The 72089-nt window shown below is 35.5% G+C and overlaps 1 protein-coding gene across 1 annotated transcript; it reads right to left on the reverse strand.

Moving 5' to 3' along the window:
* Positions 1-2534: 2534 nt before the first annotated feature.
* On the reverse strand, positions 2535-60178 carry LOC128233751 (uncharacterized). Its single transcript, XM_052947583.1, has 10 exons — positions 59448-60178; positions 49552-49684; positions 33947-34043; positions 25401-25456; positions 22385-22432; positions 21295-21388; positions 21071-21125; positions 20343-20441; positions 17461-17541; positions 2535-14583 (listed from the first exon to the last, which is right to left on the reverse strand). The coding sequence occupies exons 1-10, from the start codon at positions 59478-59480 to the stop codon at positions 10870-10872; spliced, it is 4410 nt and encodes a 1469-aa protein (XP_052803543.1). The 5' UTR covers positions 59481-60178; the 3' UTR covers positions 2535-10869.
* Between the last annotated feature and the right edge of the window lie 11911 nt (positions 60179-72089).

Consider the following 72089-nt stretch of genomic DNA (forward strand, 5'->3'; position numbering starts at 1 on the left):
AACCCGAGAAAGGTAACAAGAAACCACTGTGACTGACTTTTCCCACGAAGTTCAATACAGAAACACAGAAAGCCTTACACCGAAATTAAATTTGATTTGTGCTGGTCTTGCTGGGAGATAATAAAAGCTTCAAATTTCGGGTTTCACTCGCTTGTTTGGACATTGGTTGACAGATGGGGACTTAATGCAAATTGGGGACTCAAGTTGTTTATGGAGGCCATGGTTTTCTGCATTTTCATAATTGAAGATTTGGACCTACATTAAATGCATTTGGAGAATATTTAGTCCGTATTTAATCCTTCGTGAATATGGAGTTGAATAGTTAAATGCACTGAAATATGCACTGAAACTGATTCATGCCAATGTTATAGTTTGTATATGTACAAAATTAATAATCGTATACTTATTCAACATTATGTTTGAATGGTAAAATGTAATGTAACAGTGTAAGAGCTAACTGTAACTGGTAAAAGCTGATTAACTGGTAAAGGGTAATGTCACATTGTAAGGGCTAACTGTAACTGGTAAATGCTAAATAACTGGTAAAGGGTAATTTTACATTGTAAGGGCTAACTGTAACTGGTAAAAGCTGATCAACTGGTAAAGGGTAATGTCACATTGTAAGGGCTAACTGTAACTGGTAAATGCTGATCAACTGGTAAAGGGTAATTTTACATTGTAAGGGCTAACTGTAACTGGTAAAAGCTGATTAACTGGTAAAGGGTAATGTCACGTTTTAAGGGCTAACTGTAACTGGTAAATGCTAAATAACTGGTAAAGGGTAATGTCACATTGTAAGGGCTAACTGAAACTGGTAAATGCTGATCAACTGGTAAAGGGTAATTTTACATTGTAAGGGCTAACTGTAACTGGTAAATGCTGATCAACTGGTAAAGGGCAATGTCACGTTGTAAGGGCTAACTATAACTGGTAAAAAACTGTTCAACTGGTAAAGGGTAATGTCACGTTTTAAGGGCTAACTTATCCTGGTAAAGGCAGATCAACTGGTAAAGGGTTATGTCACATTGTAAGGGCTAACTGTAACTGGAAAATACTGTTCAACTGGTAAAGGGTTATGTCACATTGTAAGGGCTAACTGTAACTGGTAAAGACAGATCAACTGGTAAAGGGTGATGTCACGTTGTAAGAGCTAACTGTTCCTGGTAAAGGCTGATCAACTGGTAAAAGGTGATGTCACGTTGTTAGGGCTAACTGTAACTGGTAAAGGCTGATCAACTGGTAAAGGATGATGCCACGTTGTAAGAGCTAACTGTTCCTGGTAAAGGCTGATCAACTGGTAAAGGGTAATGTCACGTTGTAAGGGCTATCTGTTCCTGGTAAAGGCTGATCAACTGGTAAAGGGTGATGTCACGTTGTAAGGGCTAACTGTAACTGGTAAAGGCTGATCAACTGGTAAAGGGTGATGTCACGTTGTAAGGGCTAACTATAATTGGTAAAAGCTGATCAACTGGTAAAGGGTAATGTCACGTTGTAAGGGCTATCTGTTCCTGGTAAAGGCTGATCAACTGGTAAAGGGTGATGTCACGTTGTAAAGGCTAACTGTTCCTGGTAAAGGCTGATCAACTGGTAAAGGGTAATGTAACGTTGTAAAGGCTAATTGTTCCTGGTAAAGGCTGATCAACTGGTAAAGGGTGATGTTACGTTGTATGGGGTAACTATAACTGGTAAAAGCTGATCAACTGGTAAAGGGTAATGTCACGTTGTAAGGGCTATCTGTTCCTGGTAAAGGCTGATCAACTGGTAAAGGGTGATGTCACGTTGTAAGGGCTTCCTATAACTGGTAAAAGCTGATCAACTGGTAAAGGGTAATGTCACGTTGTAAGGGCTAACTGTTCCTGGTAAAGGCTGTTCAACTGGTAAAAGGTGATGTCACGTTGTAAGTGTAAGAGCTAACTGTAACTGGTAAAGGCTGATCAACTGGTAAAGGGTAATGTCACGTTATAATGACTAACTGTAACTGGTAAAGGCTGCTCAACTGGTAAAGGGTAATGTTACATTGTATGGGGGTATTGTAACTGGTAAAAAAGGCTGCTCAACTGGTAAAAGGTAATGGCACATTGTAAGGGCTAACTTTTACCGGTAAAGGATGATTAATTGGTTAAGAATATTGTCGCATTGTACGGGCTTAGTGTAACTGGTCAAGGCTGATCAACTGGTAAATGGTAATGTCACGTTGAAAGGTCCAACTGTATCTGGTAAAGGCTGCTCAACTGGTAAAGGGTAATGTTACATTGTTATGGGCGTATTGTAACTGGTCAAGGCTGATCAACTATTAAAAGGTAATGTGACATTGTATGGGCTAACTGTAATTGGTAGAGGCTGACCAACCGGTAATGGGTACTGCCACACTGTAACTGGTAAAGGGTTTTATTAACTGGTAAAGGGTTTAATTAACTGGTAAAAGGTTTCACAAACTGTTAAAAGTTTTCATAAACTGGTAAGTGTTTCTTCATAAAATGAATCGACAGTTTAAGTATGATATAAACACAAAAGCAAGTACGATTTTTGGCCTCTTTATTCACCATGTGGTTGATGTGTGAACATAAATTATACTTAGCACAAGTAACGAACAAAACAACGGTCTCATAAAAATGAACAGCAATAATAATTTACACAAAACATTTCGCTAAACTATGATCAAACTCTCTACAATAGTTCAAGTACATGTATATACATAACAAAGTATGTAGACAAAATGATAAAATGATAGCATCTCATACATATTGATTTAAACGTTATTATTTATACTACCGTATAATTGACAAATTTAAAGACAAATCGCATTTTTGTTACAAGATATAGACGTTCTGATGGGTTAGCTGAATTTTCTCATTCTCTGATATTCTTATTTGAGACCCTGTAAGTTCCCTTGTCCAGAATTAGATTTTTTGTCAAGTGACAGATGTACTTTCAAGACATGTCATTGTGGCCTCAGTGTTGGAGTTTATTCATCTTAATATGGAAGTTCAAGTCTCTCGAACACTTACTATTTCACCATTATTGCACAACTATTCTGATAAATTATGAAACAATTTGCAAACAAAACCATACGTGTGTTCAAAAAATTGTACTAGTATTTTAATGCATTTTAAAATGTTGGAATTTTCTATACTTTCAAGGATTTAATTTTGGAAGTTTTAGCCCTTTTCTAGGGAGTAATATACTTCCAAATTTTCTTAAACTGAAGCGCTGTTTAGCATGTAACAACTTTGTAAACAATCTTTGCATAAGATACAGAAGACAATACCAATGCGATCTGTCTTTAAGTAATGTAAAACCGATAAGATTCAGAATTGATTCAAGGATTCTATGCGGTTATACCACACACGATACGCATTGAAACTGGGGTGGTATTCAATATCGAACTTAAGTTTGTTTTAAAGTCATACAACATTGACTTCATTTACTCTATTGGTCAGATATTAATAACAAGTAATCCGATTAGCTACATCGTTCTTAGATCCAATTAAGCCCAATTTTGAATACCAGCCCAGAACGAGTTTCTGAAAAATGTTTTGCTTCAAATAACATTATTATGCAGGTGTGTTTTTATAGAAGTTAGACTTAACAAATGTTGTGTATTTTAAAACAAGAGCGCCGCGAAGCGAACACCAACGCCCGTCTGTTGTTTTATTCTCAGTCGAACAAGGGGCATCACCTAACATATATTAAAGTCAGAGTTATGGGCCTTTTACACGTGCGTTGTATTTTTCACAAACAACATACCGTATGTACCAAGTTTTATTTGAATAAATCAAACGAAGAATTATGGACAAGTTTATGTGTTTGTACAACAACGCCCATGCCCACGCTGCCAACAAAAACGGCACCAAAGGCTATAACAATATCTCGACTATCCTCTTCGAAAAAACTGACGAGATGAATTAAATTCAATTCTAAAAAATGTTATGCAATAATTTTATAACCACAGTGCATTCATATCATGAATTTAATTATATAGAAGCAAAATGGTAAATGCACATTTTATTCAATGGTAATAATGCATCCTAAAATTACTAACAGTATTTATTTAAACTCATATGTGAAGCAATTACTTTGATGGTTGAATGGAACGTTTGCCTTATTCGTTTTATTGCAGTTGATGTTTTTATTGCCTTGTAGGTAGAAATATTTCATTCAAATCACGCACAAATTGAATAATTTTAAGTGCCGACTTTGCTGAAATAAGTTTGAAACTCTTGCAAATAATACAATCCATTTATAATGAGATTTTGTGAATTATTTAATATCTTTTGACTGTAATTCTTTACCTATGGAAACACGATGCTAAACTCTTTCACACAATGTAAGGGCAAATATTTATTTATGAAATGATTAACTTTCACATACTTATTAAAAAAAATTATGGAAATTAATGGTATTAAACAATCGTTCAAAGTACATTCATAACAAGCACTCTTTTACAATTTTCAAAACGTTCTTTCATTAAATAAGTCTGAAATCTGAAACTACTCTCCGAGATAAAAAAAAAAAAAAAGCGTGTAAGTGAATTAAGGTATTCGATACCTAATCATGTAAAAAAAATGGATGCTCACCGAATGGGTATTACCCGGTGGGTAAATAAGCTTGCTCCCACCCCCTCCCACTGCAGACCACATGTTATGCTGGTGTAATTTGACAGGATAGAGAAAGAATATGATAAAAATATACCGACAATATATTGCAAACAGGCTGTGTTGAAAGAAACAAAAAAGACCAAGGCCCATGATTACGAATAGTTGACTCAGACCCAGACAAGAATCATCTTTATTCAATTCGTTATACAAAGATAAATGTACATTCTTGTTAAGCTTAAGAAGTTCCGAAAAATTAGGGCCAGAGGTTTGATAATGATACGAATAACATCATCTCCCTGGTGTACGAGAATGCAGTAACTTTGCCTATAATATATTTTCAATCATTTTAAATATTTTACATGGCTCGGACACCTTAAGAGTATTTAACCATATTATAATGCATCATTATAATCGTGCTGTGAATGTCCTTGAAGCACTGCTTGCTGAAGTATCTACCCTTCAACAATGTCTTTAACAGAATGTCAGTTTCTTAGATAAGAAAAAAAAACTCGTAAAATGAAGGCCACATCTGAATGAAATGTGGTTCAAAGTTCAATGGTCTTTAATTCATTTTTAAACTATTGAGAGACAACTAGTTGAAAAACATTTTAAGGTATTCGACCCACAAGTAAGCTAGTTCATGGTCTAATGAGAATGGAGTAAACTTCAATTTTGCCAATACATTTATTTCTGTAAATCTGCAGTCAGTTGGTATTGATTTTAATCAGTTGAACTGGTAGATATAAACAGTGGCTGGTCCACTTAGTGAGTTGTCTACATAATATTATGTAGACCACTAAAATGTAAGAGGTTGTTAGTATGTACTCCAACAAAATAAATGGTTATGCGACAGGGTCCCATCAAACCATTTATTGTTTTTATTACATGCTAACAACATTTAAACATTAAAAAAAAACACAGCAAAATGCCTTTAATGTCAGCGGATGGACACTTTTACACAAACATCACAGTCAGTTATTATTGAATTCAATCGGGTAAACCGGTAGATAAAAACAGTAGCTGGACCCCTTAGAGGATAGTTCACACAACATGATATAGACCACTTAAATGCAAAAGGTTGTTACTATGTACTTCAACAAAATAAATGGTTAGGCGACTAGGTCCCATCAAACCATTTATTGTTGTAAGTACACATACTAACAACCTTCAACCATTAAAAAAAGACCGGCAAAATGCCTTTAATGTCAGCAGATGGACACTTTAACACATACATCACAGTACAAACAAGGTTAGACACCAAACCAAATATGTTATACCAAAAATAACTGTCTGAATCCACCGCAAACCACATAATAAAACTGGAACACATCTTTCCCTCTGATCAAATCTCTTGTTCCCAGTTTTAAGTCACCTGAACTCAGATGTACCATGTGCGTTTAGATATATCTGTACATGTGCGGTTTCAGAGTTTCGTCTGGCGGTTAACCGCAATTGGCCTGATATAAACCCTTAAATGCATTGAATGGAAAAAAATCAGTTGCAGGCATTGAAAATTGCCTCATATGTTCAATAGTATTAAATATGCACTCTTACTCCCAAATAAAATTTACCATAATTAATACAATTGTTAAAATATACCAAAAATGATGAATAAAGGTCGAAAACATTGGGTTTTTTTTTTATAAAGGATACCTATTTTAATTTGAAAGAAAGCCTCTGAAAGGTGCACAAAACACGGTTTTTCTACCTTATGAGACGGAAGTAGATCGCAGTAAATCTTTTAGCACTCACCAATAATTTATTATTTAGCTATTAGACGGTTACAATCTTGTTATCAGTAATTAATATTTTCCATAAATGCATTATTTAGGAAGTAGTTTAAGCTTTATCACTCAAAAATTATGTTTGTTATACATGTGTTTTGAATAAGAGTGTCACTTTAAGTTAAATTTCTTAGAGGTTATAATAAGTAATGGATAAAGATGGTCAAAATGTACTTATTAACAAATAACCTTATGTGTAAGTACATACTTTTAATCTTGAAGTTTTTTCAGTGATCTACAAATTAGTTTGTAGACTACCCACTAATTGGCCAGCCACTGTTTATATCTACCGCCTCACCTGATTAAAATCAATAACGGCTCACTGCTGATTTACTGAAATAAATGTATTGGAAAACTTGATACATACTGCCTCTCATTAGACAAAATGTAATGTTGACCACTAAGGTGTAAGTGTCTATATAAAGGTTTATTATCATGGTCATGTGAGTGCTTGAACTAAAAATGTCATTTCCATGAAGTCTTAAACGATATTTAACATCAAGTGGAATGATATTCGCTAAATATGTAATTGAATGCTACACGATAATGGTATTTATATATTCATAGACAAATAAGACATGCCAGACTCCGAGAAATATCTTCATTATCCTGTTTTTAAGGCAAGCAATGAATCATGTGCTAACCATATCTGAGAATTCACAAATGCATGGTTCAATAAAATCACAACGATTATCTTAATTTTGACAAATTCTGCAAGTTCTGTTCCGATTTTTTTTTTTGTAAAACGAATATAATACAGACGATTCTTTGTAATTCAATAAAACAAGCTTTTCTGGGTCTGAGTCTAGACCCAGACTTGACATTGTTCGTAAACATGGTCCCAGGCATATGAATTTAACATTATTCACGATTGTTCGATACAGGGACAAGTTTAATTGTATATCGGATACCTTATGTCAACATTTAAGACTTATGTCTCGATGTTAGTTGGCTAAAGGTTAGTTTAAGGTTGTCACAAGGTTAGTTTAAGGTTGCAACAAGGTTATTTTAAAGTTGCAACAGGAAATTGGATTGCTAGAATATAGTACTTAAGGTTTTAGGTAAAGAGTTATGGAAGCGTGCTGCACCCTGTCTTCTTGGTAGGGTATTTCGGATAGTTTTTTTAGCTAAAGAGTTATGGAAGCGTGCTGCACCCTGTCTTCTTGGTAGGGCATTTCCGATAGTTTTTTTAGCTAAAGAGTTATGGAAGCGTGCTGCACCCTGTCTTCTTGGTAGGGCATTTCTGATAGTTTTTTAGCTAAAGAGTTATGGAAGCGTGCTGCACCCTGTCTTCTTGGTAGAGCATTTCTGATAGTTTTTTAGCTAAAGAGTTATGGAAGCGTGCTGCACCCTGTCTTCTTGGTAGGGCATTTCCGATAGTTTTTTAGCTAAAGAGTTATGGAAGCGTGCTGCACCCTGTCTTCTTGGTAGGGCATTTCTGATAGTTTTTCAGCTAAAGAGTTATGGAAGCGTGCTGCACCCTGTCTTCTTGGTAGGGCATTTCTGATAGTTTTTTAGCTAAACAGTTATGGAAGCGTGCTGCACCCTGTCTTCTTGGTAGGGCTTTCTGATAGGTTTTTAGCTTAAGAGTTATGGAAGCGTGCTGCACCCTGTCTTCTTGGTAGGTTCTTTCTGATATGTTTTTAGCTAAAGAGTTATGGAACGATACTACACCTTGTTCCTTTTAAGTACAAATAGCCCCTTCTGCTCTCATGGAGACCAGCATGTTTACCCATCTGCCTTTATAAATTTATATGCAAAGTATAATCAAATATTTCTTATGTTTTCATTAATACTACTAAATTTATACAAACTGGACAGATTTGGCAGTCAAAATTTAATAGTACTCCAATCAAGCACCATTCCTAACAGTTGTAAATATACTAGAAAATATATAATGTTGTAATTCTTTACAGCCCGACACAATGTGCCCTTTTCTCCCCTCTAAAACATACACGTATTCACACATATTCACACATATTCACACACAGTCACCCTTTTTCACACATATTCACACACAGTCACCCTTTTTCACACATATCCACGCATATTTACACATATTCACACACAGTCACCCTTTTTCACACATATTCACACACAGTCACCCTTTTTCACACATATTTACACATATTCACACATATCTTTTCTTCGTAAATAAAAAATGTAAATACTGACTGAACACAACATGTTTAATAAATTACACAAAAAAGTCCAACATTGATTAGAATATCTCGTTCAAACATCCAACAATCATTAAATAGTCATGAAAAAGAAATAGACAGGTATGATTCTGACATCTTACAACACTATACATTACTGTGATCAAACAAAATAATAATAATAATAATAATAAACTCAAGCCAGATTTGAACAGATTGCCTGGCGTTTCCCGACCGTTTCAGAAACATACCGTCGACCCGAAAGTTTTTATTTTTAGCCTCTGCAGCTGGGCCCAATTTCTCGAAAACGTTTGGGCATAACAAGCATTTGTATCTTGTTTCATTAGGCTAAAAACCTGCTATAATTTATAAGACATAGTTTATCGTGATTATCATCACAATGATTTTCTTTACCTGTCTTTAAGCTGCACTCTCACAGATTGACCGCTTTGAAAACTTTTATTATATTTTTTGTCTTGGAATGAGCAAATGTTTGCGTAAATGCATGGAAACCAGTGATATAAGACTGCTGACAAAAATCAGATCGCTCTTACTTAAAAAAATCGATGTTTTATGCCGAAGAACTCAATTTTCTTCTTAAAGCCTTAGTTACGCTTAAAGCTACAAAACATACTTTCCGAACGTAATGGAAAACAGTGTGATCTGAACTTTTGTCAGCAGTCTTTTATCACTAGTTTTCAGACATTTACACAAAACGTGAGCCTATCCAAGACAAAAAGAGTTGTCAAAACGGTAAATCTGTGAGGATGTAGCTTTAAAACTCTTTGAAATAAAAATATAACACAAATTATACCAAAACAGAAATAGTGGGGTTAGTTTAACCCGGTAAGAATGGACTTAAACTTGATCGAGAAATTGGGCCAAGTGGTCATGTTTATTATGGACTTTTATTTTGGAATTAACACTTCCTATGTATATGTACCCACACCTAAACACGTGGGCAGGGGAAACAAACATTTTTTTTTACTGTGGCCTCAAAATAAAAATATTTTATCTACATCGATGGATGTTACCTATTTTATGAGAAATCTGCAGTCTCTAATCATTAACTATATACAGGTGAAATTTGACTACTACAAAATTCAAGATGAAACTATTTTCAATAATATAAGAACGATTTTTAAAGAAATTCTTAAACAATTAAAGGGACTCGCTCATGTTTTGGCACTAAATTAAATTCACCCGGTAATGCATCTGAAGCACTTATATTATAACTATTTTACTCTTTGGAACCGCAAATGCAAGAAAAAAATTACATTTAATGTATAAAAATATATCATGTTTTAGGTGAGGTGCGAACCCACGCCGATACAGTCAAAGACAATTTAGAAAACTGACAACAAAACATCACTTCTACAAGGGCTCATACACATTCAAGAGGATAACTTAACCTTGAAGCCAAGTGCTAAATCGTATTTCTAACGCTATCCAAAATCATGTACTTAAAAGACAATATTTGAGCATATATCAATATTAGTTGGAGAGTTCCAGCCGTCAGTATCTTAGTTTTAACAACTCTAATAAGTGGCCACACTTTATTTTGTCATAGCAAAAAATTACATTTAACAAAAAAATGAGCGTGTCCCTTTAAGCTAATGTCTTTCCTAGAGCTGCAAGTCTTTTTGTGCATGTACAATGTTCTGAGACAAAGGTACCTGTTTTTAATCCAACCAAAATACTTAGTAGGTAAATCCATAAGCTAGGTAATTCCACACAGAAGTTGAACATAATCCATGAAATATCGATTTTTTGAAACTTTCGTTACACAACGATAACACTCATTCAAGCACAGTTTTGGATGAAAATAAAACACCTTTTTTCTCATATGTCACAAATCATCCATAAAAATACCACATTTGTATCCATACAGTTGAGAAGATCAGAATCACATATTATTTATATAAATCCACAGTAACTTAATATCCACTGTTATAAAATGGCAGTAGAAGCTGTATAGCTGCAAAATTGGTGAGATTTCAGTAAAAGACCTTTGTAAAACCAACTCACATTCCATCCACTCCAAAAGCCCTATTTAATTTGCTTGGCAATACTATGTTGTACAAACTGAAGCACTACAGACGCACTGGAATACATCCAAATAAATCCATGGCAGATAAATGCATGGCAGATAAATTCATGGCAGATAAATCCAATTAAATCCATGGCAGCGAATGAGGGGTTGTGATAATATCCATCACCACTAAGTTATACCACACTAAGATGATGAATACTCTTATTTTGTATTATCACGATTTTAACCACATGTTTTCTTATTACACATACCACTAATAAATCCAAATGAATGACTTAATTCACACTATTCTCGCCGTTTCCAATATGCGTAACTTTAGCTTGCTTACTCGCAACTGACTCCGTCTGTTCATCTTTGTTATCAATCATTTCCTTATCGTTTGATTCAGCGTTCACACCAACACTTTCCTCTTTTCTTGTAGTTTTCGTACTAAGATCAATCCCATTAACCTGTTCTTGAGTCTCCTTCTTCGTCCTCATCTTAGTGATGGCACTAATGACATTGTCAATGTTCTTGCCTTTACCCTTTGAACTGTTGGTATAAGCCGGTTTTGTAGACTGTCTTGCAGCTATTTGAGACATAGATGAAGCACCGTGGGTCGCGTGGTCAGAGAAGGACAATGACTTGCTAGATTCAGCATACGAGGACTTGTGTGTAAGATGAGGCGGCGGGGGTAGACTAGACACCAGGTGACTGTGCATGAGCCTTAAATAGGGGTCCGGAAAGGGAGTCATAAAGGAGCAATGTGCACTCAATGCTTGGGCCTCCAATCTACGTGCTTCCTCGAGTTTAGACGCAATGGTAGCACTGACAGATTTATCGTTCATGGAAAATGAGCCATATAACGGTGCACCGAGGCGGTCAGTAAAGCGGCCTTGTTGGTAGAGGTGATGCGCTCCAGAGAAATGGCTGGCAAGATTTGGTATATTCAGATGTGTGGTGTGACGGTGATGGTTACCAAGCTTGGCACCACTGAGCGAAGTAAAAAACGGACTTTGATGTCTGTATTCAGGAAGTGGAGGGGCTGGCGACGAGGCCATGGGTTTCTTTACGTCAGCTGTGCTGGGCTTCTTGGCTTTAGATTCTTTTGCCTCTTGCATTGAACTGGTCGATGACATAGAAGCTGCAGATGGCGACGTTGCAAATGCTGAAGAATTTGGTACATAATGATCGCCACTTGATGTAGCTAATGCCTTTGTTATTTTGTTATCATTTGCATCAGTCCTTGGACTTATTTGGGACTTTGGCGAAGTTTGGTTTGATGACGTTGGACTAATTTGTTGTTTGGTAAGATCCATTTGTAACACATTTGTACTAGGTGTTTGACTCACCTGCGACTTAGGGCTCACTTGTTTAGTTTTTACCTCTTCTCGAGGTTTTGTACAATCTTTGGTAACGTTAGTATCGCTTTTAACTTGGGACATGTCAGTTGGTATATCAATCTGAATCGTATCCAATTGCACAGTAGTTGGAATGACTTTTAAATCACACTCAGCTGTCTCTGTCTTAAGCTTGTCAATCTTAAGATCGTCTAGCTTTTCAGTCACTTTAACATCCATAAGACGAAGTTCTGGCATCATTGGTTTATCCTTGGTCGTATTTGTGTTCTCATTAGAATCTTTCAAAGCATCCTTATCATCTTTTGACTTACTACTTAATCTATCTTGTTCCTTTTGGAGCACCTCAGAAGTAAATACAGTTTTTGGAGGTGGGGAAATTGGACTGCTTTGTTTCAATGCATTTACATTACTGACTGTTGTCAAAGTGTATTGCCCATTTGAGAAATACAGGATCTGTTTTGGTATTCGCAAGTCCGGGGGTGGTTGTTCAACTTCGCTTCTTTTTTTATCTTTCGGTTTGGAATCACTTGTAACATTTGATTTCAATCCCGAAGCATTGTCGATCTTATTAATCCACGAATATGCTTTGTTCACTTTTTGAGAATCAGTGCTATATTTTGGCGAACATTTGTTCAATTTTTGCAAGATGAAAGTATTATCACTCTTTGCGGAATCTATATTCACCTTGCGCTTTGGAGAATGACTTCTAGATTTGTGTTTCTTTTCTTTAGGGAGTGGAGGTTCTAATGAACCTTCACCTTTTACCTTTGGGGGCCTTCCACGAGGTTTCGCACTTTTTTGAGATTTCTTTTGACTACTGGGTAATGCTTGGGACTGAGGGATATTTACAGTCAATGTTTCACTAGACGACTTGGATGTCCCAGTGAATGTTCCGCAAGACTTGGATGCCCCAGTGAATGTTCCACTAGACTTGGACGATGTCGCAGTCGATGTTCCAATAGACTTTGATGATGCTCCATTGGATGTTCCACTTGACTTTGATGAAGCCCCAGGGTACACTTTTAGAGGCTTACTTAACACAGAAACAGGCGGTTGATCTTCTCCCTCAAATCTGTAAGTCTTTTCAGGTAGTTCCATTACAAATGACTGGTACTGTGACTGAAAACCAGTCGTTTCTGATCTTGATGGCGATTTAGGACAAGTTGATTTGCTTGGTGACTTAGGAGACTTTGGCTGTTGCGTGAACTTTACCGTAATCTTTGTAGGAGAAAGTGGTTGCGCAGAATATGCTGTCTTTTGTGCGTTTATTTGTCCGGAGTAACTTACACTTCGCTTTGTTGTTTTTGATTCTGGTTTTCTTGTCTTTGTTTCTGTACTATACAAATCAGTATCAACACTTTTACGTTTGTTTGAACTGGATGTTTGAAGTTCACCCACTGAACAATCCACAGATAACAACTTCCGTTTGCTAATGTCATTTGATAAATGAGAAAATTTGGAGCTATATTTACTCTTCTTATGAGTTTCCATTTCCGACTTGGGAAAGTCGTAAATATCTGTAGCACTATCGACAAGTCTCCTTTTCTTTTCACAAGTGTTCGCTTCTGTATCAGTAGACACATAAACTGTCACGTTGTCTTTGGAACGTTTTTGTCTATCAACTACTAAATTATCTGTCTCACATGAAACATCCACTTTGTGTTTATGGCCTGGGGAGAGAGGTCTGTTCAAATCACTCTCCGAGGAATGTGGAATATCCAGAGTGTCTATATCTTGATCAGGTGGCTCTGTTTGGCAGCCTTGTGTGTTTTGGGTGGATGAAACAACAGGTTCAGATATATCCTGATTGGTATAACAACATTTTGATTTGGTTTCTAATCTAGCTGGTACGCTTGTCATTACTTTGTCGTCACTTGTGCACGGTACTGTGTCCGTAGATGCTTCCACCATCTCAGGTTTTTCTTTAACCTTTTCACACTTTGCCGTTGCTTCTTTTGTGTCTGTCTTCTTTTCTTTGGTGTTTGAGACACTACTGTCCGACACTTGGTTATTTTCAGTTATTGGTTTCTTGTCGAAAATATCATACGACTTAAAACATGTTTGCACATCTTCTTGTGAATCAAATTCACTTGTTGAATTTTCAGACTCTGCAATACACAGTTCATGTTCAGAACACGAATCATCGTCTTCAAATTCCATGGATAATTTATGACTAGATACTTTAAGTTCTTCAATACTTTGTTCTTGGACAGGTTCATTCACAGGCTTACACTTTTCAACTGGTTTATCATCGTTTGTAGTTTCACACTTCTCCAGTTTAGTTTCTCCTTTACCCTCAGTTTCAGGAAATTTACTTTTAAATTCCAGTTTTTCTTTCTCTGCTTTCGCACTAAGCTTGTCAGTGGACTCAAGCACTATATCATCATTGTCTATATCCATTCCATCTCCATCAAGTACAGAGTCGGCTTTACTCTCATCAGAAGTGTTAAGCACTGACTTATCCAAGCTGTCGTGCAGTTTTTCTTCATCAGAGAAGTAACCGCTTGTTTCAGTTTTGAGATCAGAAGTGTTCGTGACGTCATTAGTCTCAGTGTCCATGGTTACCGGTTCTATGACGTCATCAGGGTCGGGTTTAAACCGTTTTGCAGGATTTGTGAACACCGAATAATACAGCCGTAGTGGCCCTTTCTGAAATGAGAAAAAATATTATATAATTTATGATCCTTTTTATCAAAGACATTTATAAAGAAGATCGAATTAATTCAATGAGTACAGGATCAATATCCTCTAAAATCCTGAGGTTTGAGGTTAAAAAATTCACATTTCTGTGTCTGAGTCTAAAATTCATTAAGACCCAGACTCAGAAATGTCGTAAACTCCTTTCGACAAATTATTAAAAATAAGAGTTAAACAATCCATAACAAATACATCAACGTTCATCATTAATACCACGCTGATGCTCATTTTACAATTAAATTATTACATAATAATGATTTACAGTTTCGAATATTCGGTCTCAAACCCAGGCTCTAGACGTTCGTGAAAATGAGCCCAGTTCGTTCGTGGATGTTTAGTTTTTTACAGAAGTAGTTGCCATTATTGATCTCCTGTAGGGAGACAGCGGTTTTTAAAGCCTTTAATCAGCCGAAAACAATCTTGTTAAACAACTACGACAACTTGTCACAAACGTACAGCAATCAGCGACCCTACATGCTTCTTTTATAGTAAGCTGTTTGTCTCTTTGATCATAAAAACAATTCTCTATATATCAGCGTGTTCATGAGGGGGAGAGGGGGTGCACCCCCCCCCCCCACACACACCCACCAACACACACAGCCCTTAAATTGTCCACGTGAATTTTTCATGTCAACAAGTAGAACATGTTAACATATATAACACCAAAATGACAATTTTAAACAAAGAATAGCCATTTTTGTTTGGAGGTGGTGGAAGAAGACCCCCCCCCCAAATACCCCTTGACATGTTTACAGCCTATATTGGAGTCACATGTTAAGGGGTTGACATCCCCATGTTGTGTTGTGCGCTTCTAAAAATCACCCCCTCAAAAGTCAAATACCGGAGCTGCCCCTGCAACATGCAAGCCCATCGTACCATACACGCTCAGGTTACATGCGCAGTGTGCATACAATTTGTCATAAATGGCAAAATGATGTTTCATGTTAATTACGAGCCGTCGTTTTGAAGCTTTCAGCGACTCATGAATACATAAATTACGGTGCATTTGCGTGCATATTTAACTGTCTTTTCGCCTTGTATCGTTAGCTTTTTTTACAAACTGTTATCATTCCATCGAGTTTCTATATCAGATGTGAAGAAAACTTAATACGTTTTCTCAAATTACAATTGAAAATCTGATTCGCTTAAGAAAGAGGTTTAAATGAAAATAAAAACAGTCCGTTGTATCCATTACGCGGTCTCGCTATGGGGATATCGGAGTTGTGGTACGGGATTCGCAGGGGCGGGATTTATAGGTCAAGGTCGATGCAATACAGTCGTAATGATAAATGGTTTTTATAAATCATAGTAACATTTAAATGCGCGCAATCTTCGCTGCACAGGAGTTAAATGCAATATCATTGCGTTGCTATTTTGAGCTTGGTTAGTCGTTTTTGTTTTGAGTGTGATATATTGTGACCACGAATAAAGGGGGTGGGGGTGAGGGTGAGGGGGAAGGGGTATAGGTTTACACTTGATAGATGCACAAGGCAAACGCATTAATTTTAATGCTTTATTTTGTCTTACTCTTTTCGCTTTAATGATTAAAATAAAACAAAAAGCTTATGATGTACATATTTACAATATTAACCTTTATAGATGTTTATTTTCAATTAATAGCCACGTGGCCATAAACTCCCCAGTAAAAAGGCGCCAAAATATCGCTTATCTTTTTTTATCAGTACATAAAATCATATGTTTTTTGTTGATCATTAAAGTCAAATGACTTAATATAGAAATGCATTAAAATGAGTACGTATCTTTTGTGCATCTATCCAATGTTAACCTATATTGCCTGTTGGGCGCATGTGAGTTTGGATTGTGGTCACCGAGCCAGACCGATGGGTTTCCTCTGGGTACTCCAAGATTCCCCAACAACAAAAGACCGCACTTTCGCGTGCGCATTCTTGAAACGGATTGGAACGCTCGCGTGTATCTTGCAGCGGAAAAGAACACTCGCATGTATCTTGTATTTTGGAACGGAACGGAACGCTCGCGAGTATCTTGGAACGGAATGGAGCGCTCGATCGTGCAATGGAATCGGACTCTCGTGTCTATCTTACAACCGAATGGGACACTTTGAGGTATCTTGCAATGGAATGGAACGCTCAGTCTTGCAATGGAATTGGACTCTTGTGTCTATATTCTAACGGAATGGATCACTTTGAGGTATCTTGCAACAGAATGGGACACTCGCGTGTATCTTGGAATGGAATGGAACGCTCGATCGTGCAATGGAATTATATTTCGCGTCTATCTAACAACGGAATGGATTACTTTGATGTAATTTGCAACAGAATGGGACACTCGCGTGTATCTTGGAATGGAATGGAACGCTCGATCGTGCAATGGAATTAGCTTTCGCGTCTATCTAACAACGGAATGGAACACTTTGAGGAATCTTGCAACAGAGTGGGACATTCGCGAGTATCTTGGAACGGAATGGAACGCTCGATCGTGCAATAGAACTAGACGCTCGCGTCTATCTAACAACGTAATGGAACACTTTGAGGAATCTTGCAACGGAATGGAATAAAACGTTCGTGTGTACTTTGCAACGGAATGGAACGCTCGCGTGTATCTTGCAACGGAATGGAACGCTCGCGTTTACCTTGCAACGGAATTGGACCCTCGCGTGTATCTTTACAACATAGTACACAACAGTTTCGTCACCCACTAAACTAGTGATTGAAATTATACAGTCGCGCTGAAGAAGCACTCGTTATTTATTTAAAAAACTCGGGTTTTAGATACCGTTACTATAACTAACCTAACTCCACAACAAAGGCTAGAACAATATTGCACACATGTATTCATAATGTTACTGACCCGTCTCCAAGAGTAGATGTAGGCAATGTCGACAAGCGTGTAGTGGTCCAACAGACCCTCGTCCGTGTGGAAGAACTCAACCTGGAATAAACAAGTTAGGGATTAGGATAAGTTAGAAAGTGTATTTGTTTGTATTGAACAATTTCTCGCTATTTACATGTCAGGTGCGGCTCAATGATTCGACGTTAGAGGGGAGTAACTTAGGGACGTAATCTTTAGACTCAGAACCTTTTTTCGGTCGAATGTGTAGGCATGAGGAACGGAATGGTGCGTTTTGGGCATATTTTATTACTTTTCTCTTCTATATTGAAATAAAAAGTAAACATGGACGATTTAAGGGGGGCATTCCCCCTCACCTGGATCTACAACGTACTTTGAAAACTCTGATGATTATATTATTTTCTGTCGGATTTCTATATAATAAGAGATTCCGCTGGGCTCTCTGATGTTAAACGTAAAATACGGAACACCTCGGCTCTATAAAGGGTTATAGTCCAAGTCATTTAGAACATCTTCGATAACAACCAACAAGATCGCGTCTCAGCCTTCAATAAAAGAACCACGCTTATAAGATTTGTAGTTTTACCCCTAAACTGACATGACGTCAAAAGTTCGTTCCACGCTTGCTGAGGCACGTTTAATTCTAAGACATTTAAAACATATCAGATTAGGTAAATCTAAATGACTAAGAGGGGCTAGCTCGCTTTACCCCTCCAATATGTAAGAAGTTTAACTAATAAATTATGTCCTAACTAAGATAAAAGGTTGCTGGTTTGTTTAAAAAGAAGATTTAGATTGCACGTTTCTTACATAAAAGGTAAAAAACAAAAAAACAAAAAAATACATTTACTCCAATCACTATTTTGCAATTAAAATATTGAGAATAAATATATTTGTGATCAAATTTGCAAGATACGACATCGTTGACTGCAAAGATGCAATTTCGCAAAAAAATGTCAAAATGACAGATGTTTTTCATATTGACAAGAAAGTAGGTAACATTTATTACTTCTATAACAAGACCACAGTTATAATAATGGTATTTAAACAAAGCAGTCAAAGTCCAGGTTTTATCGTTTTTCTATAAAAATGTAAATGTATATCCATGCATCTTTGCTATCAAAACAATAAACGTCGAGTCAACTCAAATTGACATGAACAATTTCAAATTAAAATATCCAGCGACGCGATAAGAATATAGTTGTTGAAATTGCTCACAGGCATTATGTTGGCATATATAAAACCAAATAAATGACAATAAATGGTTTTCATTCGTGAATTGTCAACATTTTACGGTAATTAATTAGCTATAAACCCGGCGACACATCGTATTAAAACGTCCATTCGTCCATACGTGTTTGATTTCAAATATATCCAAAATCTGTCAGAAACTTTTAAATAGGATGAAATGCTAATTCAGATCAGGAAAAACTCATTTTAAAGTGACACTCGTATTAAAAATCAATACGTTCACATGTATAACGAAATTAAAATTTGAGTGACCTTTAACTGCTAAATAATGCATTTATGAAAAATATTAATTACTGATAACAAGATTGTAACCGCGTATTTAATAACTGAAAACGCACAAATATCATATGTGGGTCCTAAAAGATTTTCTATGATCAACTATCGTCTCATAAAGTAGAAATACCATGTTTTCTGCACCTTTATTTCATATTAAACTAGGTATCATTCATAAGAACCATTGTTTTCGATATTTATTTACCTTTCTTGGTAAATTAAAACATTTGTATTAATTGTGGTAAACCTTATTTGAGAGTAAGATTGCATCTTTAAATGGTATTAAATGTTAATTCAGCTCATGAAAATTCATTTTAATTGTAGGTCATTTTACAACATAAAACCAGTATCGAGAACAAAACTCGGACTGATGCTGAAAAAACTAATTTCACTGCGTATAAAAAACTAAGCAATTAAGCAATAATACCAGTCTCTTATACCGGAGGGTCTCCTATACCGGAGTCTCTTATACCGGAGGATCTGCTATACCAGAGTGTCTTATATCGGAGGGTCTCCTTTTCCAGAGTCTCTTATACCGGAGGGTCTGCTAAACCAGAGTCTCTTATATCGGAGGGTCTCCTATACCAGAGTCTCTTATACCAGAGGGTCTCCTGTACCAAATTCTCTAATGACGGGGGGGGGGGTCGCCTGTACCAGAGTCTCTTATACCAGAGGGTCTCCTATACCGGAGTCTCTTATATCGGAGGGTCTCCTTTTCCAGAGTCTCTTATATCGGAGGGTCTTCTTTTCCAGAGTCTCTTATACCGGAGGGTTTGCTATACCAGAGTCTCTTATATCAGAGGGTCTCCTGTACCAACTTCTCTAATAACGGAGGGTCGCCTATACCGGAGTCTCTTATAACGGAAAGTCTCCTATACCAGAGTCTCTTATAACGGAGGGTCTCCTATACCAGAGTATCTTATAACGGAGGGTCTCATTTACCAGAGTCTCTTATAACGGAGGGTCTCATTTACCAGAGTCTCTTATACCGGAGGGTTTCCTATACCAGAGTCTCTTATACCAGAGGGTCTCCTGTACCAACTTCTCTAATAACGGAGGGTCGCCTATACCAGTCTCTTATAACGGAAAGTCTCCTATACCAGAGTCTCTTATAACGGAGGTTCTCATTTACCAGTCTCTTATAACGGAGGGTCTCATTTACCAGAGTCTCTTATAACGTAGGGTCTCATTTACCAGAGTCTCTTATAACGGAGGGTCTCATGGTCAGTTTAGGGTTATTATTAAAAAAGTGTATGTACGTATATAGCGTTTTAAAGCGCGGAGATTTTTGCGCATGCGTGCACCCGGGAGGGCCCGGACCAGTTCCGTTCATGGCGGACGAGTTTCCTCAAACTCACCTGATATTTGTCATGCAGGTTGAATTTCATCCTGATGAACTTTTTTAGGTGACCAACACTGAAGTTCCCTGGACACAGAAGGTAGCGACGGTCCGCGGCCTACAAGGATAAATTTCAAGCTAGTTAGTATAGATTTAAAAACAAATTGACAACAGTTAACAATGTTGAACATAGCAGTAAATAAAATTCTACGTAATAGATTACAACCTCATTGGCTGACAAATTGTTAGTTCTGGCTTCCATAACTTTAATGTTGATATTTTTTTTGATGTTTACAACACATTAAACACATCCAAAACGGTAATATACGACGTGTTCGCTGAAGTTTTTTAGCTAACAAATTGTCAACGCAAAATCTGACACGGAGTGGGTGTAGACATTTAAACACCCGCGTAAGTTGAATTTCTTATTGATTTAGCCTTAGTAGTACTTATTATAAAGATTGCAAGTCTTCAATTTTATTGGCTGAACACGTTGGTTGTATTCTTCTTACAGTGGGTGAAAGCAGACGCGGACAGTCTTTTTTCAGTCCTTTTTATTATTCTGATTTTATGTATATCGAGTTTTCTAAATCATGGCATATTTGTCCATCGCCCTTCTAGGGTTTACTTATACCGATTTCAGTTCTGTTTCTTTCAGTTATTGTTTTCTTTTCGTCTTCATTTGTTAACTGAATTATTGACATAAAATATTTTATATTTCACCGTCCGTCTGCACATATCACTCACCTCAAGTCTCAGATGTTTGGAGGACCGGCCGCCGACATGTAGAGGAGGATTTCCGCTAGAAGTAAAATTATAGGCGTTAAATATTAATTTTCGCTTTGAGTGTTTCATTAGATATTTTATGGCTTTCCGAAAATGCAACTTAAAATAATGCGGATTCTATTAGAAAAGGCGTAAAAAATGGACTCATAAAAATAGATACGAACAAAATTATAAAGAATACTCACTCGGAGCTGAGTTCGAGCACGAGACTAAACTGCTCGTCGGCGGAGTAGACGATCCTCTCCCGCTCCTCTGGAATCCCATGTTCCCCGACCCGACCTGTACGTGGAATGAGACAGGATAAATGACTACGGAATGTGAACGGGAGTTACATAGATCTACGGTGCATAGATGTGCGTAATTATATTCAGAATGAGTGAAAACGAAAATTCTCTCACTCTTTTATGGTTACCCGTGCTTGCCGACACGACCTGTACGGTGGCAAGAGATTACGGTCTATGTACGGGGAATCAAATTAAAGAACAACGCAAATAGGAATTGAAACATAATTATCATTATATTGGTACGGACGCCTTGCGGGAATTTGAAATCATGTCACATCAACGATGGAGTATACTTAGTATATATAGAACGGGAAATTTGCAAGTGGAAACATATATTGTGACAAAGGTACGGAACACGCACGGTAAACAAGATTGGCACGAGATATTTTCTGTTTGCTAGAAGTTGCAAAAACGGATATTGCTTTACCAATAGAGACATAAAAATCAGGAACAAAAAAAGAAATGCTTAATAGCCCACAAAATAGGTTCGCTTATGTGTTACTTGACAAAAGAACATTAATGCTGGCGAAAAGGCTCCACAAATTCTTGATAAATTGGCAACTGAATTAAAATTTAAAAATAAAAGCCGACGGCGACTATGTTTAAAATTTATTAGTAGATTAAATCTCAAAATATTTCAAATACATAAAGAAAATTTATTTAAATTGTAAAAATCTAAAAATCCCTCCGGCTAAGACAACATGATTTAACAAAACATTTCAAGATTCCTCTTCTATTTTTTTTCCAAACAAAATATGTTCATTCTCAGTCGGAATGAGTATTTAAAACATCTAATAATACTTTCAAATAGCAGACGAAAAAGATATTCTTTATAATTAGCTTTTGCAATTAAGTCGTTCAAAATGCTATCTTTACTTATTAGAAAAACAGACCAATATCTCAGAAAATTACGGAAATATGATACATTAATATAAAACAAGTATATTTTCATTTTAAGAAAAAAAATACGAATTATAAACAAATAACTTACCAGTTTCGATTTCCTCTTTATAAAAGTCTCGTCTTTTTCGCATTTCATCTGAGAAAAAAATAAATAAAAAATAACTGAAAATGGAAACGCGGCATAGACATTTTATTAAGTATAGAATTAATTGAAAAAGAAGACTATATTATTATACAGAGGCCGTATGTTTAAAATGAAAAAAAGCGGAATGGAAAATGGTGGTTCCATAGCAAACAAAGACTTTCGGAACGTCATAAAATATTAATGATGTTGCATTTAAGTTGGGACGGCATTCATTAAACATCTCAATAATTTCCTTAACTTAAGTCGATTTCCTAAAACTTTCATAGGCACATTAAAAGAAAAGTATCAGTGTGTTTTATATAACAAAATTGTATATATTTAATACAAACCAATGTTAATAAAGTATTTCAGATATCATCCTGTCATTTAACCAGTGAAATATTTAACTAAGGAAAGAGACTTAAGTTAAGAAATGACTTAAGATGTTTTTTATGAATACCGTCTCTATGCCATGTTTCATTAAGATTTCTTTACCTGCATCAAAGTGCTCGAGGACACCCGTTAAGTTTCGGGCGGAATCTATACAATAAATGGTCTAAATATATTTTTATTCAAACACAAATTACGCCCAAAACGGGATGACACCCTGGTATTTAACTTTACGAGGGGTGGTTTAAAAATAATAAGACTTTCAGCAACTTCAAAGGGGTTATGATATATGTAAAAATCATATTACCAATTTCCAAAATGTTATATGAAAAAAATCCTCACCAAGTAAAATTATATCTTTTTTTCTGCTTTATAACATATATTCCTAAATTCATTGCACCTGTATCACAAACTTTATTTTAAGAATATTAATTTTGTACATTGATATTAAAATAATAAACCTGTAACATTTCTAAACGAAAAACACATAACTCGCAACCATTTATTTCGAAAAGAGTATTCATTATTTTTATGTTCGCGCGTTCGTAATAATTCTAAATGATCAACTGTCAAAAAAAGACTTCCACGGAAAGCATATGACTTGTTTCTGACGTTTTGACTAAGTACGGCTTCATTCATCAATCAAACCTCTCGTCAACACTGAGGTTCAAACCATCGCCCGCGTGACCCTGAGCAAAACCCAACAGTGTAATAGCATTCGGACAACGTCCTAATTACGGACAAATAACATTCGGACAAAGTTCCAATTACGGGCAAAATGGCGGTATAATTTTCTCAGTGTGATTCTATACCGGTTCCATTTGCCAAGCACCAGGAATTGTTACGTTCCACTGCTTCAACGGCAAGAGAAAAGGACGACTGTCCATGTACCATGCTAGCACGTCAGTTTGTGATCAATACTTGTTCATTTGAAATACTTCAGTCCGCGTGTAGTAGGGAAAATTGCAGAATACTCTGGAATGAATTTATCTGTAAACCATAGTGTCTGTTTCCTTTTTATCAGAAACTTTTGTATGAAGATTTGTACTTGAAGCGATGTTTACTGTAATATATACTTTATTACAATTCTAAAAAAAGTTATGTCTGGCAAACTACTTTAAAGGTTTCCCATATAATGAATTGAAATAAAGTATTCTTAATCAATTCCTTTATCAAGCATGTTGTGACCAATTCGGGTCTTAATATAAAGAATGTTAATTGTCCTTTTTTATCCTCAGATGGCAGACAGACAGAAAGACGGACGTGTTCATAAGATAGACAGTTTATACAATACATAACCTAAGAACAATGCTTCCGAACGGTCTAAAAATAATCAACTTCTGCATGATAACAAAAACAGCAACATATTTGTCAAAAGTTACTACTGTTTCTTATAACCATGTTCAATTAAAACCGGAAAAGTCGGTCCATGTTTGTGCCTATGTTTGTGCTTTTATGTTTATAATTGCATAAACAGTATAACGGTTCAATGAATTTGAAGAATAATTTTATTTTGTACATTTATTAGGAAGACTTAAATAATTATATTCAACCGTGAACACCTTTTGATATCAATAATTGATCGATTGTATCAGAAACCGGAGACAGACAACGAAACCACAAAAAAGCAGCACTTTCGGGGAGAGAAACTCATGCGGCCTCACAAGATTATAATTATGATCACATTACGCCTGACCAACCTGTTGCCATAGCAACGCGATATCGACACGTGATTGGGCAAATTGCAATTAGCTAAAGCGAAACGGGGTCGCCCCTTAAGCCCATAAGGGAGTGGGGCTCGTAATGAACTGAGTACGGGGTGTATACGGGCTCCATCGACCCGCTGTCACCAAGGATTTGTCAATTATTAAGCTGATCATTTTCTAGGGAAAATTGGAAATTACTGATGCATACATAGTATGGATAGTCATGTTTTATCTCTCAACAGTCCACGCGGTTTTGATAGGTCAGATGGACAGTTTACATAGATTCAACTGTGGCATTACTTTTCGTCCACGCGGTTTTGATTGGTCAGATGGACAGTATACATAGATTCAACTGTTGCATTACTTTTCGTCCACGCGGTTTTGATAGGTCAGATGGACAGTTTACATAGATTCAACTGTTGCATTACTTTTCGTCCACGCGGTTTTGATAGGTCAGATGGACAGTTTACATAGATTCAACTGTTGCATTACTTTTCGTCCACGCGGTTTTGATAGGTCAGATGGACAGTTTACATAGATTCAACTGTTGCATTACTTTTCGTCCACGCGGTTTTGTATCATTCTGTATCGTCAGAGGTTCGTGAATAATACATGTGTTGTACGCATAGCATCATCGCTCTGGTGAACGAGAATGTTTTATTAAAGAAAAGTATCAAATAAAAGACGAATTTTCGTTTTATTTTCCATTCACGCGGTTTTGAGGAATAGTTTAAGATGATTTTAAGGTATGGAATCACTGATGTTTCTTTCCACGTTAAGAAATTTTAATACAATTGTACCAGTTACTGTTGCAAAATATTCTACATTCACAGAAAGGCTTTTTCTTAGTCATACTTTCGTTACTATATCACCAAACATCTTACCTTGAAACAAGCCGGGCACCAGTTTGTATACGATGTCTTGTAATGTATGGTCGGGCCTGAAAAAAACAACAACAAGAAATGAGACCATGACCAAAGAGAATAGAAAATATTGACAAATAAATGTGTGCACGATGCACCTATACATCTTTGGCAAAAACTTTATTAATATTAAACATGTACTAATATATCTCAAGTTCTCAACATATACATGTACCCTAATTTTAAAGGTATAGAATAATATAGCACTAGCTCAAGAGTAAAATAATGGTGATTTGTCCTGCCATTTTGGTAGCACCCTTTCGGCTTGGAGAGGGACCAGCATGTGCAGACTTTTGACTTCTTAGAGTTGAAATAAGACAATCAAATAGTTCCTTTAAATGTTGCTTAAAAACTTATTATACGATTAAAAATACAAACAAACTTAAAATATCAAAACTACTTCAATTAAGCATATTTTTAACAGTTTTTGTCAAATTTATAGTATTAAAGTTCTCCACAGCTCGAAACAATGTGCCCTTTTAACCCTTGGAACCATGTTCCTTTTCTGCAGCACCCCGCCCTTTAAACCCAGGCTTTAACCCCAGAACTTGTTTTAATTTTTAGAACTTGCTAGAAGAAGTTGTAAATTTATGCAAATGCTTGTAATATTAGTTGAAGAAACCCAGCATTCAATGACAAAGTTAAATCTTTAATTCCCATAAACCATTGTTGTAAAACTATTAAGCGCCTGCATATCCATCATAAACCTAACTATACAACTTTTATTCGATATTTTCTCTTGAATAAATCCCAATATTGTAATGTGCGAGGCAAAATACGCAACAAGAGAAAAGCATGCTCGATGCTGAAGGGGTAAAATATTGCCATTGATGAATGTTTTCCATATACCAAAACTAATAATCTTAATATTGACTAACATGATAAAAATTATCGATTGTATAACGTTTTGTTGACGTTGTATAAACGTTGTATTTATTTGAATGACGAGATGTTTTGTTACCTTAGTCAAAATAAACTTCTGTTCTGTTCTGTTCTGTTCTGTTCCTTACTAATTAATTGAACTCTAAATTGCCGTCACAGGGACGTGGTAATCATTTACTACAATCATGAAGCATAAACGCATCTTCCTGGGATTTTCCAGGGATTTAATCAATTAAGCATCCTTGCTTTCTGGAATCGATAGTAAATTTAATGGACGATTTGGCTTTAAGATATTTTACCATTCATCCATAAAAAGCGTAACTAAGATGGCGACATTTATTTAGCCTTAGAGTTTAATGTTTGCTCATCCCATTGAGAGGACAAGCGTTCAGAGGACCGGCGCACGCATGGTTCCGTGTCTGGTAAACGCTTGCACAGGCGGCATCCATCAAAGGGGGAGATGAAAGGGGACTGTGGGAATACGCTGTCACACGCGCAACGTCGTCAGTGTCGGGTGTCTAATATTTCATCTTCAGTTATGAAGCAAGCACGAAACATCGTGCCGTCATTAGAATACATGCTTTGCTTTTTTAAAATCCGGACAAATTGTGAGTAGCAGGATGTGTTAAAATCAATGCTGAGCTGTCGGTGAATGTATATAATTCATAGATACCATTTCTCCTCTTTTCAGCTGATTTCCTCTTGTTTGGCCACTAAACTTTAAAAATAAAAGTGTTGCCTTTCTTCTTATTTATACAAAAGTTGATTTGTTTTTTTAATAAAGTGAAAGGTATTCTCCTATTTTATTCTGGTTTCCTCAAATTTGCGTTGGCATTCCTTAATAGTGTTATTAAAATTTCTTAAGAAAATTAAATAAATAATAAAGTTTTTTTGTTTTATTTTTTAAAATATGCATATATGTACTGAGAAATACACTGTATTTATATTAATTCCCTCCAAATATCAATAAAATATTTTAAGTTTATGTGCTATTTATTTTCCTCTCAACAATATTATTTTCAAGCTTTTTTTAAATGTTACTGCTGCAGCAATTACGGTTATAGCAACCATTATTCTCCGTCTCAAAAAATAATTCATTTCTCCCTGAAAATAGTCTGCAAGCCGGCAAATTTATGGCTTGGTTATTAAACGCCATTTTCTACGTCTATTTTCGAGTAATTCTCTCATAACCCTTGGATTTTGTCGGAAATAATTAAGCCAGAATCTCTCAGCAAATGCGAATAGCTCCTATTGGCTCGGAAGTACTTTGAGAATCGCGTTTTTCTGGGTTTCCATGGTAACATAATGGTGCATTTCATTTTTACTGCACTAGTGAGTGATGCAAGCGCGAAAAACGTTTCCTATCCAGTTTGTTTAACAGTTTTATTCCCAGTTTGACATTAACTAATGATTTCTCCTGGCAAAGGAACCTTTCATGTTTTAAGGATTCCGACCCATATCTTAGCTAGTTGACTAATAACTTCTCTATTAACAATGTTGTTGAAGTTTGATGACTGGTCGCCTCATCTTATTCTGGTAACAATCTGATAACTAAAACAGTCTAAGTTTGTTATGTCGAAGTCGTTGAGACCTTTAAAAATTCTTCGAGATAACAGTAAGTAGTTTAGCCCCACATTTCCCCTGAATTTTGAAAACGAACATTCGATTTCGATACAACCGAAATTAAAAAAAAAAAAAAAAAAAAAAAAAAAAAAACTTGACCAAACATGCACATTAGAAAAATGTTCGAGATAACCAGTAAAATCGTGATAACAGAGTTCAACATATAGAGTTTCGATTGTATGTGAAATAAATGACAAAAAAATCAAAGTGCATCAAGTTATAACTGTACTTTTAAATGATGCCAAAGAATTTTGGGTCACCAAGAATAAACATAAAAACACATCATTATGCCCATTGTTCATGATATTGTCAAATTAACAACAAGATTTGGGACACCGTGTTAACTTTTAAAGCTGCACTCTCACAGATTTGCCGTTTTTACAACTTTTTTATTTTTTTGTCTTGGAAAGAGGAAATTTTTGCGTAAATATCTGCATCCCAATGATAAAAGATTGCTGACAATAGATCAGAGCGCAGACTTGCATATTTCCGTTCGAATATTAATGTTTTATGGCTTAAACGGTTTTAAGAAAAATGCATAAAACATGATTTTTTGAACTTATATATGAAATTCTGCGAACTATTTTTTGTCAGCAGTCTTATATTACTGGTTTCCATGGATTTTCACAAAAATTGGCTCGTTCCAAGACAAAAAATAAAAAAAAGTTGTCAAAACGTCCAATCTGTGAGAGTGCAGCTTTTAACGTGACCTATTTCATGATATGCTCACTTATTTATAAATATAAACATGTCAAGTAAAGCTGAAACAGTTGTATCAAATCTCGTTAGAAATATTGCAGATAACAATTTTATTCATAAAACTTACAGAACAGTAAATATTTGAAAGTTAACAACGAATACGTTAACAACGTTGTTAACTTCGGCAAATTTCTGGGGGGGGGGATCGGCCTATTGTGTATCCGATACCTTCAATATTGCATAAAAGAAACTAACAGCGATGGAGAAACGCCAAGATCTGACGAGAAAAATCTCTTGTTTGGATAAATCCAAGTGCAAATCGTATTAATGGCGTCACATAAATCAACGACCTGTTTATATACATGTACATGAAGAATGCTATTTACAATATACATGGAAGATATTGCTTTAAAGGCATACGCTGTGTGTGTGTTTGAAGTGAAAAGTAGTTCCATGGGTTCAAATCATTTCTTTCTATCTGTTATATGTTTGCACAAGACTAACACTCGTGTGCGAAATGATTTGTGCCAAAATGCTTTCAAGCAGGCGAACTAATTACAAAGCGCAAACATACGGCATTAAACTCTGGCGTCGCTGTATAAATAAAAACATGGTGTGTTTTTGCTTTTCAATTCTTTTCAATTAGTTCAGATTTATATCCTAGAGTTTTGCAATAATTTCAGGCTGAAACGCCAATTCATCAATGGTAATTAAAACAATGAAGGCAAGATGTCGGTGTCTATTGTTCTCGTGTAATTTACCATAAACCAGAAAACTAATAAATTCGAAAGTAATGTTTATTATTCCAAAGCAATGTCGTGAAAAATCTTTTTTCATTGCAATTTAACCTATCTCCTATGCTTCAAAAACACGCGGTTCTGTTATTTTCATTACTCGCTTATTTGCGCGGTAATTACTATATCGTCTGCTTTTTTTCTCGAGGCACGTGACCAGCACGTGACATTTGACATCCGGCACGCGCTACTAGAAGGTTTTTCAGAAAACAGATTATTGGTTTCTTTGAACGCTCCAAAAACTTCTAAAAACCCATGACAAGTAGAAACTAGACCCCCATCTCCCCGTGCCAACCGAGTGGAAATCTATAAAGCCACGGGGAGGCACGAGGAAATACATAACCAGCCTCTCTGGCGTAAATCTTCATGTTTTTGATGGTATTACGTTGCTTAAACATGCTTTGCAATTAGTTTCAGCGTTGTATTTAGATGCAATGCATTTCATAGGAATTTGGATTTTTTAACCCGAAACGTTAGCACGTGCAAATTGTACAGTAACAGACTCCTGTTTTCGGCAAATAATACAACACAGTCGTTGCACGTCAAAGTATGATTTATATTACAATTGTTTTAATTCTAAAATACAGGCGAACCTCGCTGTGTCGAACAGTGTTATCTCGTAACCTTCGGACTCTACACAAACTTTATCAAGCCCCACTGCGATCATACCCCGATAATGACATCAATCCCGCAGTTATTTCCTTAAATCATGCAGCATGTTATTTCATGTTTTCCAGTGCTTTATTGAACTATAACGGTGGAATATATCTCGATAAACGCACCGCTTCAAACAGTGAGCTTACCAAAATATAATTTCACTGTTTTCTTCGATTTTACCAGTTTCATTGCAAAAAAAAGTAACATAAACGCGTACAATGCCGGGAAGAAAATACAATGACGTCACTTTATTTCGTCTCCGGTATGACGCCATTTGATTGAAATTTCGAGCGTTTTCCTTCTAAATATCTATTAAAGTTTGTTTTTGTCAAATTATAAGCATGATATAAAAAGGAAAAAAGTTTGGTTCAGTTTAAAATATGCAATATATATCACCAAATGAACATTAAAAGTAAATATTTCACTCATGGCATAGCAACTCGCTATGGTGCTCACTCTGTGAAATATATTACAATCTTAAACTGAATCGAACAAATATACTCTAAATCATCTATTTGCGCATCAGTGTAGAGGATGTAAGCCATAGAAAGTCTCTTTTAATCATCCTCAGAATCCATCAGACACGTCCGCACGCAGGGAATGTCGGATCAGGGAACGAGCCCTACCAACACGCCAATAAACGCGCGCGTGATGCTAGAGTTTCTCGTGCGCCATGTGGTTTTATTTTTCGCAAATTATCGATAAGCCCCGGGCACTCTGCAGCGCCCGTCAAGTTAACGCAGAAGTTTTGCATACCATTTTCTTTTCTTGTAGATAAAATGTATATTTGATGTTTGGAATATGTGAGATTCTGAGTGATAAAACATTTATCAACCAGGTTTTTTTACAGCTATTTTGGAAAAAAGGACCCTACTTAAAATTGGAGGGAAATAACGGCGTTTCCAGTAAATGTGGACATTCCCCTGGAAAGTTGCTTTCAAATAAAATTCCTACACGAAACCATACAATTTCTTAAATTTTAGAAAAAGACACCTAAGTTTGCGCAAGTATTGTTAAAAGCCCAGTCAACACATATATTCATACTTTTTCATGATATAACAAATACATAATTCATTTAAAAAATAAAATTGCTGATCGGGATGTTTTTACTGGCGATGGGGGGAAATATATATAACCCAGATTACTTTGAGAATGGGGCCGATAATGGCCTTACAGAAGGACAGAGAAAACATGTGACTGCCATATTGCTAATGTATACAAATGTTTTAGTTGTTTCTTATTATACAAAAATACATAGCTTTCTCTTAATGTTCAAAACTTATGTCTTATTGTATCCGAGCTAGTAGGTATTTTAGCCAAAGGATTATGGAAGGGTGCTGCACCCTGTCCTTTTTCAATGACACCCTCCTGCCCTCAAGGAGACCAGCATGGGTACCCTACTGTCTTCATAGAATAAAATGCTCCAGACTGACAAATATTTGTTTTGTTTTGTTTAAACCTTATAAAAAAACAACAACAAAAAAACATTCACACTTTACATATGTGGCAGTTGAAACCTTATATTACTCCAATTAAACACAATTTCTAACATTCCCTGCCGAATTCATTATGCTCACGTTCTTCATAGCCCGATTTAAGGAGCCCGTTTTAAAGAGCTCGATTTAAGGAGCCCGTTTTACACTTAGCACCCTGTCCCTTTTCTGCAACACCCTGGTCTGTTTAATCCTGGCTAGAACCCTAAATTTGAATCATACATTCACAGAGTCTCAACATTAACATCAATTGTTTCGGATAACATTCACCCATATCGTTAGTGCAATATGTTTTACATGGCTATGAATAAAACATTCCAGACTATTATAGAAATTATGCGTAACAACAGGCATACATAATACACATTCGCCCCAGAGCGAAATGAAAACATCAAATTAATTATGTTTGTATGAAAACTGATTACTGCTCTTCATTCAAAACTATGCTTATATAACGACGAGTCATGCATCTTAGCATATTCGTAATAAAATGCAAACATTTATATTTATGTATATTTAACCAGGGAAACAATGATTTACTAATTTATAAATAACGTTTATGGCCAATCAACGACGCCGGTTTTGTCCTTGGATGCAATCAATGATCATTAAAAGTCTAATTGATTCACTCACATGCTATATGGTTAGCTCGATCGGTAGAGCGTTAGACTGTGAATCGGACAACCTGGGTTCGATTCCCGGGCGGAACAGGTCACTTCTGTTGTAATTGGTTATGAAATCCTTTCTACGACCATTCGCACTGTACCACTGCTCCTGGCATGTACAGAAGTTGTCAGTTCCTGGCAGAGGTGGAGCCACGTAGCCTGATAGTCTGTCCAGGATAGGTGCGCGGTGGTTGCACTGTCACTCTGAGACCCTTCAATGTGCTCACGCTGGGACCCGGAGTATAAACTACTAACACCATCACGCGCATACTATATTTGGTTGATGAATATAAATATCTTCCATGACCGAGATTGTAAGCTCTAAGCTTGATAGCTCTAAATCCTGAGTCCATCTTCAATAACGTATTGAGTCTGAGTTTCAGAGATATATATGGTCTTACAGAAGCAAAGACTGCTGTAGATGTTACAATTATCTATTCTTCAATACGCCACTAACATTTTGCCCAAATGAGTTATATAATAAATATTTTGAAAACATTTACTAGTTCAGTTTCCTGAGCCTAACTCTCAAACCTAGACTCAAGACGCTAGAGAACACGGCCTCTGATTTCAGCATTAACATTGATTTCCACCCTACCTCCATCCGCACCCCCACCCCTGTATTTTTGAAGGCTCAGCATTTAAAGGTTAACAAAATGGTTCGAACATACATTAGATAAAGAACCAGCCCATATATAAAGTTTTGTGAGCCCCCTTTATTCATAAGCCGTTGGTACTGTTGTGCCTATATACATGTATACGTGTCCAATGCCCCGTGCGGGTTTGTGTGATCGTGTCCAACATGATGACCACATTACATAATGTAAGCCTATAACATCACCAACAGCGGTATTAGTGCCATAAAGTGTCACGCGATATAAACATACGGTTTGCTATGGTATCGTATGACATTAATCCCGCGGATTTATCTTAGAGGAGCACCAAACAGCCTGACCCAAACGCGCTTTTCGTCAAAAGGCTGTGAGCAACGGCAGTACACCGTCAATATAAGTGTCGATGGTCCCTCGCCAAGTAGCTTTTGATCGGATGTGTTATGAAAACTGGCCTACGCCGACTAAGTGAATGCCGTTAAGGCTTCGACCGCTGTAACGTGTGAATGGCGTCATAGAATGGCGTCGCCACATCGAATGACGTCCTATGCTTACGCCGCCGTAACAAATGACCTCCTAGGCCTACGTCGCCGTAGCGAATGGCGTTCTACGCTTACGCCGCCGTAGCGAATGACGTCCTAGGCCTACGCCGCAGTAGCGAATGACGTTCTACGCTTACGCCACCGTAGCAAATGACGTCCTAGGCCTACGCCGCCGTAGCGAATGACGTTCTACGCTTACGCCGCCGTAGCGAATGACGTCCTTGGCCAACGCCGCCGTAGCGAATGACGTTCTACGCTTACGCCGCTGTGGCGAATGACGTCCTAGGCATACGCCACCGTAGCGAATGAACTTCTACGCTTACGCCGCCGTAGCAAATGACGTCCTAGGCCTACGCCGCTGTAGCGAATGACGTTCTAGGCTTACGCCGCCGTAGAGAATGACGTTCTAGGCTTACGCCGACGTAGCAAATGACGTCCTAGGCGTATGCCACCGTAGCGAGTGAAATCCTAGGCGTCGTGGGCATATACCGGCGCATCGAATGACGTCCTACGCTTATAACGTCATATATATGTGTCTTACCTGAGCCTAAGGTGTGGCTTGGTCTTGTGCACGAGGTTGTCACACACGGGGCAGTGTTTGCTCGCCTCCAGGTACCCCACAATACACGTCTTACAAACTGAAATGGAGAATACAGGAATATATTTTATATTAACATATAGCCACAAAAAGTATATACAACCGAAGAATATTCTCCCGTTGGGTAAATGCCAAAGATTACAAGCGACATTGAACTGTAGTAGGTTTTGGGACCTGTTTTCATCAACAGGCACAGGCAAAAAGGCACAGCCGCGCCCCATATAAGCAATTTCTGCTTTATGCGTTGAGCGTCGCCGCATAAGAATTGTCGCCCTGCTAATTATAATGCGTTGAAAATTACCGCATAAACGAAAATAAAACACGTTTATGCGGCGATGCTGCTATGCGGCGTTATTATTTTAATTTATTGTGTGCATACGGGTACTTTATCTTTGCCGTGGGCAAGATGAGGATGTCCAGCATGGTCAAATATTTGGACCTACTTATCTGGGTTGCGAGAAATATTGATGTTCCCCTACACTCATGGTGATTTGAACACAACCAAGAAACACAACATGTTACAGTCTTGAAAATACTTCAACCGAGACTTCAAATATTAGCTTAAATATCATGTTCAAAAATGTTTTCACAAGAAAAGGTTGACGCTTGTCATAAAAACAAAACATCTAAATGCACCAACCTTTCTTTACATGATATAGTTTTGATATAGTTTCATAAATTTCATAGAAAAGAGATAGATTGATTATAAGAGATGGATTGATTATTATTTTTATGGAAACAACCTAGGAAAAATTCATCTCCATACTTTTCTCGCGGTTTCGAAAATCAAAGAAAAGAGTTTCACCTTTGACAACACAGCTCAAGCCCTAAGCACCGACGCCATATTATAAACTTTTATGCTCATAAATTGCCAACAATTAAGACACAGCTCCGCGTGCACTGCACGTGTATACGCAATCCCTCAAACAGACGGCTAATTGAGCGCACATGGCACGAGAAAAAGCACGTGCACTTTGCCTGTTAGTGGAATATACACGCAATGTTTATGTAATTGCTCACACAGTATGAACCTTTTTAAAACAGTCGTTGCTAAGAGCAGGCTGGGTGAAATTAGAAAGCATATCAATAGTTTAGTGCACATTCAACATTTTCACGAGCGACCATTTCGTGTCTTTACTTTTTTTATTTTATAAAATTTCACATTATTTTTCGAAGATATTTCCTTAGTAACATTCTTAGTAAACACCTTTTTAATAAAAAAAATAACTATGCACGTGAAGATAGCACATATTTTAAAACGCAGATATTTAAACACCAAATGAAGTTTCGTGCTCAGACAACGGATGGTAAATTAAGCACATTTCTGCCATATTAAAGTGCATCTTTCACATTTTATTTTACTCTTTTTTCCATCTGTTTAGAAACATAGTTTGTCAACTTGTATTCTTTTTCAAAATCTTCTAAAATTTCACCATTATTTCTTCAATATATAATTTTATTATAGTCTACCATGAATATACACGGACAGCCCTGTTGTACATTCAAACCTTTTTTAAAATGCTCAAACTCGTGGGAAGCATCCAAATGCATTAATTATACTGTCAAATGTACGTGAGATTTGTATAAACCTGCGGGTTTTACCTACTGAAAAATGCATTAATAATTATAAATACTTATTTAATCTATCATCGCGCTTAGCTCTGGAGATATTTGAAAAGATAAAAACGTTTTAAAATGGTAGGTGTAAGGATAAAAGACGAATTACTTTGCATTGAAATACAATAAAATGTGCATTTCAATACAGAGGTTGAATTTCTTAAAAGGCGCGTATGAGTAAATAATGTAAAAAACCTGTTTCTTGCAAATCATTTTTAGTGTGTTTAATGTTCATAAAGAAATATGACCTCCTGTTAGTACAGACACAAGGCATTCAAATAATTGACTAGTTTTTTAATATTAGTTTTCATAAAGGAATGAGAATGCTTGTTAGTGTTTTTTTTCTTCTTTTCTTGTTTTTTTTTGGATTTACCTGCTGTAAATTGGAAATCTATTTATTGTTAAAAAAAGAAGAGAATGGCTGTTCGTACAAACTATAGTCATTGAAATAATTGACTAGGTGTTTTTTTTTTTTAATATTAGGTTTTCATGAAGGAATGAGAATGCTTGTTAGTGTTTTTTTTGTGTTTTTTTTTTAATTACCTGATGGAAATCTTTTTATCGTTAAAAAGAAGAAAATAGTTGTTCGTACAGACTCAAGGCATTCAAATAATTGAATATTTTTAAATATTAGGTTTTCATGAAGAAATGTTTATAGTGGTTTTCTTTTCTTTCTTGGAATTTCCTGATGGAAATCCTTCTATTGTTTAAAAGGAAGATAAATGATGTTTGTACAAGTTATAGGCATTTTAATAATTGACTAGTTTTTTAATATTAGTTTTTCATGAAGTAATGAGAATGCTTGTTAGTGTTTTTACTTTTCTTTTCTTCTTTGGAATTTCCTGATGGAAATCCTTTTATTGTTTAAAAAGATGAGATTGGTTGTTTGTTCAAACTGTAGTCATTCAAATAACTCACGAGTTTTTCTATATTACGTTTTCTTGAAGGAATGAGAATTCCTATTAGTGTTTTTTTGCTTTCTTTTTGAAATTAGCTTTTGGCAATGCGTCTATTATTTAAAGAAAAGAAGAGAATGCCTGTTCGTACAAACTATAGGCATTAAAATGATTGACGTGTAAATATTTGTTTTATTTCATTGTGTACACAAATTAAACTTACATCACTAGCTTTGATAGAATATCCAGGAAGAGTTTTATGTTAAACAAGTTAATAGAACGTCTAAAGTCTGGAAATTGAAAATGTGTATATATAAGCCGTACAAATATGCATGTATAACAAATATAATATAATTATAATCATAGAATAAGTTCAAGACTTTAAAACCATACGTTTCTTTAAAAAAAAATGAATTATGCACCAGATACTTTGAGCAGACGTTTAAAAGAAACGAAACGGATCAGTATTGGTACTGTGTAACTTAATGGTTTAATTCCAAGATTCCGTTGGCTAATTCATTTGTATATATGTTGTATTATGTTATTACACTAGGCAAACATATAAAGTTCGGTTTATAAAGTCTATCGATATAAATATGTTACAGACAATTTTAAGCAAATAATGGCTGTTTAACTGTTTTGTTTGATCATTACGCGGATAAATGCGTTCTTTTCTATAAGATGACCACAATGGGTGCCTTAAAACCTTAACACACCATACGTAAAACGCCGATAACTTCGGTACAAACCGTTTAAAAGTTTCGTAATTAAATAACACCCAACTCAAAACAACTTTTATATCTTCGGTAATAGATTCAAGTAATTCACTAAGAAGACAGTATTGTAAAGATATTTTATAAAAAATAATTTTGTATACAAGAATGCATTTCCAGATTCGTATCATTGTGAGCTAAAACCCGCGAGATAAAAAAGCTATGTCATTAAATTGTTACGGAATACCGCCCAAACATAGGTTAGACAATGCCATAATACGACACAAGAGATTGTTTATCATTCCAATCTAAGACGGAGAATTACTTCCACTTCGGTTGAATTCCCGGTTCACACGACTACAATAACGCGCCTACTAAAATTGCTTAGGAAGATATTATTTGTAAGAGCATATGAATGCATAGGGATAGTTTGAATATTTGCATAAATTTGGAGAAAAATCATGCAATCACTTAAGTATTTAATATGTTCTATGCCACTTTACATATCTTAAATATAGAGAAATAGCCAGAAGTGTTTAAAAAATCCAATTTCTTTTTATAAATCCACTGTATATATCGTGGGAGAAAATTGTTTGAATTTTACTAATTTGTTTTCTCATTTTGGCTGATAATATTAAATACTGCGGTAATGGACGAAATAGTGAACAATAATTAGTATGTATATATATATATATGCATACTTGCAAAAATCGAAATAAAAGTAAGATTACAAAAGAACATTTAAAAACATTTTTTTAAATATTTTATTTTAACAATCTTCATCTGTTTTCTTCATTTTAAACAATATTTATTTCCCATTCGTCTCGCTGTTTTCAAATCTTATATTTATTCGCCTGTGTCAATTTTAGAAGAAATCGTCCTATTGATATTATATGAAAAAGATCGCTTTCCCTTCTGAGTTTTTTTTCCATACGAGTCATTACGTTTTATCCAAGACACAGATTGCCTGACTGTTTCCAATATAGAACAATAACCTACACAAAACAAGACCACAGACAAGACAAGGACTGATCAATATTTCCCCATTGATACGTTTCCTGGCAGCTTTACAATTCTGTCTATCCAGGATTCCGAGAAAATTGGAAAACTGTATAGCAACGGTAGACGGCGCACAATTTTCTAGTAATATAGGGTTCGCCATCAGATATCTGCGTTCTGGTATTCATCATTTAGGATTTACGTGAGTGACGTTGAAGACAAAACAATGTCTCCATTCCGATATCCAGCAGAAATGAATGCTTAATTAAATACTCATTTAAAATTCGTAATTATACATGAAATTTCAATAAACGTTTACGTCCATTACTATCGGCTGAAAATCCTTTTATTTCGAACTTTGCAACATCCATAACTTCTATGTAATTCGAGCACTATGTAAGAAATGACTTTTTAGGTAAATGTATGCCGTGTTTGTGAAAATAAAATTATTTCAGTTTTTTTTTAAATGGGCCAAACACGTGCTTTTATAAGAGTTCTTATTATCACCGCATTTGGCCGTGCCGGGGTCGCTATTCATAGAAAAAATCTTAAATCATGTCCTAACTTAAGTCAGTTTCCTAATCTGTTGATAGTCACAATAAAAGATATTTTTACCTTGTTAATAAACGCGTTATTTCCATAAAAGTTTGAATTTTAATTAAAGTCTATGAAAGAAAACTTTTTAATTATATTCAGAAATCATACAATACTTGAATAAGAAATAGGACTTCGGTGAGAGGAAAACTTCAGATTGTTTTTATACCGGCCCTTGGCTCCCCTCTCCCCTTTCTTAAACTCATACTATATTTTTCAGAATTTCTATTGTTGGGACTCAACCTTTTTTTCCTGAAAATTGCGTTTGAGATTCACACTTTTTCGATTCACGTTGTCTTTATTTTAGAATAAAAACCAAGCCCTTGTTAATAAATTGATATGATTTAACATTGACGGAATCCTGGGCCCGTATAAAATCATTTAAATAATTTCTTAACTTATTCAATCTCATAAAATTTCACAGTATTCAACTTTTCATACATGCTAAATTAAAAGAAAAGTATAAGTGTTTTTATCATTCAAGTATTTTATTCCGATCAAGTCAACGCGTATAAAGTTTATGGGTCATTATTCAGTTATTATATCATTTCGATATGTAAGATACTTAATTAAAGAAAAACACTTAAGTTAGGAAATTACTTAAGATGTTTCCTAAATGACTACACTGTACCAAATAATGAAGAAATAACACAGACATAAATGAATGAACTATACCAATAAAATAATCTTTAAATCTCTTTCTTACATTCAGTTCAAAAGACACCACATTCTAAAAAAGTTTGGCTATATGTATTCGTACGAGTTAAAATTTACTTCTAACCCCCCTTTTTTTTTAAATCATTGAAGAAAATACATCACCTGTTAAGTAGGTTTGTACTGAATAATTTTACATATTTTACGCGTGCATCAGCTTAATAATAAATTTCGGTAAAATAAAAGTAACTCGATAGATATACGGATGCATTTAAATGTTGTTTGATCATTACGCGGATAAATCAAGTAAATTTATATGATTTAAATTGTAGCAGACGTAAACATTTATTTTCAAAGAAGCAAAGAAAACACACGTAAGTCGCGTTTATTGAATAACAGACATCAAACGAAAATAACATAAACGTCGTTGCCTCAATTAAAAATACATGTTTTTAGAAAAAAACACCAACTGATCATTTCTCTTTGATTTCTGTTTGTCATCCTTGTTTTCAAGCAAATAGATTAAGAAAGAAATCGTACGTCAATTAAGATAAAATACACTGTGTATGAACATTATCTGAAACAAACGTCAAAGACGTCAAAGAAGACGTTGGTTATGACACAAATTAATCAAAGATGCAATCACGACCATACAAGTGGTGGTTTTACAAATGATTCAAAAAATAATAATACCGACGTGACATGTGTATATATTACTCAAAGAAATGTTCGTAAATGTTAAGATATTAGCATACTCTGCATATGTTATCAGCTTATATATTATATATTATGATAAATGGGAAATGTTCTCGTTTTGGCAACGGACCTAAGGAAACTTCAAACATCATTCATCATCAGCACGCAAAGATAAATTAGCATTCCGAGACTAAACATAATTAGCCTTGTTTGTTGTTGCTGTTGTTGCTGCTGCTGCTGTTTTCCTGAAGATAATCTACTTTTAAAATGTATTTTTATACTTCCAATACACGTGAATTCATGATTATTAGCACAAATCAAATTCACAGTTAACGTTATCTAAAAGTGATAAAAAGCGAATTTATTTTGTTCATACTGCTGCTGCTGCTCCTGCTGCTGCTGATGATGATGATGTTGATGACAACAAAAATGATAAGGACTTAATGTTAACCCTAACATTCTATGACGCACAAATGCCACTAAACAAAATACATAGAATTTCTCAATAATTTATGATGTTGTTGACGTCTTCACATACCATTCGGTGAGAATATAAACAAAGTATTTACTATTCATGCAAGCGGCATGAGTAAAAACAATCTTTGAAGCACTGAACACACACATGCATTTACTCTATCCACAATATGTTTCTTTGACTCATGTTTTTCTTCTTTCGTTTGATTGAAATGTTCGCTTAATAATTGCTTCTTTGAAACTGTTCATGACTATCCAGTGTATGCATTGTGTTTGTATTCGTAACCAACGATATTGTCTTTGTTGTAATTCCAATGATATTGAAGATGATTTTCACTTTGTCTGTGTGCGTCAATCTATTAATGATTTTAGAAAAAAAAATATTAAGAAATGCTATTATTCAAGACCCTCTGTTTTGAAATATGTGTTCTGTTCTGTTCTATTTAAATACAAACAATTATCGCAATCAAATAATAGAACTGAGCTAACAAACTACATGTATGTTTGTTAAAGATTTGGTTAAAGTAAGATCCACAAAAAAATAATGTTAGAACTTAATATAGTAAAATGTGTTCATCTTCTGATTTAGATTGATTATAACAGTAATGGTAGTTGGTTGAAACGTATTAACGTGTTGCTTTTTGTATATATTCTCGTTTGTACTACATTGTTTGTTATTATGCATACACGTTGGCATTGGTTATTATAAACATATGGTGTTGATGACGATATACACTGTACAAGTCGAAATAAACAGTATGTCTGTCTGTATATGGTGTAGCCGTAAGTAATGAAATGCATTGTTGGAAGAAATGGTAATAATAAATGAATGTATAAATTCTACTGACAAGTCTTACTCGTCATGTGTTTGTGAAATATACTTTAACCTGAATTTTTAGCCCTGAAGTCTATGAATTGCAAAAAGTATAAGTAAAATAAAATATATTAATACTGAAAGCTTTGAGTACGCACACGTATACAGAAAACCTCATATCTCATGTGAAAACAAAGAGGTCGAAAACAAAAGTGTTTCTAATTAATTAAAGTAAAAAATAATCATAATGAAACCATTGAATATGCGCACGTTTCCATAAACAGACATGTAAAGACAAGTTTCTCTCAAGTGAAAACAAATATGCTTCTAATTCAAGTAAATGAAAATGACGTCTGCAGTGCAGCGGTGCCACAATATATATCTGTCATTTTATATAGCTGTCATTTAATGAAGACAATTAATCAGAATCCTTAGACTTATATTCATATACATAAACAACTGCGAGTTGTCAGAGAAAATTTGTGTTTATACGTATATGTTGCATGAAATGAACTATTTATACGTGTTGGGTTATTTATGTCCCATGAAAATTGAGACACTTTTTAACAAATAAAATAAAATAAACGAGCTTATTTTAGAATTTACAAAATATAAGAGTGTAACGACATGTTCATGATTCGAAAATAAACGCTTATAATCTATTATAAAACTGTGATTGATATAAAAGTTGAATATAAATGATAAAGTTGCCTTCACACACATCCAAAGTCCGTTTTAACTGTTTTAGACTAAATCAACCAATTTGTAACATGTATAATTTCACGCGTTCAAAATGTATTGCCCTATATTTTTTTATGATTATTTAGGAACAATAATATATAATATGATAACGATTTGTTATATCCATTCAAAAAGTAAAGCAAAACTTTTATGATTTCAGGTTTGAAGTTTTACGTTTTATTGGTAATATCTGCAGTTCATAAGCCTTTGACCATAAACAGAAACAATCAGAGTTTTTTACCCATATTGAGGTACCAAATATTTTTGACAAGTACATAATATACAAAACTATAACAACTCAACTCAACTCAACTACAAATTGTACTACCTAGCAACTACGTCAATGCTGACCGAACGTCTTAACATAGCATTATAAATATATTTACGCAAACATCTAATAAAAAACTGTAATCATTTAAGATGAAAATATAAACATAAATGCATTCAAAGTATTCCATAATCTGGAAATTTGTTATTGTAGACGTTAATTAGAGATTAATTAAACGCAGTTTACATTCATTGTGTAATTAAAGTCAAGATAAGTCATTAAGTTTATTGTTTACGATACTATATAATGTTAAACCCCATACAATCTAACAAGTATATTTAATAATAGAATACATTTTAACCCTATGAATTTGAAGTAAAGTCTGTATATAAATACAAGGGTGTTAAAACGAAATTTTAAATACAAGAAGATGATTGTTTGTTTTGTAAATCAACTCGATTTATTTCAATGACAGATTGTTATGTGTTTATTATTGTAATTGAAGTTTTAAACTTTAATGAAAATATTTATCCTAAAAGCTTTTTTTATTCATCCCGTACATAATGGTATATTTGTTGTGTTTTTTTCTGATATTCGAAAATAAAACCTTGTTCAATTGCGCATATATTACAGAGATATTACAACTTAATAAACAGGTTTCGTAGAAAGCGTTGTTTTCAATAAAAGCAATATAAAGATAATTCAGGTTACTATATGTAGATAATTCAGGTGTTTTTATTTTCTTTGAATCAAGCAATCACTTTCAGTTCAGGTAATAAAACCACGTAAGTAGCATTTATTGAAAAATAAAAAGACAAACGAAAATAACACTATCGCCGTTACACCAATTAAAAATGCATGTTTTTAACAAAGACATCGTATATGATTTATCTTTGATTTGTATTTCCCATAGTTGTATTCATGGGAAAATAACAAAGTTAACACATATCAGCGAGTCATAGCCTTAAACAAACGTTGAAGACGTCAACGAAATCCTTGATTATGAAACAAATAAATTAAAGATATAATAATTTCTGTATAAGTGTTATTCTTCATATTATTTTAAAAAAGAACTCCACATCTGCATATACAATCGGGACACATCGGCTTAATTGAAAACTGTACAAAAAGACAACATGTTTAAGTCGATTTCAGTTGTAAATATTAACACACTGTCTCTTTAATAAGCTATATTTGGACATTAACAGACATCATTTATCATACAACTATCTTAAACCATTCCGCAGACATATGTTTCTAATTATGCATGAAACAATTACGGAGTATAACATAACTATTTTAAAGTACACATGTTATTTAGGAGTTAAATTATCTTAACAATGTTATGTTTTATTTTTGGAAAAAATGTATGTGAAATGTAGCTTTTTTATAAACAGGTTAATAAAACATATTTATCGTCGATGACATTTAAAGGTGAAAAATGTAATGATGCGCTGATATTTTTAAATAAAACAAGCTTGAAATAATTTTATCAACATTGGTAAGAAGTTCTGCATATCATAAGAGTGTCCTTCCAACTTCTGTGGTAGTCAAGATTTGAAAGTTAACAACGATGACTCGAGCAACGTTGTTAACGTGAACAAGGTTCAGAACAATCGACCTAATACACATAATGATACAAACTACCGTAAGAGAAATGTTAACCCCGCGTTAAAATTAAAATGTCCTTGAGAATGTAAACAGTAACAACATCGCGCCATCACAAAGAATTATCACAGAATTCTTAAATTCTAAAAAACAGTTATGAAAAGTGTGAGTATATAAGTCAGGGACGCAACGAGTACTCATGTACTCGATCGGTCGTCCGAGTACTCGAATTCGAATTAACAACTCGAGTACCTGGACCCCTCCCCCGGTGCTGTTTTCACCAAATGCACAATGTCATCAGAGGTTTGATCATGATAAATCTAACGTCTATGATGTATGCATAGCATCTTCGAACAAATGTCACAGACCTGTTTATAGGTCATTGACGATATACAGACAATGTAACAGAACAGCCAACAAGACACGATGTATGATGGTCCTTCTAGTTCCCGCTAGGCATATAATGGACTTTATCAATTTTATACACAAATACAAATATGCATTACGTTTGTGGACTAGAAAAACTAGAGTGCTATTTAGAATGACCATAGCATTCCTGGCTTATTGGAATAAAACAGTACATTTGTGGATTAGAAATGGTTATTAAGTATAGTTGGTTTCTCGAATAAATGTTACCTAGAGTGAATTAAACAATACATTTGTGGACAAGAAATACTTAATTATAGTTGGTACCTCAAATTAATGTAACCTAGAATGACCATGACATACCTAATCGGAATAACCATAGTTACTATTACATAGATTAAAAATATAACCTTTGATTTATTAAATATAATTTCTGCTCCAGAACCGAGCCGAGCGAAAAGCAGAAAGATGATATTACTATTAGGACACACGAGAATTTCCATGATTTTTTTCTAATTAGTACATCATGTTTTTAATAGTTATTGTCTGTGTTTGTTGGAAAATAAAATACTGCACAAACCCAAGAAAACATGGAAAACTACATTGCTTTTTAAGGAGACCACACTGAAGAATTAAGCGACGAGAAAACACCGGAGACAGGAACGCTAATGAGAAAAAAATACTGCTAAAGATACGATGAAACCTTATACACCCAATAATTTACAATCAGTTCAATTTAACAATCTAGTTTAACCCTCCTAAGCGAACCAGACATCGTATCGGAGTGTAACCGCAGGCGTATTTTCCCTCCCGCGGTCTATATCTGGCATGATATGCACGCTATGCACGTGGAATGCGCTCAGGCAGGTAGCTATCGGCGCACTGCACGATAAATGCACATGTCTGCCGCGTTTCTGCGTCCTAACCCAGCTTCTGGTTTATCTATCAGGCTGGGACGGAAGACGGAACACCCGGATGGAGCGATAATATCCGTCCAGGTTGATTAATGGCCCGAGCGGGCGAAAAATTGTATGGCTATGGAGTTCACTGGTGGAAGCTTAGCACGAGTTTATATACGTTGTGACTATTAGCTGTTTTCCTACTGTCTTTTTTCATATGCTGGAGATTTCATTGTCCACGATATAAATTCAGGCCGCCCAGTTTAATTTCAAAGTGCGTTCAAAATAGAAATTAATTCGCCATGGTTGGTCAGCTATTGATATATAAATGAATGAGTACGGCAATGATTTTCTTTGCTACGGTTTTCATGTCAATTATATATCTCATCTGAAACAGCTCTTGTTTACACAAAGTTTTTAATTACAATTTCGTCTATTTCAGAATGAATATAATTTTTTATGCTCTGGATAACTTTTGCAATATTTTTCACCAATTTTCCTGGGCTTGGAATAAAACAATTATGGAGAACGAATTCCCTTAATACGACAAATCTTTGAATGCTGTCAATGAAAATAACGTTAAAGACGACTTTTAAGACATTCAACCATACCAGGTTAAGAATAAATCTTCGTGTGGTGTTCCGATAGTGTATACACTATCGCTATTGTTCATCTCGGTTTAACAATAAACCCTTTTGGGAAATGGCCTTGGTTTTCTCTCTATTACGAATTTAATGAATATCATTACATTCTCTCGTGCAAGTTTGACTTTATCGAGCAAGATCTCGTGAGATTTCCCAATAGCCAATCAAAATCCACCAGGGCGGCCATGTTGATAAAGTCACGTGACCAAATATATGGCCAACATCGATAAGAAATTATCTCCCCTTATCGGCCATTGCGGGGAAGCGGCCATACATCAACTTGACACTAATATACCGGAATTAAAGTAGCGCTGTGGAACGGTCGTATTTGTCATTCCCTTCTGGTGTGAACAGCCAATATATGAGAATAAAGATCGCTATCTGGAGATTTCTATGTCAATCGATCTCAATGCAGGCTTATAATGTCAGGGAATATATCAGTATGGACATAAGCTCATTTATCAAACCAGATTTCCTTCAATCATTTAGAATGAAATTGAAATGCAGCACTGTGTGTATCCGTAGGGATCAAACCCTCGGACACCTTAGATTTTCGAACGTTTTTGCGATACATTACATAAGTTTAACACTTAAAGACGCTGTCTTACTTCCAAATCAGATTAACCACAATTTATACAATTGTATAAATATACCAAAAGGATGAATACCTATCAAAACAATGGTTCTTATGAAGGATACCGAGTTTAATTTGAAAGAAATGTGAAGAAAACACGGTATTTCTACCTAATGAGACGATAGTAGATCACAGTAAATATTTTAGCACTCACCAATCATTTAATATTTTTGCGATTTTTGCTATTCAATACACGGTTAAAATCTTGTTATCAGTATTAACTATTTTCCATAAATGCATAATTTAGTAAGTAGTGAAAAGTTTATCACTCAAAATATATGTTTGTAATACATGTGTATGTAAGAGTGTCACTTTCAATTCGAAGCCAGGGTCCGTATTCAGTAAGTCTATGACTAAAACTTCCTAACTGCACATTTCCATGTCATTGTTCAATTTAATTAGAAGAACAGTAAGGTTACACTCGCCATATATGTTGCAAATACAATGTTTTAACAGTTATTTACAAATTTTCTGTCAAGAATTACTACATGAAATTAAAGATTATTTGTGACATTTAAGAAATCGTTGTTTAAGTATAAAACTCTCTTTTAAGACTTTCTTGGATATGGGCGCTGTTCCCTGAGCATACTGGATTAAAAGAAATGGTGCACTGTATGGTTTTACAATTAAACTCATGTACACACGCTTGCATACCAATAGAACATGCACGAATTGCACTAGCGGATTGGGGGGGGGGGGGGTGCACAGGGGCCGGAGGGGTGGATTTTATGTCATAATCGGAGTGCGAAATATGAATAGATTACTCCAGAACGCACCATTTCAATCCTGGATCTTCTCATTGGATTGTGACTTACTTCAGAAGTAGTGCAAATACCTTACCCTTTTTATTATTTCTTTTTTTCTTGTCATTAACATAATTGTGCAGCTCCAAAACTCCCAACTATATTTCCAGATACAAGCAATTCATCAAGTGGCAAAGAAGCATTCATGTGTTGAGCACTTCGAGTTAATTCTTCTGTGTTGCAATTTCCACAAGAACATTGCTCAATCGATTTTTCCATAACCTTCAGTCAACATCTTGCAGTTTATAGGCCGGTCTGATTACTATTTCATACTGGTACGGTCCAATCAATAGAAGTTCAGCGCTACATTTTATCACAGGGTCGTAATTTTCCCTGCTTAAAGCAGTGGTCTATGAAATTCGCTATAATTTTCCCCTATTGATAACAAGGTTTTATTTGCATAAGACTGGAGGTGACCAGAGAGTTTTATCACAAAGTTTGCTCGGCAAATAACCACTCACGGCCGTCCATATTCATTAACGTTGACACGGGTTCGATACAAGCCATTTTTGAACAGAACCCACACAAAAGGAGATGAAATCAAATGATTAGAAAGCCCAAGCTCCCAAATAACCCTTGATAGAACTGTGATTATTACTTCAAAAGAAGCAATTGAAAAACTTCAAATAGATAATCTATGTCTAAGTCAGAATCTTTGTGTCAGATTTGCTTAAACGATTTGGCAATGTTAACAATTTAATTGAACAATTATTAAGGCTTTACAACATACGATTTGAATACAGTGGACAATCGTTATGTCGAAGAAGTCCTGACTTGGAGAAAAAACTTCGAGATTACGGAAAGTCGATACATCCGAAATTTAAACAAGTACAAATCACGATCCACCATTTAGTATGACCACATTACACAGTTTATCTAATAGCAACATTTACTATCACAAGGGTGCTAACGGACCAAAATACCCAATCCTGAAATTCTAATTTAAGTACGAGTTATTTTGGCCCCAGCCTGAGTTGGTTTATACTTATTTATTTTTGCTCCATTGTTAAGACAGCCGAAAGCTGAAATGAATCATTCTCGAATCCGTTTCCTGGGCAGAAACCAGTACTGTATCCCTTTTTAAGAGACAGTGAGAAAGTACCCCTGATGGGGCTCGAACCCACAACCTCCTGGTTGACAGGCGATCACCTACTTGTATACCACTAGACACCCCACCCCCTCACCCAGCCATGATTACGGACTGATACCAGCGTTGACAGTATTTTCAAATCCATTTCAAGGTACTTCTTACTACGTTTAATGCAAATGAACAGCAACGTCAAACAAACATTACTAACACCGCAACTGAACTTTATCATCCTTGACATAAGTACAAAAGGGCATTTTCAAACAATACAAAATACAAACTAGTATTCAAAACATAAAGCCTTCATAAAATATTACATCATACACAAACCTCTTCCATATATACACATTAGAATGTTTGCCATCAACTGTCGGTATGTGGCAGGATCGTTGGACAACCAAACGGCATTTTTGCACACCCAATATATTTTAATTTTTCAACATCATTATGCGGTAAGTAATTATTGGTTATAATTTCTAGGTTTCTTGTTTAAATAAAGGGCTCCAATAAATATTGAATGTATAACCGTGAGGAGATCGACTATCGAACATAATAATTGGACTCAATTGGTTAACGTGTGTATTGAAATAATCATAATGGTATACTCCCATTTAAACTAGGAAACTACTTACCTCCTGCCATATACTCTACGGTTATAAAGTATTTAAAGCGATTTATAGACATATGTTTTTACTTCGACAAAGGTTGAAAACGCTAACAAGAAGCTGGATACCTAACTGGTTAACCATGATCACCTATATTAATCAACCGACTTCGACAAACTTTCAATACGCTAACAAAGAGATGGATACGTTACTGGTCAACCATGATCGTCTAACTTTACCAACCTTTTACTTAGACAAGCTTCCAATACGCTAACAAAGAGCTGGATACGTTACTGGTCAACCATGATCGTCTAACTTAACCAACCTTTTACTTAGACAAGCTTTCAATACGCTAACTAGAAGCGTGAGACCTTAGTTGACCAGTATGATCGTTTAACTTAACAACACTACCTTTTTATTACGAAACTCTACTCACATGTGTGCATGCATTCTATGATAGTGGTGGCGTCGATGTAGTAGCCGCCACACAGCACGCAGATCAGGTGGGGGTTCACTTCGCTCACCCGCAACCGCTTCCGATGCGCCATCGCGCCGCACCGTCCGTCTAGCTGCAAATATAAAATACAAATGTCAGTATATATCCTCTATTTATCGTTCACAAGTTGACATAAACTAGACCCGTAGATGCTTGAATTGAGTTGAGTCCGCTTTAAGCTAATATGATTCCGTTTCAGACGGTGATAAACTAACACTGGTGTCATTTTTGAGTCTCCATTGCCCTGATGGGGCTCAAACCCGATTGTCTATGGTAAAAGGCTGACACATATACCAGAAAACCACTCTTGACTGCTTGGTTATCGAAATCACCCTAATCTTCATTCGATTTAGATTGTGGTGTACCATTAACGCGCTGAGGTGTGATTGCTTGCGGTGTAACCTCAGCGTTAGACCGCCAACATGCGAACTTCCGAGTAGAAACTTCAATAAACTCGACAAATGTTGTAAATTAAAATGTCACAATAAAATCCTAGAACAATCTTCAGAACTTTTATATCAATAAGGGTGAATCCAGTGCACTTTCCGATATTTTAAGTTGTGTTGCCTTGAGACAGGCGGTCTAATCTTGAGCATATTTTAAGTCTAACTCATTATCTCATCTCACAGGTAGGCAACATTTCCAGGTAATATATTGTCATCTCAAATATATTATAAAAAACTTATATGATTACAAGCAAAGCTATAAAATGTTATCTTATGTGTTTTAAGTACGTACCAAAATAAGGCCTGCGGGTGTATTTACATAATACGCTTTTTCTTTAGATAAATAAAATAAAAACGTTTGTAATCCAACTTCAAATTAATCCAAAATAAACGTAAATCGATAACCATCAGCTACGTAATTCAAAAATACGTAATTTTTTGCAATATACGACAAACTATGCGATGCTAAAACGTAAAAAAAATATACGTATGCTGTAAAATAAACGACATTTCATCCGCTGTTTAAAAGTGATATACACTTATAAGACTCATGGAATGTGTATAGAGATTTAAAAATACTTATTTAGTAATCATGTACTTTAGATCCATTACAGCGCTTAAAATCTGATATCATCAGGAAAAACGACTAGTAGCAGTTCTAAATATAGTAACACGCGTATTATCTTTTACGATGTTTTTGTTAACCATACAGCCAAACATATGATTATGAGTAATTAAATAGTTTTTTTTTCTCATATTATACGTAGTTTCACATGATTCTATAGATGACTGATACTAACACTAAAAATAAATATATGAGTATTTCGAGAAAAAAAATGAAATATATAAAAGCATTTTGGTTTATTCAATATCTTTTTACATACTAGCGCTTTGCCATAAAGCAGAATATTCTGTTTGAAACTTCACCCTTCGCTCGACCTAGAGTTATTATTTAATAATTTATGCTCGGTTTACATCTTAACCGATAGTATCTGTCAGCCGCGGTAATATAGCTTGCAAATAATTGTCAATTTATGGCTATCAGCCTATGCAGACCCAGCCTAGACAAATTTTACGACAATTTCCATACTGGGAAACAGAAATTATAATTCAGTAACTATCAAGATTAAAGGAACAATATTTTTATGTGAACGTATAAAACTGATACGGTTTTGTTTTCTCAAATCGGTGAAGCTTATGACTCAAACTGAGTTTGATGAAATTCAACTTTCAGGTACAGTCGAACCCCGTTGGCTCGAATTCGCTTGGCTCGAATTCCTCGTTGACTCGAACAGATAATAAAGAACCAAGTGTGTTTTTTTTTCAACTTAATGTTAGCGCTACCGCTTGTCTCGAAATTTCTCGATATATTTTCGCCGGTCCCTGGGAGTTCGAGCCAATGGGGTTCGACAGTGTGTATACACGAAACATATAACTGGGAAAAAACAAGAAAGTGCAAAAACGACGCAATATTCCATAGAGTATCACACCCTGAATGTTTTGAATATTTCATGACTTGAAGAGAATTTGAATTTATTGATTACCACGATAATTATAAATGTCAGGAAGATGAACGTTTTCAATAATTACATTTGAGAAAAGATGTCATTAGTTTAGACTGTATTTATTTTATACAAAGATTGTGATGAAAGTTTAATTAACGTATGCTAGGTCACTTTCGTTGGCACGATATTACGCGAGAGGGTGGTCTTGTGTTGTTGCGGGGAACCGAAGAACCCGGACACACCCACTTGTCCGGCTTTGTAACCACCAGGCAAATGCACATGCGCCCGGGTCAGGAATCGAACCCAGGGAGCTATAGTGTGAAGTGAGTTCGCTAACCACTGCGCTAACCGGACAACCCGATGTCATTTGATGGCACATTAGATTAAAACTATGAGTCTCGGTTAACGGAGTCTCGGTTTCAGAGGAATGATTTGTGCAGTCTCGGTTTGCTTGGTACTGTTGATTTACATTAATTTTTAACGACCCAGCTAGCTTTTCCTTTTATTCGTAAGAACAATTCTTGATAACATTGGAGTATCAACTTGAATTCATTTAAAAGCAATATGTGCCTTAAAGACGATAGACATCACAGTAGACCGTTGCACATACCGGCGTAGCTAACACACGTATGATAATGCAGGAATTTTACAAACTGTCGGCCTCTGTCCGAATCTTGATGCAGATTAATGGTACAACGTTTAGATAAAACAAAACCATTAGATTGCACAGTTTTCGTTTGAAGCCGGCCTAATTGAAACCTAATTTAAATAAATTTGTTTGAAAGATCTACGAACACAGGTGAAAAGAAGAGACTCCCTAATGGAAAAGATCAATTTGCTTGATTTTCTTTGTTAGTTGAGATTTAAGCGAATGAATAACGTAGTAGCGTTGAACATCACTGGTGAAACTAAACAAGAAATCTAGAAATTTGAGACAATAATCAGGCTTGCGAGAAAGAGAACTTGATGGTTTAAAATACAACAATAAACAATCGCTGGAATACTTGACAAGTACACAGCATCGGACAAGTGTGGTTACTTAAATCGCTGTTATACAGTCACGTCCGTGGGTCTGATCTTTATAAACTAGATCTGCAACCGAATTTAGCCTAAAAGCATTTGTTCGAAAATAAAATGCCAGGAGTAAAATAATACTAATTAGCAATCGAAAGAATGGCTTCGGTACAATGTAAACCCAGCACGTTATCTTGTAACCACATCAAATACCGACCCGGGATATAACAATGGAAGAGCGTAATCGAACTATTTCCCATCGACCAATCCACTTAATGCATACAACCCAACTTTTACATTACCCTATTCGGCGTAATGAGCGAATTGCCCGACAGATCAATATAAATCATCTCATGAGCCCATGTTTTGTCCGGGGCTTCCAAAGCCCCGCCCACATTTTGCAACATGAGGCGGTGTTTTGCTCGACTTCGCTGATAAAACAGTCTGATAACATTTTAATAGGTTTGCGGGTACTCGAGTATTGGAGAAAAATGGTGAAAAGGTTTCCTTCTTTTCAAAATATTAAACCCGGTTACCTGTATTATAACGCACTCAGATACAAAAAAAAATACTCATGGGAAAAGGGGAAAAGGTTATTGTTTGGAAAGAAATAGAGCTACTATTTGGGGGAATAATTTGTTTAATTTTGTTAGCGGATTGTACTTGTTTATCTCTGGATTTGATCCATAAAGTTTAAGAGCTAATAACGTGTCAGCGAGGACATTTTTGTTCGCGGAGCTTTGTTGTAACATTATGTAAATTATTTAACATTTACCCCGGGACTTTCACAAGCGAACAAAGACACCGCTTTCAGTGAAAACTAGAAACAGAGTTATTTAAACATTCATTCATCATGTCACGCATATGTAACATGTGTTTGATACAAAATTGTACGATGTACGCTGAATTTTACACAAGATCCATCTCGCATAGCAGTATACAATCTTTTTGATTAATTGTACGAACTCTTGGATGTATAAATCGTAATGATTATCAGCCAGTAGCAAGTTTTGCACACGAAAACAATTCCGTATATTTCAGCAGAGTTTTATAAGCCGTTTAAACACCTTTGCACTATAATCATGTCAATGTCAAATATGTGTATATACACATGTATGAAGACGTTAAATGCAAACATTATTTTATTTACTGGGCCGATTATTAAGAACTTTGTACTGAACTAAAGTTAACTAACGTTATATCATTTACGACATTAATGTTAACTTTTGATTGTGAACTTTGTTAAAGTTAACAACTTTATAACATTTACGACATCAATGCTAACTTTTAATTGAGAACTATAAGATGTGGTTCTCACATATTTAGATATAACGAAAAACATGTGAAAAAGATGTCTCAAATCAGCAGAAGTGTATCCATTATACTTCCAGACCCAGTTAACAACGATGACGTTCACAGCGTTGTTAACGTAAACAAAGTCATTAACAATTTGTCCAATGTATAATACACATGTTTGATTTGAATTATCTTTCCAGAAAGCCATGTATCCATTCACTGAGGGTTTCAGCCAGGTTTTAAAAAGGACACGGTGGTACAGAAAAGGGACAGGGTGCTGAAGGACCAAAGTGAACATTGTATTGGGCAGTGGATAATTAAAGCATCTGAATTTCATAGAAAGTTTGAAGTAGTCTTAGGTTTCAACTACAAAATCAGTGAAGTATGTTTGAATTCATAATCATATTTCAAGTTTTAATGAAAACAAAAGAAATATTTGATTATCTTAAGCATTGAATTCATAAAAGGCAGGAGGATGCACATTCTGGTCTCAATGAGGGCAAAAGATTGCCTTTAAAAAGACAGGGTGCAGCACCATCCAACAACCCTCTAACTAAACCGCTCTTCACAAGTATGCCATGCCTATTTACAAACAAGCTTGTATCGTTCCGAAGATTTCTGTTTCTATGATCTATTCAAAATAATCAATTTCAAACAAAATTCTACGAGTTTTTTGGCTCCCGATGTTTAAAATGCACATTAAATTGATGATCATTCAAAATAGATGAGTTAAAATATCCTGGAAAGTTCACCAGGAGCAGGAATGCCGTGTTCCGTATCCTGCATGTTCGCAATTATAAGACGAGGTCTTTATCAATGAGTAGAATAGAAACACATGCAAGATAAATCTGTGCAATATGTGAGCTTCTTTTCGAAGTATTTAAAGGCCACGACAAGCATTATGTGTGGTTCGGTCCATGGCCTTTTATACGTGGCCCTGTATTTGAAATATTTTAAGGCCACGACAAACATTATGTGTGGTTCGGTCCATGGCCTTTTATACGTGGCCCTGTATTTGAAATATTTTAAGGCCACGACAAACATTATGTGTGGTTCGGTTCATGGCCTTTTATACGTGGGTCTGTATTTGAAATATTAAAAGACCACGACAAGGATTATGTGTGGTTCGGTTCATGCTTTGCTACAATATGTGAGCTTCTTTTCGAAGTATTTTAAGGCCACGACATGCATTATATTCGGTTCGGTTCATGGTTCGTTACTTTTAACAAGTTATGAACAATCGGATCATTGCTAACATTGAAATATATCCTAAATCATATGTAATTCCAAAAAGTCATTATACATGTATTCATCTTTTGAACCCTGGGTAGATAACAGTTGAAATTATCACAATCACTAGAGTAGGGCTTTATTCGTAGCAATCACTGACTGATAAGACAAAACATGAAATTCGTTCTTTCTTGACCTTCCAGTCAATACATCACGATGAACAATATCAATATTATATGATTATATGCCCTATTTCTTTTGAACTTCATTGACATTTACGAAATGCGTGCACATAATTTTTCCATAATTTTATTAACTGCCTTATGACCCTCACCGTGCTTTATGGCCTATTATTTGCGCTTAATTGAAGACTTTCTATGTTCGTAAATCAGCAATTTCACTGCGTTCCCGGGGCTAATCAGAATGCTAATTTTATTACAACAATATGAGGTATGGCTTTATCAAGAAATATCATTGATCTTTGTTCGACAAGCTTCGTGTCCCTGTGTGTATAAAGATTAGAGAGACGTCGTAAAGAGAAGAAAAACACATTAAGAAGACGGAAATGAAGACGAACATGGTGCTGCTGCTGATGATGATGATGATAATAATGATGACGACGACGACGACGATGATAGTGGTTGTGATGATGAAAATGATGATGATGATGATGATGATGATGATGATGATGATGATGATGATGATGATGATGATGATGATGATGATGATGATGATGATGATGACGAAGACGACGTCGATGAAGATCACGAAGACGACGACGACGATGACGATGAATATGATGACGACGATGACGATGACGATGATGTTGATGATGATGATAACGAGGGGGGAGGAGAACGAGGAGGTAAACAAGGAAGAGAATGACAATGATGACGACGACGAAGAAGATGACGACGATGATGATGATGAGGAGGAGGATGAGGATGATGGATAATTATGATCATTGTGAAATTTATTAAGGTGAAATTGATCCTGTAGATGGTACAAAAGGGGAACAGAGGTGGTGATAATGATGTAGGGTAATGTTAGCATTGCTACTGTGTATTTTGAATGTATTTCGAAGCAATTTCGATATAGCGTTCTCAACAAACTCTTGCGTTAATACGCAGAGCAAATACATTGACTGTGCTACTCTCAATAAATAAGAATGCAATCCTCTTATCTTCAAATATTGCGAAGTAATCACATTCTTAAGAATGCAAAATACAAAAACTACAATCTTTAAACCCCACTTGTCTCAATTTCTGAAAGCTGAATAAGACAGATAAACAATATTCAAGTATGCAGCCCGCAAAAGCGGGTCAAAAAACAAACGTTTCTCTTTTGATTAGTAAATGTTGAAAGAGTTTGCATGGGCCCTAAATACAAAATGATAGTCGTGGTAAATTCACAAAATAACTGAATGGCTGTGCTTCCGAATGAATAAACAGCGAACAGACAAGAGGAGAGAGTAAACATCTGGAAATTCCTCAGGCCTAACAAAAATTCAATCTGCTTCGGGTTACCTGACCGACCCTTTACCAACGAAATTGGCGCCAACTCTACCGTTTTGATAGTCCGTGGGTTAAAAAAATACTTGTTATTCATAAAAAAAATGTAAGTATGTGTTTTATTAATATGTAGTGTTTTTTGTGTTTAGAAAAATAAAGATCTATAAAAAATACTTAACGCCATTCCTAAATGGTGACAAAAACGTTGTTAGATAAAGCCTAATAAAAATGATAATAAATAGCCTAACTACCGTATCTGCTTTTGCCTTTTTGGACAAGATGTAACTCTAACCGAACAAAAATAAGTATGGCCTAACAGTAAACACTGAAGTCGCAAAATAGAACTCTAATTCACAAATGTGAGTGAGTATGCAAAGTATGTTAATAGAACTGGAATGGGTTTAACTTAAGTTGCATTGTGTGATTGCTAATTCTGATTTTGGAATTCACAAACTATGGTACTTTACAGGGATACGCCCTTACCCACGTGCATTCTGAGTTACTAGTAATACGTCACTACACGATAGAGAGGTCGAATAGGTCAAGCTGTGTACATGTCACGTCAAGATCTAAAAATAGTACAAAGGCAATGCCACATTTACATGACATTTCGGACTTGAAATCTAAGGGGGTTTTGCGATTCTCACGGTAAGAAATTAGTGTGACCTTCGCCGGTCATTCGATCGTCCCCCGAGCATTGGGTCATTCGATATGCAAGCAGATAGGAAGATAAAAGGAAGGGGGCGTACCAAAATTAATTTGCACAAATTGTCTATCAATTCTCCAGAGTGGTGTTTTAGGCCGAATGGTGGCCCGTCATGCTATAAAATTAAGATGGAATCTTCCGATAGCGAGTCTGAACGTGAAAATAATACTAAAATTTACATCTGTGACTCTGACCACAATACAGAAGACGCAAAAGCTAGAGTTAGATGAAAACTCGAACCAATAAAATCGCATCTTTGAAAAGATACAAGTTGTATCATGCTTGTTCAAAAATTAAAAAAAAAATCGTAATTTTGAGTATTTGAAGTTTTCCTATAGTAAACCATGCCTTTAAAATAACACTAGCAAGCTATTCACCATGTTCCGATAACCAAATCTCTTGGAATAATGATAACTTTATTGTTTCAAAAAACCCAAACCCTACTTATAACTGAACGAACTCAGCGAGTAAAATGAATGTGAACTGAATTAATGTAAGCAGATGATCAATCAATTCTCCATTTAAAACGACTTGACTCCACGTGGGAACTTTAATAAGAACCCAAATTATCGTCTGTAACATTAAACCACCTTAAATATGGGCGATATATTCACTCATAATCACCAATTCAAATGCTTGTGCATTAGTTTGAAAATAATATATCTACTTTCTATTAGGACTCGGGTTTCATATTCCGTTATCAGATAATATACGACGTTGCATGAATTACGACAAGGTCTTTGCTGCGCTGAAAGGTTGTATTTTATCATGATTGAGTAAATTACACCATACCAGTGGTAATTATTAGAGATAAGGTGATACTCCTCTTCTGTTCCATTTATCATTGCAATGATAACATTGTTTTCTGAGTTACTGCTGCTACTGGAGCTGATACCTGCTGTTGCAGTGGTGTTACCGTAAGGTACTTCTGTGTGTTGTTCAACCACCTAACAACACCAGTAGCTTAACCATCATCACTACACACCGAGCTATGAAGGCACTAACATGACAACCATCATCACTACACACCGAGCTATGAAGGCATTAACATGACAACCATCATCACTACACACCGAGATATGAAGGCATTAACATGACAACCATCATCACCCCACACCGAGATATGAAGGCATTAACATGACAACCATCATCACCACACACCGAGATATGAAGGCATTAACATGACAACCATCATCACTACACACCGAGCTATGAAGGCACTAACATGACAACCATCATCACTACACACCGAGATATGAAGGCATTAACATGACAACCATCATCACTACACACCGAGCTATGAAGGCATTAACATGACAACCATCATCACCACACATCAAGCTATGAAGGCATTAACATGACAACCATCATCATCACCACACACCAAGCTATGAAGGCATTAACATGACAAGCATCATCACCACACACCAAGCTATGAAGGCATTAACATGACAACCATCATCACCACACACCAAGCTATGAAGGCATTAACATGACAACCATCATCACCACACACCAAGCTATGAAGGCATTTACATGACAACCACTATCACCATCACCTTAGTCAATTTAAAAGCATCTCAACCATCATCGACATCAGAATAGCTTGTACATGTTGCACGAGAACAACACACCACCTTAACCGATTTAAAATCATGTCAACCATCATCGACATCAGAATGGCTTATACATGCTGCACAAGAACAACAACAACAACAACAACACTATCCGTTGAATAAAGACAATGAGATGAAAAGTATATGGATTACCACTTTCAATAATGGATTGAATACGACCCATTTCGCTCCTGCTGGAAACACATACATTTGACATTAATCTTTATACTTCTCTCGCATTTCATTATTTCAGTAATTACACAATGTAAATGCTCGCATTAACGGAAACAGCTGCCTTTCGGTTATGTTAATGATGCAACAGCTTTTAAATCGCTAATGTAAGCAAATGGAAAGAAAAAATCGGTCAACTCAATAAAATAAAAATATTAAAGTAGTTTTAACGTATTTAAATACAGCGTAAATACATGAGGCACTCGGTGCAAAGGTCTCGTTTTTCATGCACATGTCTCATTTTTCAAAGGGTTAAACAAAGGATCATTTCAGATACCTACCCGCCTGCAAATATTTATCTTCCCGTGCTCCATTTAGTACGTCTCTCATTTGGATTGCCGCCCTTTGATTTGTATTCACCATAGACAATCGATAGTCGCCATAACATAACTCCGATAATTCTAGGATCTGGACGTTTTACAGACACTTAATGAAGTAATTTATCTACTTGAAGTGAAACACTGTACCCCTTTTGTTTAAGTGAGAATCATTACATTATAAATCAACATAACGGGGTCATTGACTCAAGATACGTCTGAAGTTTGTCTTAGAATGAAAACCACGTATACATCCGAACCCTCAGACAAGATGCTTCTGTCTAGTTGCAGACGTGTATTTGTAAATAACGTCCACTATAAAGAATATCAATTAATCCAGGAGACACATTTGTAAACACTGTATAATATATACGAGTGTACACTATTCCGGGGGCAGTTTACTTAATATCATCCATCAACATAAGCCTAAATAACAACACACATACATCACAGTATGACACTTATCCCTCTTGACAAGACTTAAAACGTGGACAAAGACCTTCCACCGGACACACAAATATCAATCTCGTGGTTTATCCGTAACTATCAACATCAAATCCCTGCTGAACGTCCAAATATCCAAATATCCTTAATCCATCATGTGCTGTCCGAAATTGGGTTAACTTGTAGTAAACATTCAAACTCGGTATTAGAATACTCCACTTTAAACAAGACACATTGCTTGTCTGTAGAGCAGACGTACATGTTTGAACTAAACCACAATCAGACCACACTGTATATATAATAACTTAACTGACAGAATAAGTAATTTACTTTGTGTATAGTGAATGATAAATTAAACAACCGAGCTATAAAATGGTTCGCTTGTGGTATCGCCTTTCGGGACGCAGTGAAGCATAAACGATATTAATGATCGTTCCTGTCAGTCAAGCAGAAATGAGGCGGAGCTAACGCGAGTTTAAGGCTGGGTCTTGGGAATCGGCCAACAAGTTTTCATGATTAATTAAATGTGTATGGTTAGATTCTATCTAAGCGAGATACAGGTTCAAAAAGAGCAAAGCAATTTGATAAAAACAAAGAGATGGTTTAAACACGAGTTAGACCTTGTGTTTAGGAAATGGTGAAGATTAGACCTGAACTCCGCGTGAAACGATAAAGAGTCGTTAAAATCACGTCCAAAGTGCGTGTTTATGCATGTTGATTATTAAATTTATTCCAACAGTATCTTAAAGGCAATATGTTACACTCGTGTCGTTAAATAAATATACACATTAATACACATGTTTAAGCACACACGTTTAAATGCACATTTATTCACGAACATATATATTTGATCTTTACAAAATATCTTTCACAAAACAAATAGTTCAGTGGAATATGCCTGACAAAAAAATTAAGGCTCTGGCGTTTCTCCTTTGCAAGTTCTCATTTATTTCTTTGATACATTTAATTATCATTTTCTCTCCATTTTCCTGTAAAAGACCGGAAATTATGTTACAGCATTCTTTCAAATCGCCAGCAATTCGATATTTGTCAATACCCATTATTTTTTCTCCAATAAACTTCCACAAATATTTGCTTTTGGTAACGTATCAATGTGAAAATCAACAAACTTAATGTGATATTTGGGCGAGCGATTGGTTTCACACACTTGTAAGAATGCTACTAGTTTTTCGGTGCTAAAATATGTAACTCCTAATTTCCCCCCAAAAATACGTAACCCAGATACAGTACAGCCAATAAAACTAAGAAAACCATCGAAATATTGCGCTATAAATGATAAAACTTGCAACTTGTTATCTCTTATGCAGTAGAAAAGTGTTTGAACAAGACAAAAACCCATTATTGCAATGTTTAATCCTCTGACGCCGAACCTGATAACAAAGTTAAACATTAGAATTAAGCTAATTTAGAATTAATTCTGCACTTCAAACAAGCAATTACGAGACAACCATTTCTTTGTTAAACTTCTTTTGACATACTGGGGGAAAAATCTTTAAAAAAAAAAGTATAACGATCCGTCCATTTTAATCAAATATCAAAGCAGACTGCTGTGGCTGTGCTCAAATGTATACGCCTAGAATTATATATAGCAGAAAAAACTGTTAAAAATATACGTCTCTGGTGAAGCCATTTTTAATTAGTTGTCAATTTCTTTCATTCTCTTAAATACAAGATGAAAATTTATTATTCATTGAAAGAAACACTGTGATAAAGATCAATTTATGCATTAAAGTTCCTTAAGTCGCTTTAATACTCAGCATTACTTTACGCTTTAAACAGAAAAAGTGTGATAACAACAATAAAAGAGCGGAATAAAACCGGAGTTATCAGCCACGTGACGTCTTCATATCACAGGCGTATCTGTCCGAGGTATATCCGATTACGACGTCATGCGGACAATCTCGCCATTGACCGTAGGGATTAATGATTTCGAAATATTGTGTGCCAAAACCCCAATATTGATTATGACATATTAATAGCCACATTATCTCTTTATGGGAAGCATAATTCCCAGCTAAAAGGAAATAGCTAGTTCCTCATAAAACCCACGATATGTTATTCCACGATTTAGTATCTCGCAAAATTCATGGAAACCAACAATTTAAGTAGAATGATTCGATCAGATTTAAGCGAATTCTATTTGAATTTTGTGCGCATTTTGAGTTTATTTATGAAAAAGAAGGAGTGTAGTCTAAAACGAAGAAAAACTGCATCCTGTAAATCGACTTAACGTCTTAAATGTTGAAAAACTGCATCCTATAATAAATCGACTTCAATGAAAATGCATCGCCCGCATGTTACCGAACCTAATAATTAAAATTCCCCTCTTATCTCTTGACAAAGCGTTTTCAACTAAAAAAAAACGAAAAAGGCAAAGAAAAAACTGCAACAGGAAATGCATAACTCCGCGCACGTCCCACACAGCGTTAAAAAATCCCAAAACTTTGCAACGAACGACTTTTGAAAGCATGTTGACATGCTCATATCGTAAAACAAACATGTTAGCTCGCTTTATGAATGCCTAGCCTGAATTGCGACTCGAACTACATCAATCATAAAAAATAAAATATTACTCCTTTCACACAAGTGTTTTCTCATTTGTTATTGATGTGCAAGTAAGCAGTTTAATATTACATAACTCTTTTCTATTTAATAGTAATGAAATGTTATTTTTTAAGGCTGCAGTTACACAGATCGACCGTTTTGACATTGTTTTTGCCTTGGAATGAGCCAACGTTTTCTTAAATGTCTGAAAACCGGTGATACCAGACTGCTGATAAAATATCAGAAAACAGTTTTAATATTTACACTCGAAAATTGATGCTTTATTGCTGAAAGAGTTACTAACTTATTAAGAAAAAATGAAAATTTCGACAGTTTTCAAAACAATTGAGATCTGTTCTATTGTGTTATCCTATTTGACTGATTAAACACAGATGTCAAATCAGCTGATTCTGAGACAAAAATGAAAAGTTGTCAAATCGGTTAATCTGTGAAAGTGCAGCTTTAAACAGTTCGAAAGTAATTTGGCCATTAAAATCCATTTGAGGCAAAACGAACGCCTATTCTACAATTTGTTTAACACAAACTCTATAATACACATACTAATTTAAACACCTATTAAAAGTAACTTAAAATTACCTTAAGATAATAAAAGTATCCCTGGAGGTGATAATCATTTTATATATTTATTTCCAAATTTGAATAACACTGTTTTAAACTGTGTGGCAATATTAAAAAAAACACATGATTTGAAATGGAATTTATTTTAATTAAACACTGACAAGTGTAATTTCCTCTGAGATGATAACAAAAAAACCCACGCAATAATGACCAATCAATAAACAATTTATTTCATTTTTCTGACAATAAATTTTAATCAAAATCAACGATTTAAGGTAATTTATCCATTATTAACACGAAGAGAATGTTACTGATAAAGTTTCATATTGAAATTACAAAATAAACGTTTGATTATTTTTAAAGTTTTCACGATGAGCTATTTTATATACACATTATGTTATTATAGAACCAATTTAATAAAATTGCTATATAATGATTACCTCCCTTTAAAGCTGCACTCTCACAGATTGAACGTTTTGGCAACTTTTTTATTTTTTGTCTTGGAACGAGCTAAATTTTGGGAAAATCCATGGAAACCAGTTATATAAGACTGCTGACAAAAATTAAACCGCAAATTTTTATATTTAAGTTTAAAAATCGATGTTTTATGCATTTTTCCTAAACCGTTAGTAACGGTTTAAGCCATAAAACATTAATTTTCGAACGGGAATATGAAAATCTGCGATCTGGTCTTTTGTCAGCAAATTTGTTTGCAGATATTTACGCAAAAAATAGCTCTTTCAAAGACAAAAAGTTAAAAAGTTGTAAAAATGGTAAATCTGTGAGAGAACATCTTTAATATATATTATCACAATAAAAGCGTCATTGTGATGCTATTCAAAAATGTAATCCATGCAAAAATAATAGTAAATCAATATAAATTAAGCATAGAAATAAACTCGATGTTAATATCTAAAACGCACGAACACATTTTTGCATCCTAATGATGGATGGATGGCCTTAAATATAACCATTAAGTACAAGAACAAACCAATGGACCAAACATGAAAGTACAAAAAAAAAATCATTATATTTATTAAGTATCTCAAATAGAAAATACCATGATGTGTAAAACACACAAGGGGCTTTTTGTATAGAGAATTTTTTTTTCAAATAAGGTTTTTAATATCTTCCATCGATGACTAACAGGCGGAAGTCTAAAGTATGTGTACTTATCTAGTACTTAAAGGGACCCGACCACGTTTTGTAAAATGCACAACTGACGAAATAAAGTGTGGCAAACTTTAAGAGTGTTAAATCTAAGATACTGACGGCTGGAACCCGTTATGTTGATATATGTTCAAATATTGTCTTTGAAGTCCACAATTTTGAATAGCGTAGGTAACACTTTAAAAAAATGCTTATAGGTTTAATTATCACTCAGCTTATGTAAAAAAATCCTTGTAGGCGAGCGGTTTTGCTGACAGTTTTCTATATATGTTATTCTTAGACTTAGACCACGAAAACCAGCAGGATTTTTATGCTAGAATGCTATGTTTTTTTCCCGTGCAAATTCGGTATCAACGTGTAAAATAATTATAATATTAATGTTTTCAGTTGCATCATGATTTATAGATCCCTGGTTGCATAAACGTTAAAAAATTGGTCCAAAAACTTGAGCGAGTCCCTTTAAGAAGTCCTATTACATGATCGGTAATAATAGAAATATTGTATCCCTCTCTTGTTAATTTCTAATCACCACTTCCCTTCCTTGTCAAGTCATGTTACAATCCGTATAACGATTGGCTCGCATACACTTATAAATCTTGTATATCCTGATCAAATAACATTCCATGCTTCATCTAATATTGTTAAGAACAAGAGCGCCGTTGTAGAAACGCCGACGCTCGACTATTATTATTAGTATACAGTCGAACATCGTTGGCTCGAAGTCCAAGGGAACCAGCGAAGATATCTCGAATCTCGATAATTTCGAGCCACGCGGGAAGGCTTACATTCATTTTAAAGAAATCCGTCCTTAACACCAAGTTCGAGCCAACGAAAAATTCGAGCCAAACAGATCTACGCAACGGGGTTCGACTGTATTTGGATTATCAGTGCAAATGCTCATGACTTATGTATTACTTTATTTGAAATAAATACTGGTTAAACCAACGCTCGTCTGCTTTTTTGTAAGCCGGAAAAGGGGCGCAATTCAATAATAAATACGGGCAGAGTTACGGGCCTTACTGTACATGTGAGAAATGCATTTGGCAACATGTATACCAAGTTCCATTTGAATATCTTGAACGGCGTAAGAGATATTTGTATTTTTGGCATAACGATACTTTGATATAACCGAAACACAAAAAGTGTATAACTTAAACATGCTCAGTTTATAGAAGTTTGATAATAATATATTTGGGTACGCCCAGCATTATCACTCTGGTAAACAAGAATGAACTTAATCAAAATATTAGAAATAAGCGACAAAACCAGAACACCGAGATAACAGTGTTCGATATAGCGGGGTTCGACTGTACACACTTATATTGTCCAAACAAACAAACAAACAACGGTATACATGGACAATATTGAATAATCTTCTGCATCAGAAGAATGTCAACAAGATTTATTTTCTCAGCTCCTAAAGCATTCCTGAACGATATGCCATAAAAGTTAATACAGGAAAGAAATAAAGGTCAAATATTCTAATGACAATGACGTCAATTCTACTGAACCTAAGGCAAAATGAAATAAAATAAAACATTTCTCATTGCTTCATTCTCCGTTCGAGTTCCACCAGGTGAACTTGCAAAATAACATCACAGTTTTGTAAGAGAAATAAACAAGTTCAATTTTCCAAGAAAACCACGGTGCGCTGCGCGCTGCACGATATAACAAGTGGTTGCACACTGGCACACATCTCAGACAGATTCTGTGTAAGTCTGGGTGAAAACTCTTAAATCACCGCGGGAATCTGGAATTCAATTACTTCCGTTATAGTTTCAATTTTCTCTAAACCTCGAAGAAACGTTGTTGTTTTTTGTACACAACGAACTGGAAATGAATTGAGAAGTTAATGTTTCTTAGTTTTTTATAGCAAAAACCAACAAACTGCTAACAGGTTATTGCGTAGGAGATTTGTACAAGATTCATTTTGTATGAAAATGACCGTGTGTCATCCACAACGTTTACATTAAAAGATCTAACTGGACTTACAGCCAAAACCCGCTATGACGAACTCTTTTATCTCGATGGTCTGGTAATGTCGAACTTATTCAGATTTCTTTTCGGTTAAGCCATACACTTTTTTGTATTTCGGTTTTATTGAATATTCGTTATCTCGAATTATTTCCCGCGGTCCCTACGACTTCGACATAGCGAGTTTTAACTGTATATAGCTACTCAGATTCATTCTCATTCAGAGGTTTGATAATGATAAATCTAATTGCTGTACGTAGACCATCAATACTCTGGTGCACGAGAATGCTCAAAATAGATAGAAACAGAAAATAAAAACCAAAATGAATATTTTACTTTGAGTTTCTGCCTAAACCCCAAAATTGAATTACTCGTTTCCGGAATGGCATGTACAATTTTTGGCGGAAGGCAAGTTCGTATCTGTCGTCAGGGCTGTTTAAATCTCCCTGAGGAATCCTTGTTTATATTGGCAGACTCACAAATTCCTAATGAAGCCGAATTCCCCGAGCGATTTCATCGCTGCAGATTGCATTTCAAGTCATGCAGCATCCATTTTCAGACCATTCGAGGGACACTGGCTTGTAAGGTTGCTGGAGAGAATAATTGATCCATTTCTCCAATAGTCTTGGACATTTATCATACCGAGCCGATAACGTTAGAAGCTTCTAATTATATAAATGAGCTGACAATTGCATTAAGTGAAAATTGCATTCAATGTGGTACTTATAACATAAATAATATACCACACTATCAATTGAACCCAAAGATAATACATTTACAAATAAGCGTCCATAAACCAGAGCAGAACATGAACTATATTTCATTGAACTCAGTCAACCAAAGCAATCCATATACACTCGCTATGTTGAACTCTGTTATCACGATGTGCTGGTTTTGTCGAACTTATTTTATTTTATTTTTTTCAGTTAAGTTATACACTCTTTGTATTTCGGTTATATCGAATGTTCGTTATTTCGAAGTATTTCTTGAGGTCCCGTCGACTTCGACAAAGCGCGTTTTAACTGTATAGCAACAAAGGCCAGTATCTAAAAAGGCGTGCGTTTCCAGATTTTTAAATATTCCAGGTATAAATATTTCAAATGCATGAGGCTTCTATGATGGCAATCTATTTAATCAAGTACAACATTCGATCAACTTAAGAGATTAAATCGAGTACAACCCTCCCACGTGACATGCGCACAATACAGTCATTTGTCAAGAAGCATCTAATATTAATGATGGATTACTGAAGCCTTGGTGGTTCCACAGAAATGGCCCAGTATTTTAACATTCACAACCTCGCGATTTGCTGAGCAAAATCGATGAATAATTACGAAAAATGTTCGAGCTTATTAAGAAAGGCTTCCACGCCAGGCGCGAAGCTTCCTGTACGCGAGTACGTGGCTGAATCCACATGATTCTGACTAAAATAAATAAAAGAATTCAGCCAAGTTGCAGTCTGTGTACTTGACTACATGATCCTAACATCTGAGGGGGGACATATGTATAGGGACATGCCCCCGAACCCCCCTTTCACAATTATGAATCCAAATGAGGTCTAGCTACGGCCCTACACACAGTTGGCCGATTGTTCAGAACTTTGTTAACACTAACAACATTATTTACGTCATCTTTGTTACATTTCAAATATTCACGAGTACTACTCTGTCACGTGTGATCTGCGGTATTTCATATAATATCTAAGACAACTGTTTCAGCTGCACTTGTTTGAATTAAATAATTATATGTATTAATCAACACAGATGCATTCTAAAATGCATCTGACTAAAAATGTTCACCTTGTTAAGTTAACCATATCTATTTCAATGATGCGACTAAACTGTTTTGAACTTAACCATGTAGGGAGGAGGGAAGGACATGTTTTATCATTATGAAACTCCTACACTGTTGTTGAAATGGTTAGCCGTTTTCCATTCTTCATTTGTTGTTTATTTGTCTTGCCTATGTTTTCTGTATGGCATGCAAGACTTTGCTTATTTTTTAAGATTTGAAAGCATATTGTCCACTTCTTGGTAAGAGAAACATGCAATAACGCCACACAAAGTTGTACAGGCGATGTACAGTCGAACTTCGTTGGCTCGAACTCCCAGGAATCGGTAAAAAATACCTCGAGATCCGGAAAATTTGAGTCAAGTCGGAAATCTTACTTTTTGTATCAAGAAATCGGTCCTTAACATCCAGTTCGAGCCAACGAGGAATTCGAGCCAAGCGATTTCGAGCCAACAGGGTTCAACTGTCTGTGCTGCCAGTCCTATGCAACTATAAAACTGTAATCTCCCTTAACATCGTTTCGCTTTGCCCACTCCTCAATCCTCAACCGCCTGTCTTACTCCACACTCTAGCCTCCGCAGCGTATGACTGTACTCTTTCCCGAAAGTTGATTATCTTCTAGGGCCTCCCCTGGTTCAGCTATTCCCCTGAGTATTCTTTTTCATTCGCCTATTTTTGACAAGGCGACAATCCTCGTAGTACTTCAGATGGCCGTACTTTTAGTAGGTCTTCGCCCTTCAGAAATGTCCCAATTTTCCATCCACAGCCGTGTCACAAGTCAGCCATGAGTCGTTTTCGGAAAGGCAGTTTTTACATGTCCGGTGAGGAAGGAAATACAGAAAGGTATTTCAGGAAATTGCGAGGTCATCTTACCATGACTGGTTTTTTTAAAGTCGAATAAAATACAAATACCGTCGAAACCCCGTTGGCTCTAACTCGCTTGGCTCGATTTCCTCGATGGCTCGAACTGTATATAAAGGACCGATTTCTTTAAACTGAATGATAGGATTTCCGCTTGGCTCGAACTCCTCGAGGCTCGAGGTATTTTTGCCGGTCCCTCGATATCGAGCCAACGGGGTTCGACTGTAATGATTCTGAGTGGATTCCGATCACTTCGAGAAAAGCCATGTCAAGCTACAAAACCAATTTTTCCTCAAAACTTTCCCCAAAGATTATCACCTTGTCTTTATATAACGATTCGGGTAGAATGTTTCAAAGCGCCAGACTCTGAAGCACCCAGATGGGAATTTGAATGGATTCTTGCCAATCAAGCGTCTACGGAACAATGACGTATCACTTTCAATCAAAGGCTTGGTCGGTAATTGACTAAAACCAGTCCGATTTAATTGAATTCGCATGCAGCGACCAATAAAATGGATGTGCCAATGCCTGGAGTATGAAGAAAAAGGGATGACAATTTTGTTGTCAATTAGAGAATTATAAAATATTTAAACACCGCAGAAATCGATAGAAATGAGATTTTAAGTGGGCGGGGTCAAAAGTTTCACGACGAGATGGCACATTGACAACTTGGATTTCGTAATATTGACTTGCGAGTGTGATGCAGATGAAAAGGGTGTTTGTTTCCAAAGAAAGCAAAAAGTTGCTATAAAGGAAAAAAGGCGTAACATGAAATGATCACATCTAAGCTACGTCAAATGTGTAGAATAGCTTGTGCATATTTTATTTTTGAAATACAGCCAAACCTTGTTGGCTCGAACTCGCTTGGTTCGAATTCCTCGTTGGCTCGAACTGGATTTAATTTAAGGACCTATTTATCTAAAAGTAAGAATTCCCGCTTGGCTCGAATTTTCCGGGGCTCGAGGTATTTTAAATGGTCTCTGGGAGTTCAAGCCAACAAAACTCGACTGTATTTATATCAAATTAGTTACCAGAAACACCAATCTGATGTGTAGAATGGTTTCATGAATATGGTTTTTAACGAACATAAGGCTTAAAGGGACACGCTTATGTTTTTTTTGTTAAATGCACTGTATGACAGAATTAAGTGTGGCAAAGCATTAGGAGTGATAAAAATAAGATACTGACAGCTGGAACCCTTCAAAAAATGTTGATATATGCTCAAATATTGTCTTTGAAGTCCTAGAATTTAAATAGCATTTACAACGCGATTCAACAAAACTCTTAAAAAAGTTAAATTATGATTATGATTGTGTATGGGCGCTTGTGAAGCTTTGTTGTCAGTTTCCTAATTTTTCATTGACTGTATCAGCGTGGGTTCGCAAACCACTTTGCAGCAAAATAATTCTTTAAACGTTAAATGTATCGGTATCTATGTGTAACCTGGGACCAATAATATAATGTAATCTTACTTCCAGGTGTAACATAGTTATGATATAAGTGTTTCCAAATGCACTACCGTAAAAAAATGGTGCAAAAACATGAACGAATCCTTCTTAAGCTACACTCTCGCAGATTTACCGTTTTATCAACTTTATTATTTTTGGTCTTGTAATGAGCCAATGTTTGCGTCAATATCAGCTTCTGAGTTCTGATCAGATCGCAATTTTTCATATTTTCGTTCGAAAATCAAAGTTTTGTGGCTAAACGCGTTACTAACAAAAAAAATGCATAAAACATCAATTTTGAACTTATATACTTATAAATAAAACAAATACGATCTGATTTTTTTGTCAGCAGTCTTATATCACTGGTTTCCATGCATTTTCGCATAAACTGGTTCGTTCCAAGACAAAAACAAATAAAGTTGGAAAAACGTTCAATCTGTGAGAGTGCAGCTTTAAGAACGCTGCAGTTTAATGCAAAACGATGGGAGACTTAATTTTTATTCACTGTCATTAGTATTGTTCAATACATTTTATTAATAACCACGTAAACCAATTGATTCACTCCTATTGCACATTGCCTCCTTCAGAAATCACACACTCTCACTAAAATTTCAAAGATATCTGAATAAAAGCACATTTGTAAAAATAAATATAATGACGTTACAGAGAGAGTTTTCTCAAATTAATAATTCAACTCACTAATGACTTTAGTTAAAACCACACCTGAGGGAATCATTATGAGATTGGAGGCCCCTCGTAAAATATTATACGACGGTGGAGCAATGGCATTAAGTTTTTAAGAGAAGAGGAAGTCGTCTTCTTTAGCATGAGAAAGAGTTTGTTACTCGATGAAGAGAACCCATATTTATTCAATTGTGTTTCTTTTCCCATATCACTTTCGCGAGAGAGTGAGTAACTATTTAGTATTTATTATACATGTATGCGTACACGTGCTTTATAGATTACCGGTGAAATAGAAATGATATTTCACTGGTTTAAACCAAACCAGCAGCTTAGCCAGCAATCACACGAGCAGGAGCAACAACGACAACGAAAACAACGACAGCAGCAAGATCAATAACGAAAACAACAACTACGGCAACATCAACAAGATCACCCTAGAGGTATTTACATAAAGTACTTCGATAACCAAACACGTGGTAGTCAAGACAACAGCAACAACTGCAGAAGTAGTAACAACTTGTTACCGACTGTTGTATTATACTTTTAGAATGCACATTCGAATCCCGTTGGCTCGAACTCCAAGGGACAGGCAATACATCGAGCCTCAGGAAAATCGAACCAAGCGGTAATGCTTACATTAAAAAGAATAAAATCGGTCCATTACATCCAGTTCGACCCATCGAGAAAAATCGAGCCAAGCGAGTTCAAGCCAACGGGGTTCGACCGTAATGTAATTGTGTACATTGTCGGTATTGAAATGGATATGTTTAGCCATATGTAACGATACAAGAAAAAATAACAACAACGTCAAGTTCGTCTTCTGTCCAACATAATCATATCGTGCTGGCCTAAATATGTCCGCAATCCGGAATTTTATGACCATGTATTACTAGAGAAACCTCTTTGCTCGAACTGTGGTCGTACACGAAAACGCGGTATTTTACGACCAACATTCTTGTTTGTTCTTAGCGGCGCATCAATCAGTGCGATTAAGTGTCGCCCATCCGACGCCGACATGTTTTTAAATTTTGATCTTTCTAAAATGCGATGTTGCCACGCAATTTGGTTATTGTGTTTAGACGAAATCATG

This window comes from Mya arenaria, chromosome 1 (genome assembly GCF_026914265.1).
Source record: "Mya arenaria isolate MELC-2E11 chromosome 1, ASM2691426v1".
NCBI lineage: Eukaryota > Metazoa > Mollusca > Bivalvia > Myida > Myidae > Mya > Mya arenaria.

Bases quoted from the DNA above. Each gene is read 5' to 3' on its own strand.
- LOC128233751 (XM_052947583.1), bottom strand. From the start codon at position 59,480: ATGGAGCACGGGAAGATAAATATTTGCAGGCGG. The intron at 34,044-49,551 runs GTGAGTAGAGTT...TCTCCATTTCAG, and splicing joins CATAGAATGCATGCACACAT to TTTGTAAGACGTGTATTGTG. The intron at 21,389-22,384 runs GTAAGTTATTTG...TTCCACGTACAG, and splicing joins TAAAGAGGAAATCGAAACTG to GTCGGGTCGGGGAACATGGG.